Source organism: Argopecten irradians, chromosome 4 (assembly GCF_041381155.1).
Source record: "Argopecten irradians isolate NY chromosome 4, Ai_NY, whole genome shotgun sequence".
Classification (NCBI taxonomy): domain Eukaryota; kingdom Metazoa; phylum Mollusca; class Bivalvia; order Pectinida; family Pectinidae; genus Argopecten; species Argopecten irradians.
In genome coordinates, this window is record NC_091137.1 from 37,418,862 (window position 1) to 37,490,950 (window position 72,089).

The following is a 72,089-nucleotide window of genomic DNA, read 5'->3' on the forward strand; positions in this document are numbered from 1 at the left end:
CGGTAAAACTTACCGATTCTATCAATCGGAAACATAAGGTTTAGGACATTTATCAAATACTATAATAGCAATAAACTACTCTTGGAAAAGAAACAGTCCAAATATGTGTAAGATCATTGCGTCAGTGTTAGTATATTCTCTTTGAATGGGATAATATCATGTGAATTTCATGAAATAAAACAGTTATCGACCTGTTTTCAGTTTGATAGAGTGATATAACCTTTGGTGTGTGCGGCCTCGCGTTATATCACTTCCTCGGGTTGATAACTCGCCGTGTCCACCTGAAAATAGGTCGATAATCGAATATTTAAGACTTTTGTGCAATGTTAAACATTCATGCATTAAAGTCACTTCCTTGCGTTTCATAGGGTCCGTAATGATTGACGTATGTGCTTGTTTTACAAAGTCTATATAAAAGTTCAACTGTATAAAAACGTGTATGGTTTAAAACTTCATTATTATATTCAACGCTTAATGGTGATAATGACACTTAAAGATATTCACTTAGATGTTTGTAACGTGTTTCGTCATGGACGTATTGTATCAATGTTTGATTTTTTTGTAAGAAATGATTTTGGTTACGCAATTGCCTTTCGCCAAAACGGTATTTTCTTCTAGGAAAATAAACAGGCCATAGGACACTTTAAACGATATATTTAATTTGTACTTTAAAAGGTCGGAAGATCATTAAAAGCATGTCATCATTGTTAAAACGTATTTTAGGAAAGTCAAATGCTCATGATGGTGTAAGAAATTAATGGGGACTTGCATGTTTACAATAATTTGACATAACTTATAGACTTTCGTCCGGGAATAGTTTTTGCATTACATGTACATCACTAAATGCCTATTTGTTTTGTTTATTTTGATTTGTTTCTTTGTAGCTGAAGTATCATCACCAGCAGCAATTATTTACGCAAATAAAATAATTAAAATAATGTAGTTAGGGTTCTGTTTTTATACAGTAGTGACTTACTTCGCCCACATTACCTTGTCTAATATATGTATATGGTTATATTGTCGAATTCCTACTGTGATACACGTATATGCAATGTCATGGTCACCAGACAGTCGAACCCTCTAACAATAGATCATAACTGTATATCACAATCGACTCACGTGTAAAAAAACCGATGAAAAGGAATGTAGTATCATTTTTGCTTAAACTTAAGAGGTATATATCACACACGTAGCCTTGATTAAGTCGTATTATGCATGTCCTATCAGCCTAACAGTAGGCCTATTATTTAATCATGTTAAAGGCTAAACAATCGCTGCAATGCACCTATAATTATCCATTGTTTAATTAATGATGACGTGTACAAATTAGGAGAGATGAGTTAATCTTGGTTGTAATCTCATAAATCTTGCTTTTCTTTATTCTAAATACTGTATTGGTTTTAGTTGAAAAGTAAATCTTTCGGTTTATAAAATAAATGGTGTGTGTGTCGAGCCTGTCCAAAGTGTGGGATACTAATTCAACACATAAAGGTTTGCAAGCAGATGAAATGTGTCTGTGATCAGAGGTTCCGTTTCATTTGTCTAAAGAAAGCTAGCGATTCTGGCATCTACAGCTGTGGAACCTTCAGCAGTCATATTACACATGTGACATATTAAAACATCTACACAGGTGAAATAATAAGATATCAAACAAATTATGTGATAAATAAACTTTTACTGAAGACCATAACTAACGGCTGGTTCTTTTGGTAGGTACATGTATTTAAAGGGACATGAACCTTAAATAAGTGTGTTCTGTATGCTTAGATATGGGTTTCAAATGTTTATTGAATATTTTATTACAATGATTGGTTATCTAAAAACGACAGGAAAACGTGGGTAATACCTACCCCAAAAATGATAAAAATAGACCTCTATATTCTATTTTTCGAACCAAACCGAAAGAAGGTCGAAAGCGATTTTATAATGAACAACAAACTTGACAACACGATAAGGAATATTAGTTTTCCACATTTTAATATTGTTTTCTAATTTACGATCGTTGATATATGAAGTATAAGCCATATTTGTTAATATTCGTTATAAAGCAATTTGTGTTTAGAATGATAAGTCAAAAGTCAAACGAGACTTTTCATTCGACGGGGCACAGCGAAGGGAGGTTCTTGACTTAACTGCACATATGTAGATCACGCTAGAATAAAGTAGGACCATTTATATTTATCTACTTTCCCAATCGCGCACGTTACTTACTCTTGCCGTACTCCATTATAAGTATTTTATTTTACACATTTGCACAATAACTGATATATATTACTTAGTAAGGTATCTGAGACGTCTTAAATATGTATTTTATTCAAATTTACATGATTTATTTAGGTTCTTGTCCATCTAAGGAAAGTCGAATGTTGATGATTGGATACCGGATTGATGAACAGCTGATACTTGGTTTGTTTGTTTGGTGTAACGTTTTGTTAACAGACGTCAGGGCTAGTGGAATGATCTGACCACATTGAGGAGATAAGTTTGGAAACATGATTATTTAATTTTCTTTTAGGACGCGTCAGTTGAGGACCTAATGAATAAAATAACGGAGTGGAATGGAATAGACGCAGAAAGTCAACGTGTCCTATTTGCAGGTAAATACCATGTTTACCATTTTTTTTAATACTTCCATTTGGATGACGCTACCGATCTGAGATGTATATTTCAATGAATTCACAAAGGTTTCATGAATTTAGACCGAGGAAACTTCAAAATTGTATATTACAACCAAAGCAATACGGAAAACCATCAAATATGAAAAAGATATCCTATAATTTACAGCCAGAGAACTACAGATAATTAAGAATGGGAAGAAGATGTACCTGTCAGACTATAACCTGAAGGACAAATCCCAGTTATTTGTAGTGTTTCGGTTTCCGGGAGGAAATGGCCCGGATACACATGAGAATCCCCACCTTAAACAGCTTGATGATGACGTAGAGCGCTCTAATGCCCCGGACATGATAACTTGTAATGATGACCCCGAACAATGCAAATATGCCTTGTGGACATGTCATTGGTACGTATGCCGTCGTAATAATATTTCTGTCATTTTGATTAAATAGAGATGTTTTTCCCGAGGATATTGACGATTTAGGAAACGAGAAACGCTAAAATTATATCAAATTTACAGGTCCAGAATCCCTGACCGAATACTGTAGAAGTTTGATGGCAGCTGGACATTGGCAGTTCCGATGTCCATATAAAGACATGGACACTTCAGAATACTGTGGTGAGATTTAGGATTATTCTATAGTCAGCCGCCATGGTGTACTGACCGAGGACGAAATGAAATACTTCGAAAATAAAACGTCAGAAAACTATTTGCGCAGAGCTGCCTGCATTACAGAATGTGTCACAAAGAATTTTGTGATAACTTTAAAAGTGCTTTGAACTTGTGTGAATAGTTGCTAAATCTTAACATCAACTATCAATTTATCATATGCATTTACATTCCTTAGGTTTGGTTATATTCTTGATTATATTTATTCTACATTTTTTTTATCCGTTGTGACATTTGAGATAAAAACTCAGGCGTGATAATTGTGTATATCCTCTGGCGACTTACTTCGATACCTGTTATGAAAGATTTCATTTTCCATTCTGTTACGTAACCGGGGTAATGTCACAGCCACCCTAATTGCCTAAAGGACTGTGACAACAACTAATTAATCTCCCACTGAGCGATATCTGTCAATCATAATTCTATAACTGTATTGTCTGTACATTATTTAAGCGTGATATATTTTATTTGTAAATCAGTTCGGTCTCACACTTTGTACGGAACACCAAAGGTATATTCTGGATACTCCGGAATTTCCATCCGTCAAGTCAAAGTTACCATTATCAAATTTCAAAGATAAACCTCAAGAAATCTTACATCATCGTTTCAAATTAACAAAACATGCGGAAGTTTCCGTGTGTAAAATGTTCTAAATGTCATGTTTTCTGCATGAGGCAAATTTCCGAAGATAGGCGGATCGTGTGTCTGTCCTGCAAGAAAGGCGGCAAAACGTATGAGTTCTGTTAATACTGCTTCGGCGACTGGAATTCACTTGGAACCAGTAACTGTGGAAATAATGCCTGCACTAGTGAAGATTCGAGACTGAAAATCCTGAATAAAAAACAAACTAAAAGCGGTAGTTGGACTTAAAGGATGTCCATCGATTCGAGCCTGTCCAAAGTATGGATTGCTGATTGAACTACAGAAGCCTATAAACACATGGTTTGTGTATGTGGCCAGAAATTCTGCTTCATTTGTCTCATCAAACCTGGAACTGTTGGTGAATATCGCTGTGGAGTTTACAATAGTCATTGCACAATCTTTCCTTACCAAATGAATATTGGCAACATGGATGAGGATAACGGCGAGGACGAACAGGGAGGCGGCTGGGGGTGTATTATAATGTAGCTGAACGTTCCTTTCTTTTCTAGATGTGATATTTGATTATTCATATTCAACACTTTGCTTCTTAAAAAAGACGCAAAATTTGTTCCAATCATTGGATAAACATATTTTTGTCCGTTTTACACGTTTAGAAAAAAAAAGTATCTGTCTGAGCTGAGCTATGTTAATGACGTAATATAGTTGTCCGTTAGAGTATCATAATCTGGGGTCATTAAATACTACCAAAAACATATTGTCACATCTAATGTCATCATGTCTCCGGCCTGCTCAGGGTAATAACCCTGTACATGATACATGTCTGTACATGATACATATTTTAAAACATTGGTATGGAAATTTTGTTTTGCCATCAGAATTGATCTTGAACTGACAACGTTATGTGGTATAGCCGATTTTTTTGCGACGATTATATTGATATTGTCTCGAAAATTCTTTCTGTGTAATGATACCTGTCAAACCTCAAAATTTGTATTCGTTAATGTTTATGAACTTGTAACGAATGAAAAACGCGATTGTTGAATAATTGGCTTAACGTTATTTCAGCATATATATATACAATGTATATTTCAGAACAATGTGAAATGAGAAAAAAAACCTTCAATTTAATGGTTAAAATTGATGGAAATATTCTACTTTTGAACTATTCAGAGCCCTTAGCTCGGAATTTTCCATAATTACATGCCATATGGGAGGAATATCCTCCTTCATACACAAATGTGCAGAGACGTATAATGTTAATACTACAAGGTACACTATTTCATTGGCTAAGGTAGGCGCGGTTCTGCATTTAAAACCTTTTATTGTCCAAATTGTGTTAAACAGAGAATCTTACATGAGCCGCTTTGTAATACGAAATTTAACGAGTTCAATAATTTGAAAAAGGCTCATATCAAATTATTTAACGGGTTTGATATATTTCATCTTACATAGTCACAAGTGATTCTATTTATCGCATAACTTTTATTAAAGGTAGGTTTCGCCCAATGAAATGTAAAGACTACGAAATTGAAATTTATTCTGTACATAGATATGATCTTCAGATCATTTTTAATACATACAGCGGACAATATGGGTGGTTATTTGCCTAGTTTGACCAGGAAAATACTCCTCTAAAAATAGAGCGAAGTGAAGCTTTACATAGAACATGACGTATTTTTTCCCAAAACGAGGCCGCATCAACAAACGGAAGCGTGCAACAAAAAAGACAGATAGCAGTGACAGTGTTGCCACGGCATGTTCAGTAAAAAAAAAATAACAACATTAAATCGAGGTGCGATGGACTGTTTATACATATCATATCATCTAAAACACTTCATGTTACTTATATACGCTCGCTAGCTTATTACATCAAACATATATCAAGTTAGTCTGCCGCTGTATTTTCGCTGGCATATGTGTTGAAATTTAATTCACCACGTGGTCGCGAGTCCAAACAGAATCCGAGCAAGTTCCGCTTGAGATACATGCCATCTCTGAATTTCATTCCCTAGAGATATCATAGGGTGCTACCGATTCCATTCTAATTTCCTCCTCTTTGTTGCCGATTCAGATAATTTTTTTCTCACATGCTTTCATTCAGCCATTTTGTTTACTTTTAGTTCGTAACAATGCGCATGCGCGAAACCTCGACAACACAATCTATCGCAGCTTCATTTGCATACTATTTTGTCTGACTGACAATCGTAATAATTCAAGGATTTCCTTCAATTTTGTATTCAAGACACATTTATTCAATCTCATACGAATAAAGAAATTAAATTGAAGTATCTTTGATATGTTTTTTCATCTTTTCTTCCGATTATCGGATTTTACAAAAATATTTATTTGGTTGGGCGAAACCTACCTTTAATATAAACATGAAACTTTTAATTTCGTTTCTATATAAAACAGTAGAAACCCGTCATCATGCGACGTTATATCTGGTTTGTGATGTCATAAAAGCAATTTTACACATGTGTCTTATGATATTTAGGACATGGCCGTATGACAGGGCCAGTTATGTGATAAAACTTATTAAGCAAGTAATTGTAAATATGAACATATAGAACGCAAAAATTATACAGTGCTATTTTAATAATGAAATAAAATGACGTCAAACCAATATAATTGTTGACGTAAATGATATTTTAATCACCCCGTTATACACATGGAATACACATAAATACACTTTGACGACAAAGTCAATATCATGTGACTTTGTACCCCTTTCCATACAGCATTCTCTTAGCAGGACTAACAGGTCCGATGCTGCCCATAGGTGTACCACGTGATCTGATCTGGTCACGTGAATGTTCCCGTCCTTGCTCGTGAAGAAAGGATTGCTGTTGTCGTGGCGTGACATTGTCGAGGAGCTGGTCAGCGTAGTACAAGGCCTGAAATGTCATTAATATATTACCTCACTTCACATTTTACAACTACAAATTAAATTTCAGGTACTTTTTTTTTTTGATTTTTCCCCTTTGTTTTTGTTGCGAGGAATTAGAATTAGGAGATATCACAGCTAATGATTTCATTTGTAGAAAAAGAGGAATTTCCTCGATTTCAAATCATGACTTTAAATAAAAATGATATTTGGCATGTTAAGTTTATAAATTAATTAAATATTGTTTTCATAGATGCATTTTTGTCTATCAAAGTTAATTCCCATCGTGGCACTCAATCAGTACTAACAGGGTGAAACGCTGGGGAGTATCTTTGATAGATTAGAATGGTATAGATAATAACAGTTGTTTGATTAATTTACGTTAGTTACTCTTATATCAGATTGAAATCCTTTTGGAGATAAATGTTGGTATGATGATTGTATAGCATGAAATATATGTAAAGCGTAAACATTTTTTGAACATTGTGATATGCTAATGATATACTGACAGGATTTATGATATACGAGACCTACCTTTGGCGCGTTGACTGTTTGTACCCCGACAGAATTAGTAAGCATCTTTCGCAATTCCCCCAATCTCGTTGTGGCTGACTTCACGCGCATCTTTTCCAGACTGGTAGGGATTGGATTCTCGGGACGTGGGATCATACCTAAATCTCCAGGCTGATAGTGGAACAGCGTGCCCTTGCTATTGGTGGCGATAGGCGAAACAGGAAGCGCGCTACAATACATGGGAATAGTCGTATGAGACAATTGTTTGAGTCACTGAATCAATTCTTGAAGAATATTCATGCGTGGAGATGAATTGCAATATATCTATATATGAGTGTATAAATGAGTGTTCATTCATAGGAGATTCTATGAAATTTGCTTTTATTTTTGTAAGCATTGATGAGCAAAACAATCGAACAAATTTCATAAAATCGGATATCGAAATGAACACAAAATTGTCATATAGCTACAAAAACCCACATTTCGAAAAGGTTTTTCAAGTCATCATTTTGTCATTAAATCGTGCTCCGGGTTGCAATCAATCTAGCATACCTGAAACCCTGTGCCAATTCCCCAAAGTGACAAAGTGAGTCGGTTGAAATTTAGATGTCTCAAAAATACCTTTATACTGCATATCACATATCAAAGAAACACAATTTTACAAAGGATGACATTTTATTGAATCGTGACCTATCGGGCTTCGAACTCAGATCTACGGTACCCAATCGCCTACCAAACATACTTGCGCCTTCTACCACTGCGCCACATCCACATCCCCCCAAAAAGGGCTTTTCTATGACAAGGTGATAGTCGGTTCGATATGCTGACATGATCATTGTGGAAATTGTCAAATTAAATCTTTGGATCAACAACACATAGTGCATATGATACATTATGTTTAGTAAATATTAAATTTCAAAGAAACACAATTTAACAAAGCATGAAAATTTATTGACTCGTGCCCTATCCGGGCCTCGAACTCACGATCTACGGCACCCAATCGCCTAGCCAAACAGACCTGCACCTTCTACCACCGTACGCCATTTTAATATATTATTATATTATACTTTCATTAACAATGATAATAGTCAAAGCACTCACCCTCGCTTTAAAGACATTTTTCCTGGAATTTCACTTGCACTCTTTTTCCGTATCCTGTATTTAGACGTACTACTTTTCCCAGATTTTGGCGCGGTTACCATGGTGACCATACCAAGTAGTTCTTCTAATAAGGCGTTTTTAGGGTCCGGTTCATCGTCTTCTTCTATTCCATACACCGGGGTCACAGTCCCGGTAACGGCCTCTTTCTAAACATAGAATGAGGACTGCGTTGCTATTCACGTCCGATTATTATTTGGTTTTGAATTAAGCAGAGACCTAATTAAATGGCTGTAATTTCGGAAAAATAAAGTGCAAATATGCACGAACCATTCATGTGGGTTTTTTTCTTCGTTATGAAAGTTCAATCACACGTTGTTGCATATGTTTGATAAAGTTTTAAAATTGTCAATATCCGTACATACATACTGCACTGGCAATATTATTGTTTGTCTTAATATCAAATATCAGATATCAGAATTACAATTCCAGGTTTTTAATTTCGATACCAACATATAAATCAAATAAAAAGTAATGAAAGAACGAATGAATGAATTTATTTATTTTTTCATTTATTAATCAATTAATTAATTAATTATTAATATTTACATATTCGTACTGGATATACAATCTTACCATGAGCACTTCCCTGATGGTACTAGAAGCGTTACTGAGAACCTCTCCTAACTTCAACATCTCACGGTTTTCCTTCTTAAGCTTTCCTTTCACATCTCTTATCTCCTCCCGTAACCGTTTGTTGTCACGGATGAGTTGCTCCTTGTGTAATCTTTAAGAAGAAAAATTATCATATTATTCAAATTATTTCATGTACTATGACTGGATTAAATTGATATATTTCGCTACTCCATTTTATATTGACAGAACTTTTTCTTCAATAAAAATAGAAATGCAAAAAATAAATGTTATGCATTCGTATACAGTAGAATATGGATTATACGTTGGTACTCATGTTCGTGATTTGGAGCTTTCAAATCATTCCGCGGATGGAAACATTCGTGGCTAGCCGATGACACAACGATAATACTGATGCTTAAAACATGATTCGTCGTTTTTCGTATTCGCGTTTCCAAAGCAACCATGTAAACAACGAAAATTTCATGTTCAACATTAATTTGATCGCTGTGAAAAGAAAAAAAAAGTATTTGTGTATTTAGATGTATTAGATCATGAAACATTGTATGAAGTAAATGGTACGATTTATAGTTTACATTCACTAATCTCCCAAAACGAAACATAATACCACAGATAAACAATACTAATTAATTAACCATCATCCTCTCTTGTCGGCTGATTAAATGATAATAAACATCCTAATTAACCTAATCTTAAACCTGAGCATACCTCTGAGCCTCGACTTGGGGTACTAGGATGGCCCGGTCTCCGTCTAGGTCCTGGAAGGCGTGATCTCTCATCTCCATTTCCTCCAGTAGTTCCTTCATGTGTTGACTCCGGCTTTTTAACATCTTGATTATCTGCCATGTAAGTACGATATATAACTTATAATTGTGTTATGATTTATCAAGTATGTGCGAGTTTACTCTAATTGTTAACGGAGAATAAAAACAGGTTTCTTTTCCACAACATCTATTACCATTTATATATGGATGAAAAAATCAAATAGTCAATATGCAATATGTATTGTGATGTGATACAAAAACAATAGTGTCGCGAAAGAAAAAAAATGCAAAGAACTTAGACAACAATGTAAGTATTGCATCAATACATTATTTGAGAATGGCAAAAATCAACCAATTTGAGAAAAATAATTGCATATTTTCTTTTGCTCTATATAAAGATATGGTTTTCCAAAATTTCAATTAATGTCTTACAACTATATACCTTTGCACTGCTACTGTTATTTTTCGCTAATTCTTTTTCTCGTTCCTCTAACACTTTTATACGTTCTTCCTGTTCCGCCACGCGTGCGCGCGCTGCTTCGTTTTCCGCTTTAAACTCCACTGTTTTATCTGTTGTCTGAATTATCTCCCCTCTGATAGCCACGTTCTCCCTTATCGCTCGCTTGGTGGTGTCCGCCATCTGTTTATTGGAAACCTTTCTGAAGTCGGCAGCTCTTTGATTAACCTGATCCACCATCTCCTTTTTCAGTCTGAACGTAAAATGTAAATTTTGAGTTGAAATACGACGCAAAAGCATAGACCATTGCGTTATTGTTGTCTACTCATATCACTTTATGCTAAAAAAACGACTTTTAAATATTAAAACTATAAATATAAAACCATTTTGATGATTTTGTGGAGCCTCAAAAGTTATTGGCTAAGCGATAATACTACACCATTTTCATTTCATAAACAATAAAAAAAACAATAAACATACATGTACATTATTATACCATATTTATGCCCATAACTCGGGTCGTAGTATTATTCTAAGCGTCAACCTAATCACTATGCAGTTGTTGCCTATCAATATGCCATGCGGCAAAACAGCGAAACAGACCTGTATGTTGACCATAGATTTACACAATGAATCATTATTATATTAATACACCGAGTTTGGCTCTAAATACAAACGTTTTCACGTTATAATTTTTATTTATAATCTTTTTCTTTTTTTTTCTTTTTTTCAGAAACGAAGTGGGCCTTTAGCTGATTATTTTTTCTATCACCTATCTACTTGATTTCGTAACACGCACCTGTCTTTGTCGACAATTGCCTTCAGTCTGATATTCTCTATAATGTATTTCTGGTCCTCATCACTCTGTTTCATGTGCTCCTCCATAGCAGCTACGTTAGCGATTCTCTCCTCCTTTTTCAATTTGAAATCTTCTAATTCATTAAGCTGTTGGCCTGGAGTTGAGATAAATAAAACATCTTACATTCACCTATTACTGCAAACATTGGTAGACTGATTTGAACCTTTTTGTGGCCTTTCAGTCCATTTTCTTACTAGAAAGTAATTGAAATTGTGTTTTGTAACCATAGGAAATGTCAAGTTATTGTGAATTTTTTTTTTCTCTTAAAGACCATTAGTTTCATATCTATAAGAATTATTACCTGTCATAAAATATTTTTGCTTTTGAAAGCAGCCAACCAATGGCCGGGTCAAAATATATCCTGAGCTCGATCTTGTATACACAGGGGTTCATTTTGAAAGTCTATTTTTATATTTAGTTGGCTGTTCACTATTAAATACTTACTGAGCTGACTGTTTTCGGCAGTGAGCCTCTCTTTGGTATCCTGGAAGTCCTGTCTGATCTGGTCTATCTGGTCATTAGCCCATTTCTTCTCCTCCTCTCGTGTTGTCTGTACTCCATTGATTTCCTCCATTATCAGGGCCTTCTCTTGTTCTGTAAATAACAACACCTTTGTGTTTGAAGCTTAAGGATGTGGCGATCAAAATGTAAACAATTATAACAGAAAACGCCGTCATTATATAAATACCTCAAACTGATATCATTATAAAACCCTAATGAAAAAAAAAGTGAATTACATTATAGTAATTTTAAAAATTGATTCGTACAGAGAGAGAAACAGCGGGACTACTACAGTCGAAACTCGTTATTTCAAAATCGAAATTTTAGTCGAAATTCCTTTTGAGTCAAATTACTTTTGAAGTCCCGTTATTTCCCTTCTTTGTGTATGTATTTTTAAATCGGATAACTCGAATTTCAATGACTCGAAACACCGGTTGAGTCAAAGTCAATTCCTGGTCCCTAGAACGGATATTCGCCGAAAAAAAAGTCGCTATCTCGAAAATCAATTTCAGTCAATATTTTAAATTTCCTACGGGATATCAGGATGCATGCCTATTATCGTGACGATCATATTATCGTAATTCAAGCTTTATCTATTTTAAAAAAATCCAAAAACATCTGAAAACATATAACTAAAATGATTTAATAGAAACCTTATTAGTTGAAAAATTACGATAATATGCTGATCACGGTAATAGGCATGTACCCGGCTGTAATAGTCATAAGATAATGACCATTGAAAACCACGTTCTGATCAAACCTAATGACATTACGTTATAGTCGAATTCCGGATGAGTCGAATTATTTAATGTATACTCAGGTGTTACGGGAGGGTAATGTTTCTTCTTAAAGTATATGTGAAGCCATTTTTTTTGATGATACGTAAGGAAATTGCGCGCAACGGAGAGGTTTCTACACGTGCTAATATCGCCATGCCCTGTATAAAATGAAATTATCCTTTTTGAATGTACAAATCCTTTAAAATATCTAGGTTGAATCACAATTTCAATCTGAAAGATCTAGCGACCAGAAGAACCATCCCTACTTTATATTTTTTTTTAAATCTATTGGTATTGATGTTGAGTAATACTAGATTGATAACGCGTATAAAATGCATATGGAATATTATGTATACCTTTTTCATGATCTTGACCCTGAAAAAACTTTTCAATATCAGCGTTTTCTCTGGCCATTTCATCATGTTTTTCCTGCAGGACGATCTGATTTTTCTCCAGTTCTTCTGACTTGGCTTTGTATCTGGAACAGTATGGTATAAATGTTTAATTTATTTTTTAATATCTAAATTTTAAGGGACATAAAACGGACAATGATAATATTCCATTATTATGATTTCTACAAACAAATAAAAAAAAAAAATCTGATAAATACTGTTATCCATTTTGTGAAAGGGAAACCGATTTCTTTCCTAATCGAATGTATTGGAAATACCCATCACTAACAACAATAGTAAGCACCAGTAATGTAACAAAATAGCGACATCATAGTTATGATATGGCACTCGGCACAATTAATTATTTTGCCAGGTATACATATTAATCATATTTGCTTACACAGAATCACATCTTTTCGTACAAGTTGATCAGTCATGTACATTATAAGAGGGAGCTGATGGGCATTTAATACAGATGGTATTTCGATCGGCCTCTCATTTAATATATTATTCCTGTATCAATAAGACCAAATGAAATACAAATATACCACTGATGAAGAACTATAACGTTCTATCGTAAGCATATAAGTATGACAGTACATTGGTATTGAAGTATTTTCACAATTAAAACCATTAGTTTATATATATGTATATTTTGATGTAAGAAGAGTAGTACAACCATCAATTGTTTCTATAGGGAAGGGCTATACTTACTTCATTAGCTGGTGCTCTAAATCCCTAATCTGCATGAAAATAAAATCTTTAGACATCTCATTGACGCTGTCACTAGACATTTTAGAGGGTGACCCTCGTCCAGACTTTCCACTTTTCTTCCCTTTCTTTCCACTCTTCTTTTTCTTCGGGGGCATCTCTTATGTTTTAGTTAACCGAGTATTTACAATATCTCTTGCCAAAACAAAATCTATCACCAAAACAAAAATGGCGTCAATCTACAAGTTAATTTATATATATAAGCAGGTCCAATCAGGCTTAATTGTTAGTGCTAGTTTAAACAATAGAGGGGTATTCCTTAGCTACGGCTATAAAAAGAACATCAGTAGACATTACAGGTCGGGTGGATGTGGTGTGTATGTGTACGAGTGCGCATTATATAGCGATAAAAATCTTTATTGTTCCAACTCACACCATGACAAGACAATCAGGTTTAAATACCAGGCGTATACGAACAGCACATGGTCAGGAATACACATATGACAGACCGTAGGCATTGTTGTAAACTTTGTGGGCCGCTTTAATTAAAATTCAAAAGGTACATATTGCTTGCAATTGTCTTCCGTTTCTGAGATTGGATCGGGAATTCGTTTTGATGTATAACACAGAAACAAAGAGTTAATAGCAACTTTTTATCAATTAATCAAATTAACTTTATTTTACATTTTACGCTTGCTTAAAAGATATGTTATTAATTTTAGAATGGATATAGATAGGTCATAAATATTGATGATATGTCTATGTGATAGTGATGAATTATATTAGTTAATATTGACTCAATAACATATCCATCAAATAGGACATAGATTAATGAGAAGAAAATATCTATTATATTTAGTTTATATAAACATGAAAGGCAACAATAATGTAACAACGGATACTTTTTATATGTCATAAATCAAAAGATGAACTCTATTCAAGAAACATCTGTCCACTACATGCATGTACATAACTATTTGTTTCTTGTTCCAATGGCCTTGGTACACCATCATTGTTCTTTACGCTTCATTTACCTACAGGGAATATTCAATAGGTTCTGCCATTTCTATCACAAATCAATAATATGATTTATGTTCCTCCAACTTAAAAATAACTCAATACAGAATAGACATTGAATTGACCACCATAGGTGACATATATTTATTATCATGAAGAATTAAAACAATAACATTACGACATCAGAACAAATCGTTTTTCACTCAAAAATTATTTTGAAGCTACATTACCAAACATTATTACAATTAGCCCTAGTTGGGTTGTAAAAATCCGCCACAAAAGTGTGTATCTGCAACACAGATAAACACTTTCCCCACAAATCAATAATATGATTTAATGCATTTTAAAATTATATTTCTTTGTACTTTCAAACACCTAAATTATTATTTATTTTATGATGGACGATTTCATTATGCAATTTATGGTCATAGGATTTTTTTCACTAGTGATTGAAACTTTTTAATTCAATAACGGGTATGTTCTGCTATTTCTTTCATAAATCAATAAAATGATTGTCTGTGTTTTTGAAAATATATTTCTTTGTACTTCAGAAAAATTATTTTCGCAAGGTTTCTATTATTTATTTTATGATGAACTCCTTTTTTACAGCGATTCGTTTTGTTATTTATAGTCATATTGTTAATTTTTCACAAGTGATGAAAACTTTTGAACTGCGATTTATTGAAGCGATTTCAAATCTCACTCGAATGACGAGCAATTTAATCCTACTCGAGAATTGTTGGTTTACAGTTTTTCATTTTTGTTAAGACCTACTACCTTTCCAAAAAAAATAAAAGTTTCTTCAGGGCAATCTATGATAATTATGAAGATTCAATTTACTGTTGTGCCGTCTAGAGCAGTGATTGTCAACTAACGCTCGTTAACAAGCCTCCATTACAAAAATTAGCATCTGATTTATTTTTAAAATGTTCAGAATGTAATTATAGTGAAGTATTAACGGTAAGCCAATACCTTTTGTGACTTTGCAAAATTGAAATTGCTATTTCACATAACCATTTTCAAAATTAAAAGCGGTTTGGAAAGGTAGTGAACATTTTATAAACTAAGCACCGTAGATCTAGTTATTTAACCCGGTCAAAATAACAGAATAGCATTCCTACGACCGGTTATACCGTGTAATTCTTTTATATCGTATGCTTCATCAAACTGAGAAGGGCATTTAAAATTTAAAAAAACCCGAACTTTTAATTTGCATTGTCAGGTTTTATACAACATATATTGCTCTTGCTATTATGTAGATTTTATATATTCCTTGTTAAAGAGCCATACCAGGAAAAACCAAAGGTTCTCTGACAGTTTATCTAGTTGAACATACTTTATGTTCGGTAAAGTATAATTGTGACTGTTGAGTACCTGGATGATTTTTATCTGACATTTAAAGTTGTTATTTTTGTAGTTTCACCATCACAAACTCTCATTAAACATTCAGTGTGTGAATTTAAAGGATTATATATGATGGTTCAGATCAATGAAAGCCCCAATATATTATTGGCATAGCGGTAAATGTCGAATGAAATATCACACGTTTTGAAAAAACCGCAACAGTCAACGCCATGTTTTAAGCTTTCGGGTAATATCAGGAAACCGAGTTGCATCACGTGACCGACATCGGCAATATCCGTATAGATCGTAACCTCCCAAGCCGTATCACGTGATCAATATCGACAATACCATACAGATCAGAAAAGATCGGAACAATCCGGATACTTCCGAGCTATTTTAAAGGTGTACACGTTTTAAATCAATATCTAAATTTAATTGTTTAATAATTTCGCGAATACTAACTTTATAAAAGTCGGTAAATATCGAAAGATTAAAACTTAGAAAGGCGGAGAAAATATGTAGAACACTTTAAATACTTTTTCTATGCCAAAAATACAACAATTCATAGACCATACAACTTTAAACACTTTGGCATTACTTTTCAATCAATTTTATTAAATAAATTCAAAAGGATCGGTCAACTAGCTAGGCCTATATCAGTCCTCTCCTAGTCAGAGAATTTATATACAATAATTTTAAAAGATATTAACACATTGGATAGAGATATATACAAACAATTATGGTTAGCATAAAACATAAAGACAATGATATAAGTATGTTATAAGCAATTACGTATGCTGTTATAGATAAACAATGTATAGCTTTAAATAAGCTTTTAAATATTTCGTCGACATCTAAAATTACGTCATATTATAGTTGCTTGCGTGATCTCCTGAAAATCACATTTGCAACATGTTTTATCTCCTTAGATGTTTTTAAAGCATTTCTCATTTTTATATTTTTCGGTTAGTGTTGTGTTCATGTGTAACCATCTAATATCATTATGATATCAAAACTACATTTCTGTTTTTCTTAAAGGCCCATTACTTTTCCGGAGCAAAAAATAAAGGTTCTTAACAACATTAAAATCCCGATGGCCTAAGATGAGGTTATAACATCAAACATATGCAAGATTTCCTGCCTATGATATGATAACAGTGGAGAGTCATTTCGAATGGCGACCCGCGTTATGAAAAATAAAGTTTTATTTATTTAAATCAAATTGTTCAGAAGGTGGTGTAGTATAAACGGTAAGTTATAACTAATGCGACTCTATAAAATTATCAATCACGTTTTACATTCCCATTATAAAATAATTAAAAGCCGTTTCGGAAAGGTAGTGGGCCTTTAAGAATAAATCGAGTACCTATAACAGTATTATCAATAAAATCGTGGCAGGGACAACTTTGGTTTACTGACTGATGTGTCCGTTTGTAAGAAAGGTTTTTTTTTCCAAATATGTAAGCCATGTAAATATACTTGCTCATAATATTTCCAAAGATGAATTTCTACTCTCTAGTCATCGCTACTATATCATGTTGATGTTGGCATCTAAAGTATTATTATCCCTGTACTATGTTCGATAATGAAGTTTTCTTAGATGACATTCATAACAGCAGTGAAAGCAATGCTTCGAACCTTAAATATGCCTCTTTAACAGTTATTGTATGTACTATTTAGTGATGTAAGCCACTGTTAATTCTCATATTCTATATTTCACGTTTTTGTTAATGGAAATATATTCGCGAATATATGAATTCGCGATCAAGTGCTGTTAGGTTTGTTTACATTTTTATACAATTATTCGCGAAAAAAAATTGAATTCGCGTCGGACACATCTTACAAAATTAAGTGGAAATGTGTATCTCGCCAAAATAAATTTTATTTTCATTATGCCAAATGCCTCTTTGATCAGTTGCTATAGATAAAACTCTGTAGTTATCTTATCACGTCTCCATACTCATTTGTAATACACGCCATTAAAATGATAAAATTAAGAAAAAATATCATAAATTGACGGCGTGACGGCACGCGGTTGTATTAAAGTTGTATTCATGTAATATAGCTACCGGCAACACTAGGCTTTTCTATAAAGGTATGGTGTAAAATATTTTCTTTTTTTTAATGGTTGCATGAGAATTCCAAGCGTTTTACTCGTAGTAGCAGTAATAGATCCGCCAGTTCGGCGGGCCATCCTTTCTCGGAGTTTCTCCAAAGGCCACATCTCCGTTATTGAATGTTTCGTCCATAAATTGGGTATTCTCTTTTGTGAACGTCATGTTGAAGACTTCTTGGCATTCATCCAATGTATATCTGAACAAAATAAACGGCTTGGTCCTTGGTAACATAATTGGATTCCTGGGATCATCGTCATTTCTGCAAACATAAGCCTATGGTAAAAAGCTCACCTCGGTTACCCTCCTACACCCCTTATATCCACACATATGGACTTCGTATACGTCATAGTAAAACTGAGACTCTGTGTGCGACAACAGATGAGATAGGTCATTTGGTCATTAGATGTAGATATATGTAGCTTATGACTATCATGTGTAGTAGTGTATGGTAATATTGTAAGTAGTGGATGATAATATTGAAGGTAGTTTATGATTATAATGTAATTGGTGTATAGTATTTTTGTAGGTAGTGCATGGTAATTTTGTAGGTAGTGGATGATAATATTGTAGGTATTGTTTATGATTATAATGTGTACCTGCAGCAAAAGTGGATTCTAGAATTAACATCGAATGTTCCATCTGGCATTGTTCCGTTCATTTGTCGATCAGTAACGTCGCTGTCTTCCTCATCCCAGAAAATATTTCCTTCATCGAATCCTCATAAATACAACATCAAAAGTATTTTCAACATCAGATAATAAAACAATCCTAGACTTGCAGAATTCGCAGGGTCAATAAAAAATTTCAATATTTGTAAAATTTTATTTTTCCTTTAGTCACCTTCCTCTAAGATTAAAAGTACAATGTTCGAAATAAGTCCGTTATGGAAAATGGTTTCGCAGTTGAGAAAAATTGCTGAAGTTTAATGCCATAAGTTAAGGGAATGAACTTTCACCTCAACTACTTTATGTTTGCTTATCTCAATTTTGACTGAGTTGTGGAAAAACACGGGGAAATGAAAGACAATTATTCGTCATTAAAAACCTGTTTCAGCGACTACCTCTGTACATGGACCACATGATTAGTTAAGTTGTGTTATTGGTGTCTCAGATTCAACACAAAGCTCTTTTCAACACGTGTATTAACACCATATACAGGTAAGATAAATCACTATATTTGGAAGTAAACACGCAATCACGTCATCACTAGTTACCCATAATACAACTTCATATTTCGGCCAATGGCATAATGTTATGTTATAAGCACATGACTCGTTTTACTACGTTTTTACTACAAAAAACTTCGTGTTTTGTACCATTTGGGGGAACATCCCCCGCGGATCGTGGATTCATTTCCAAAGTAGAGAAAAAGATTGAATTTCATAAATATATATTTGCATTTATCTTTTCACCAAAGCGTTTGTTTTATAAAGACATAACGATTTTTTATTACGGTTTTAATGGCTATGTACACTTGATATTGGTTCAATCTTTGGGGTGAAAATCCCTCCCGGGACGTGGTTTAACCTTAAAAGTCGGGAACAACATTGGATTTCATAAATATATATTTGCATTTATCTTATTACCGAAGCGTTTGTTATATAAAGACATAACGATTTTGTAATTACGACTTTCATGTATAGTATAATGTATATACACAAAAATGTACATGCATATAAATAACAGTTCACCAAACACGTGTTAAACAATCGAGTTTGATAGTTTAACATATAGAATGAAAATCCCCCGGGACGTGATTTTACCTCCGAAATCGGCGACCAGATTGAGTTAGAATATTGTGGGTACGCATCCCGTTGTTACCATATATTTTGTGTTCATAGCAATCAACAAAGTTAACTATTTCTTATAAGAATATCAGAGTTGCTTTGATTTTGCATCAACAAAAGAATCAACACATATTTTTGTACCTTCAATTATTTGCCTTTTTATTCATAACCTTCAAAATTTTGATACATTTACATTTCCATGTATACTCACATACCTCGGCAAGAAAGAACAAGAGTAGTGGTTTTGTTTCCAGGAACATGAACACGTGTTCATTTGTTCGCGCATGTGCAATAAAAGTTGAATTATCAGGGATACATATCGTGAATATGCTTTAGAATTGGATACAAGCATTTAGTATCGACAATATTCGTTCTGAAAGTTATAACATCTACACGTTACGTGCCCCATTTTTTGAATGTTTGAGGTTTTTAAACAGTCATAACAGATAATTAAAAATTCCACATGAAAAATATGGTAATCTATACTTTTGTTACTGTTTCAGAAAAAATATCGAGGGCAGTTCTTTAAACCGTTATTCATATACATATATGTATACATGAAACCCGTAATTACAAATTATACTTTAAAACGTTATGCCTTTATATATCAAACGCTTCGGTGATAAGATATTACATGCAAATATATATTTATGAAATTCAATGTGGTTCCCGACATTGGAAGTGAAACCACCTCCCCGGAGGAATTTTCACCCAAAATTGAAATAACATTAATTGTATATGGCCATTAAAACCGCGATAAAAAATCGTTATGTCTTTATATAACAAATGCAAATATACATATATTGATGAAATTCAATCTGTATCCCATCTTTGGAAATGAAACCACGATCCACGGGAGATATTCCGCTAAATGGTTCAAAACACGTGGTTTTTTTGTTTTTGTTTTTTGTTGTTTTTTGGGGTTTTTTTGTTCTTTTTTTGTAGTATAAACGTAGTCAAACGAGTCACGTGCTTATATCTCATTCATGCCATTTCCCGTAATATGAGGTTGTATTATGGGTAACTAGAGATCACGTGATTGCGTGTTTACTTCCAAATATAATGATTTCTGTTACCTCATATAGCTATAGAGACCTTTTGATCTCGTAGGCGGTCTATGTAGACCGGTTCGACTGAAGAACTTACCTTCTGGACAGATTCCACCGAATCTCATTACACAATAGTTCCCGCGTGGCCAGTTATTTTTGGAACTACTTAGGCTTGGTAAAAAAACAACCCTAGTACAGAAATGCCACTCGACATTTGCTCCAGTAGCGAATCCTGAAACATGAAATATTTTTTTTCTATCAACCACTGTTGTTGCTTTGAATTTCAATTCCGAATTTTCGATCTGTTAAGGAGTATAGAATATTTATCGTACAGTGATTTCGCCAGTGTTATATTTTTTATCGTATCATTATCTCTGTCGAGCAGGAAATCCATTGTGACGTCAAGACATAAAAAAAATGACGTTGACGTCAGAATTTCGAGGACGGCGAGAATAAATTAATGGAAATTTACAACACATTTTTAGCATTGAAATTTTTTGAAATGTAGGTTGTTGTATCTGTGTTAATTTCATATTTCGCCATGGGTCGCAAAGTAAAATCTTCTTAAATTCGTTTCATAAAACCTCATATGAAATTAACACTCATTTAAGATCCTGTTTAATGGTAAATCATATACCTACCTTTTAGATTCGACCCTGGTGACATTTCATTAGTACTGGTTTGCTCAGTGTGCCACATCCGACTGCCAGACTCAAAGCCAGAAGGACAGCCAGCGAGAGGTTGTAGAAGGGAAAATGAACCAAAGGGCCATTCTGTTGAATATTGGCCAGTGGATAGTTTTCAGTAGAATATACTATAATCGTAATCTAAACTTAAAATTGATTGATCAAGGGTAGGAAAAAATACACATATGCACATAAAAATAGAGATTTGATAAAAACCACTGACTAAGGGAAAAAATTTAACCAGTGGTTTCTGTAGAGTCAGCGATCTACATGTATTTTGCCATTACTTCTAACGTATATTCTATTAAAATTTGTTTTAATCTGAAACGTACAATACATGTATTTATATACCGTAATATTGATTTTTGAAGATTGGGCTTTTTCATGTATATTTTATGTATGTGTTACCTTAGAAGCGCTTCATATCACATTTCGTGCCATTCTGTCACGAAAGGCTGCGGCCATATTATATAGCTATGATACATTGATATTTGTATAATGTATTGTTAGGCATGAACCATTGGTATTTGTATTCTTTTTTACTAGCTATGATATATTGATATTTGTATATCATATTGCTATGATACACTGATACTTGTACATGAAACATGTATTGCTAGCTATTATATATTGATATTTTCGTACCATTGCTACCTATGTTACTAACCGCACATAAAGTTCGGAGCTGTCCATTGGGCGTTACTCTGACATGTGATGGAGTAGTTGACCGCTGTATACCCGTTACACATGTATGTCCTCACACTGCCAATGGTGTTAGTTCCAGGCTGAATGGAAGTCACCTGTACAGCAGGGGGCGGACCACAGTCTAATGATACAATATAAATACTTGTTATGTACAGGAGGGGCGGACCACAGCCTAATGATACAATACAAATACTTGTTATGTACAGGAGGGGCGGACCACAGCCTAATGATACAATACAAATACTTGTTATGTACAGGAGGGGCGGACCACAGTCTAATGATACAATACAAATACTTGTTCCAGGAGGGGGCGGACAACAGTCTAATTATACAATACAAACACTTGTTATGTACAGGAGGGGCGGACCACAGTCTAATTATACAATACAAACACTTGTTATGTACAGGAGGGGCGGACCACAGTCTAATTATACAATACAAACACTTGTTATGTACAGGAGGGGGCGGACCACAGTCTAATTATACAATACAAACACTTGTTAGGTACAGGAGGGGGCGGACCACAGTCTAATTATACAATACAAACACTTGTTATGTACAGGAGAGGGCGGACCACAGTCTAATTATACAATACAAACACTTGTTATGTACAGGAGGGGCGGACCACAGTCTAATTATACAATACAAACACTTGTTATGTACAGGAGGGGGCGGACCACAGTCTAATTATACAATACAAACACTTGTTATGTACAGGAGGGGCGGACCACAGTCTAATTATACAATACAAACACTTGTTATGTACAGGAGGGGCGGACCACAGTCTAATTATACAATACAAACACTTGTTAGGTACAGGAGGGGGCGGACCACAGTCTAATTATACAATACAAACACTTGTTATGTACAGGAGGGGGCGGACCACAGTCTAATTATACAATACAAACACTTGTTATGTACAGGAGGGGCGGACCACAGTCTAATTATACAATACAAACACTTGTTATGTACAGGAGGGGCGGACCACAGTCTAATTATACAATACAAACACTTGTTATGTACAGGAGGGGCGGACAACAGTCTAATTATACAATACAAACACTTGTTATGTACAGGAGGGGGCGGACAACAGTCTAATTATACAATACAAACACTTGTTATGTACAGGAGGGGGCGGACAACAGTCTAATTATACAATACAAACACTTGTTAGGTACAGGAGGGGCGGACCACAGTCTAATTATACAATACAAACACTTGTTATGTACAGGAGGGGGCGGACAACAGTCTAATTATACAATACAAACACTTGTTATGTACAGGAGGGGGCGGACAACAGTCTAATTATACAATACAAACACTTGTTATGTACAGGAGGGGGCGGACCACAGTCTAATTATACAATACAAACACTTGTTATGTACAGGAGGGGCGGACAACAGTCTAATGATACAATACAAACACTTGTTATGTACAGGAGGGGGCGGACAACAGTCTAATTATACAATACAAACACTTGTTATGTACAGGAGGGGCGGACAACAGTCTAATTATACAATACAAACACTTGTTATGTACAGGAGGGGGCGACAACAGTCTAATATACAATACAAAACTGTTAATTATACAATACAAACACTTGTTATGTACAGGAGGGGGCGGACCACAGTCTAATTATACAATACAAACACTTGTTATGTACAGGAGGGGCGGACCACAGTCTAATGATACAATACAAATACTTGTTATGTACAGGAGGGGCGGACCACAGTCTAATTATACAATACAAACACTTGTTATGTACAGGAGGGGGCGGACCACAGTCTAATTATACAATACAAACACTTGTTATGTACAGGAGGGGCGGACAACAGTCTAATTATACAATACAAACACTTGTTATGTACAGGAGGGGGCGGACCACAGTCTAATTATACAATACAAACACTTGTTAGGTACAGGAGGGGGCGGACCACAGTCTAATTATACAATACAAACACTTGTTATGTACAGGAGGGGCGGACCACAGTCTAATTATACAATACAAACACTTGTTATGTACAGGAGGGGGCGGACAACAGTCTAATTATACAATACAAACACTTGTTATGTACAGGAGGGGGCGGACCACAGTCTAATTATACAATACAAACACTTGTTATGTACAGGAGGGGCGGACAACAGTCTAATTATACAATACAAAAACTTGTTATGTACAGGAGGGGGCGGACAACAGTCTAATTATACAATACAAACACTTGTTATGTACAGGAGGGGCGGACCACAGTCTAATTATACAATACAAACACTTGTTATGTACAGGAGGGGGCGGACAACAGTCTAATTATACAATACAAACAAACTTGTTATGTACAGGAGGGGGCGGACAACAAGTCTAATTATACAATACAAACACCTGTTATGTACAGGAGGGGGCGGACAACAGTCTAATGATACAATACAAACACTTGTTATGTACAGGAGGGGGCGGACAACAATCTAATTATACAATACAAACACTTGTTATGTACAGGAGGGGGCGGACCACAGTCTAATTATACAATACAAACACTTGTTATGTACAGGAGGGGGCGGACAACAGTCTAATTATACAATACAAACACTTGTTATGTACAGGAGGGGGCGGACAACAGTCTAATGATACAATACAAACACTTGTTATGTACAGGAGGGGGCGGACAACAATCTAATTATACAATACAAACACCTGTTAGGTACAGGAGGGGGCGGACCACAGTCTAATTATACAATACAAACACCTGTTATGTACAGGAGGGGGCGGACAACAATCTAATTATACAATACAAACACCTGTTAGGTACAGGAGGGGGCGGACCACAGTCTAATGATACAATACAGATGTTTGTTATAGGAAACAACATGTGTGTTCTATACAGTGCATGTCTTGATATAAATGCCTCGATTTATTTGTCCTGAACCTATTACGATTTACTAAAAGCAACAATTATTATTGTTCTTAAATCCATATGACATTAAAGTAAAGGAAGGTTGATTTTATAACATGCACATGACATTTAATATTTGAGAATTGATAATAGTGTTTTAATGGAAAATTTACGTAATGTATTTTTCAATGATCTAGTACAGAAAGCTAGATTGTAAAACATGTGCATGGTATTAAGATTTATAAAATTGGAATGTAAATCCTGTGCAAGATATCAAGATATTAAAGTTATATGTGCCGTATTTTTCATAGTAACGAATGCAATTCATCACCAAAAGTTACCAACATTTTGGGAATTAAGGTACATTCAATGCATAGGTTTTAATTTTACTACTACAAAAAGCAACTGAACAGTACTGCCAAAAATCATCATATTTACATCTATAGTGAAGAGAAATTAGTACGGACGGTTAGACCATGAAGCCAGCTGTGGTCTACAATTTCATTACAAATTTATATCGGCCTAGTGTTATTAGTAATTGACAAGTGATTCCCGCAGATATATTTGCATCTAAACATACTTAAGGCATAAATAAAAACAATTTTACAGTACAAAATGCATGTGTTGTATCTAACGTTTGTAAGGCATCTGAAGCCATTTGAATGATTTTCACAGCTTAATTCACCAAACCTTATGGTATTCAGTAGACTAATGAAGAAAAAATAACATGTCAAAATTTTCGTCCAGTTACGGCACATAACTGCATTTCACATTACCTGTTAGCCAGATAGTATGTTTGCTAGACACGTTGTGAATGCAACTTCCAGATCAAAATTCGGCAGTTATGCTTATACTGACCACGGCACACCGGGTTCGACGCTGACCATTTCCCATTCGCTAAGCACACGATAGACGATTCCCCAACTAGAAGGTACCCTGGCAAACAGGAAACATCAATGACTTGCCCTACAAGTCTCTCTTTTGATGAGAGATATCCGTTGGTAGGTGACGTCAGAGCTGCATTACAATCTACATGAAAAAATACGCATTTGGAAAAATTCCGTCTTCCCGTTTTACAGAGTTAGCCTCGTTGCGGTAGGTATTCACTGTACCGTCATTATTTGTGGTTTCAATTCACATCGTTTTTCTCCGAAACTATGATGTTATGCTCACAAACACATGAGTCACAATCAATACCGAAGGGTAATTATCTCTGTTATTTGCAAATAAAACATAGATGTATTTGTTTTCTTTCGTTTTTTCCTTTTTTTTCTTTCATTTTACTAACTTACTGATAGCATTGAAGTATACGTATGTGCGAATAAATACATTTTCACTGGTTAACAAGCTTTCAACATTTTTTTTTTTCATACTTACACTTTTTGACAAGAGTGTAGTTCCCATTGGATAATGGAATACACACCATTGACTGTGGAGCGATAACGTCGCCGCAAGGTCCAAGTGAATTCTAAGGAAAAAAATGTTGATGATTTATGTGAAAGTTTGATAATGCAATAACAAAATCGTAATTAATAAACAGTATCAATAAGAAAACAGGATTTAAATCAAATAAAAAAGTCAGTGTCGCGAATGAAATGATTTGGATGATTATCCGTTTACCATTATCTATAAGTGCAACAACAAAGTAGAAAAATGGACGGTTGTGCATCCATCACATTAAATATGGAACAAAGAAGTAATATTAAAAGTGTGGACAAAAAATGTCAAATTTTCGAGGCGATCTGCCCTTTTATCAAGACACAAAAAACGAACACGCTTACATAATATGATACGAACAGTAATATGGGACAATGAAAGTAGACAAATCTTTAGCAGCACAATGAAGCACAATTAGTGAAACTGTCAAACATTTTCCGTTATACTCATGCAATTTGATTAAAATCTGCTGTCCATTGCTTGTTTGTTACCTCCGTCGCCGTATAGTACTAAGTCAACGAAGCAATTACTTATAATAAAAACTAAAAACTAAATAATTAAATCAGATTACTAGTCATGTTATAGCCATCCAATTTTGCCACTTCGTATGATTACGAACAATTAATGATAATACCAAGTCATATTTAGTTGTTTTTCAAAAGATCTTGCATACACTTTTGTAGGTTTTTTTTATTTCAAAAAGTGTTATTAAAACTGGGCGTATACTTGAGTTTTTCTTTATAAATATCGATAATCTATAATGTGTTTTGTTATAATGATAAATATATCGAATTGTATACAGTAATAATTTAATTTTGCTTGTTACGAGCATTTTCATTGGTTTAAAAATTTACTTTATCAGCCCATAAAAGAAAAAATTGCGTCGCCGTTTGTAACGTCGCTTCTGATTGGCTGAGATGACGGCGTAATAATTTCATAGACAAAAGAGTCCCAAAATGAATTTTAAATGTTGAAGAGATTATCTTTAGTAAATTGAATTATAAGGATTAATTTGAATAGATTTTTTATGTTATGGAGATATAACACAAAAATCTGAGTGTACTCTCATTATAAACCGCTTCGCGGTTTATTTAGAGTACAATCAGATTTTTGTGTTATATCTCCATAACATAAAAAATCTATTCAAGTTAATCCTTAAATATAACAATAGGCACAAAACGAACAGCAAACAATTATGTAAAATTATATAAAATCAAATAAAGAGTCTTTTTATATTTTAAACTTGAGGATCCCACCATATTCTATTGTCCGATGTAATGACAATAGGAATTATGCAACATGTTAAAATGTTTATCTCCTTACATATCAAGCTGTTAAAATAAGAAAAGAAATAGAACATACTTTGACGAATGAGAAGTTAGCTGTATGTGACCAGAATAAGGAGATGTTAGTCTCCGGCGCTGAACCTTGGACCAACTCACAGGTCAGGGATACAGTGTTGTAATTTATCGAGCGACATCGTCCTTCTCTGGCACACGTCTTAGCACAACCGTGTGGGCCCATGGTAGTTTCGGACCTGTAACTCTGGTATCGTTTTGTACTGTCGAAGATATTTCTTTTACATGAGGATACCGCTGTTACCGCTAACACCAGTATGAACCTTTGGGTAAGGACACACTTACATTAGTCCAAATTTATCTTGAGCTGATTGCAAAAATGTTTATGTTTGTTTAAAATGTATAGCGAACAACCGAATTCAAACATATGACATGGTTTATGCTTGTTAATAATGACATTCAATAAACTTGATAATCTGTCAAAAAATTAATGGAAAGTCGGAGTATCCGGCGATAAGCTATCATACATTCCGTCAATAAGTTGCATCGCCACACTTGATTTTTGGAGTCGAGTACTAGAAGCACATATATTTGGGCATATAAATCCGCATATCAGTCAAAACGTGTTTATACAGTAGAATACACAGTCAAGATGCAGTTTCACAACCGCGTTCTTCATATTTCATCGAAAGCATACTAGATATTGTCCTTTTTCAGTTTATCATAAAACAAAAATCGTTATTCAGAATGTAACACATAGCTTTATATTAATTTTCCCCATTTAAACGATTGTAGATTAGAATAGTGTGTCCTATTGCATTAGGATTAAGTTTTGTATCTTTTTTAAAAATTTTGGAAAAAATGATACAAACTAATTTTACAAAGAAAGAAACAGTCATCTAATAACATTTAAGAATAAATTATTAATATTCACTAGACATGGTGTGAGGATGGTAATGTTATTTTTACTATATTGACAGACTATTTTGTTGCTATATTTTCGTGGTATTAGACAAAATGTTGAAAAAATAAATGGAAATATGTCAGCTTCACTTACCATGATTTCATAACGAGCAACGTCTGGCCAGATACAGCTATCACTTCGTGCATTGTAAGCATCTAACATCTAGATATGTGCTTAACTGTCCTAAATACACGTCAGATAAACTCGAAGTAATCTATCACAAATGCCACATGAACCTATTGCATCAAGTGCAAATAATGATATAATAACTTGCCAAGTTAGAAAAAAATCTGAATAAAAATTTGAATAGCGCTTCAGAAACAATATTCATATATTTATTTGCTTTTTAAGTGTTAAATAAATGGAAAGTAATCAAAATTTTGATGAAAAAAATGCTGACTACAGAGTTGCACGTCACGACACGTGGTCTGTAAATAAATCTAATATCTATTGATCTTTATAATATTTATCGTGTTTTCATTGCATCATAAATCTTTTGCCAAAATGAGAATGTTTTAGGCCAACAATAAATCATCAATGCTGAGCCATTCATAATATCAATTAGCTAGCATTTGTTAAATCAATTTACTACAGTTAAAAATAACATAGTCCATGTTTGTTTTATCAGTTAGGCTTTTGTAGGGTATGGATTATCTACCTTGTGTCTGTGACGTTGATAGGGGGTATAAGGTGATGTCTGGTCACCACTAGATTTGCTGTGTTTAAACATGTGGATGCAGTTTTAGTGCAAATGAATAGTTAGGTTATTCTGCTTTCTTTATGCTATAGGCAGATAGACAGAGAAAATATGGACAGTGACTTAAATTGTAAGCTGAACTTGGCTGAGGGTTAAGAAAGACAAAAGTAGCGAGTCTTGGGCGAATGCCTTGAGCGAGACGCTATTTTCTTAAAGCAACGAACCAAACCTACAGCATACATTTTAAGCCAATGACCATGTATATCATATATAACACACACACACACACACACACACACACTCTCTCTCTCTCTCTTTTTCTCTCTCTCTCTCTCTCTCTCTCACACAATAATACAAAAAAGTATCTTAAACAACTACGTTTCAGCTGAAAGGTACCAACAATGTTACAAATATGTCCTTCTTTCAAACACTGTTTCGCCTCGGAATGAGGTCAGTCGAATCTAGAATAAATTCTAAAATACAGCTGATTTCCTTCAATGCCGAATACAGAAACAATATATGTGGTAGGTGTATTCCGACAACATCAATGTCGGTTGTACGATAGAAAAGAAGGTGTTGATAATAACAATTTTAACAATTAGTATGTTTAAATCTAGAAAAAGAAAGAGAAAGAGAGATATAGAATAATATATTACATATTCTGTAACATTAAGAAATAAAATAAATATCATCATTTGTATTTCTTTCATTTTTTATTTCTTTTTTTTTTCTAGGGTGGGATATACTCGGTTGATTTTTTGGTTTTTTTTTTATCTTGTTGTTTGATGTTGCTTTTTTTATGTCGTATTACGTCACAATGACGTCAGTTATTGATTATTGACGTCTCCTTTTTGGAGCTTGGTATTGAATATACACAGGTTTATTTGCTTGAACGAAGAGACATATCCTGGTCGTTAACTGATATTTAGGTCAAATATCCCTTATATAAACATCACATTTATTTTTCCCTGTATCAATATTTGGTGAAAAAGTTATTTCTACCACAAGAGGTGAGTGTTATTCGACTCTCAGTGTATCAAACAAACACTGCGCGCGCAGCTCTTGACTAACAGTTTATTTATACTACACGTAATGTATATTTTGCACACATTCTGATTGGCTGATATTATTTAGTTCCTTTTTGCCAATGAAACCTTCTTTCACCATTCACTGATTTGTCGATTGTAGCCGTAAAAGATTTCTCTGTCAACCAGTAGAATATGACAGATTGTGTACGCTGACATTTTGAATCAGAAGTTCCGGTAAAACAATTACGTGATGTAATGACTTAATGAGGTGTTACCGTGCCGTGTTTTGTCGATTTTATCGGGAGAAAATGAATCATTTCCCTATCGGCATGCTTTGGGTTGGCCGTTAATGAATTACTCCTGGAGTTGTAATTTCGTTGTCCCACCCCCACGTAGGGAAATATTCTGTTAGCCACAACACCTTATTTGCATATTTGGAAAAGACACAGTAACTTATCTTGACCGTATTTCTATCGCTTAAATGTGGATATAATTGTGTTAGAAATATGTCACACATTTTGTATCTGTTGGATATGGAATTTATTCCACAATCTAATTTTTTTCTTAAATTACAAACGACGTTCTCTAAAACTAGTGTTGTTTGAACTTTTTAAAAATGCATAAATTGATAAATTCCATGTCCAGCAACCACTCGTTTTGTAACTTCTATTTACTGTAAACATACTTATTTTAGAGGTATTTATTTTAGAGGTTTTAGCGCTTTTTGTGTTGTCTTTGAAGCGCTAATACATGTACAACGCCTCTTGTAAAAGTATATTTCCGGAAATGAATCGTCGAATTTCGCTAATTTTAATTTGCGCTAATAACTCATAATTAACAGATTCTTTGTATTTACCTTAAAATTTTGCTGAACGAACGCTAAAATATGACTACGCGAAAATAAGTACATTAAAAGTTATATGAGAGTTTCTGGCAGACAGATATGTAGGCTAAACAAGTATTCATAACCTATTTTCTTCAATACAAGGTCCTCAATCATCAATACTTCCCATATTTATCTCCCTCTGAGCAAATTTTGTTTAGTTATGAGATATGAACTTTCTCTTGGTGAAAATTCGATTTTTGTTATGCAAGTAGAAAATGAAAAATTATTGTATTGATATAAATAAAGATACAAATATTGACGAACTTGAGTCGACTTTTGTTTCCTATTGTGTATCAAAATATGCGATAAATCACGAATGAGAGTCAAAGAAAAATTCATTGAAAACACGATATCTTGACGAGCAAATAAAAGGCATCACATTAGATTGTAGGTACATACTGAATAACTCGTACCATGCACGAGTTCCACTGCAATATGATTATTAATCTGTATGACTTTAAAGCGTACCCAGGTATGCATATTCAAACAGTAAGTGTGAAACAGTTACAGCTATGAAGGTAACTTTGTACTCTCAAATGTGACACAAGTTCTTTTCCAAATTTCACTGAACCAGAACTTTTGGTCATGTGATAAAATTCACTTCTAGTAATGATGACACTTAAGCATTGAACGTCTTTAAATTGGCATTCAAGTTGAATTTGATTCTGTCCAGTTGGCATTCATAATGGCTATGAATGCCAACTAAAAGACGTTTATTGCTTATACTTACATTAAGTTACAATTGTGCGATGAAATCTCAATGGATTTTGCATCTATAAAGATTTAATCATTCGTTATCGTCAAGGATGGAACAATCGTTTGAACAAGCCGTTACGTCACAATTTGACCGTAATCGTTGAAGCACGACAATTGTAAGGTTACGTCGGAAAAGAAAATATGATGAGAGTTACCACAAATAATCATCACTTTTTCCACTGCAGTGCATGGTTGAAAAAATCTAGAAATAATATAAAACATCTCTAAAGCGTTCTCTTAATTTATTTCATCATTGTCATTTTATTATTGTGTGTCTTTTATTTTTTCTTTATTTTTTCTTTGTTTCATCTATATACTAAAATTTAAACTCCGATTCAAGTTTGATTTAAATCAGTCAGATGTAATCGATAGTGGAATAAAGATGTGTATACATTTTAAAATGCTGTGTAATGTTTCCTGTTAGAAAAAAAAGAAATAAAATAACCAGACTCTGTTGGTTCCGTCAGTATTTTTTGAAATCGATCCATGTTGTCAATGCTTAATCTGGAAGGATAATACTTTTTCAGATTATCTGAAAGCAATACGGGAGAACTAAGGAAGTCGATTGATTCCTGCGTATATGTAACAACTTCGGTTTAATCGATCTAGTCTAAAACCAGGAACAGATCAACGAAAACGGGTCAATGGATGTTTCGTTAGCATGCGTAATTAACCAAATAAAACAAATAAAGATATTATGGTCTAGATGATGTTTATACACCCGTACTTAATACTCTTTCAAAGACATGTTGAACAGAACCACGTAGCTGCTTTATTTCACGACTTGAAACATAAACAAAAAATAATTTTGAAAAATCAAAATTCTGTTAGAAAATTACATTATGGTTAACGAATTACTTGTCATTTGAAGGATAAATATGGTAAAGACCAAAACAAAGATAATTAATAAAGTTATATTTAAGTTGTCATTTTGATATTTCCCTTTAATTGCCGATGTCTTGCAATACTTATGATTTAAGAACTTGACGAGGTATGAGCGAGTTCACGATTTAAGAGTGCTTCTTATATTCAATATATGTATGCGTGATGTGCAATCTAATTGTAAAAATACTTTATGTTACACATTTTTTCAGATATGATATCAAGAGCTACATAGTAGATCTTCATTCATAAAAGGAAAAGTCGGCAATCGCCATAACAATTGCCGCAAAAACTGCGAGAAAAAAGACGCCGGTCATATCATTGAAATAATGATAAAATCAAGAAAAGTTTTCTATTGTCTTTAATACTATTCAATAATCGATCGAAAAAAACGACATTAAAGAACTTAACGCAACAAATCCCAACCCACCGAAAAATAGGTAACGATCAGAGGGTTTTTGTATTGATTACATGGTTTGATACACGTATCAAAAATATCGGTCACAACCCTGACTGAAATTTGACACCAACGTTATCACAATTATAATACATAAAAGGAAATCATACCCAGTGTTTGAAATAGAAAGTAAACATTCTAATCAATCAATACTTATAACAATTTTCAGGCAGTTTTCGTGTAAAAAAAAATCCAAAATATTTTCTTTACATTTCTATAAAGAGCCGGGTAACAATGTATGTTGTCTTTGTCACCTATCAATCACATGCTTTCTTTTTTATAACAGTACATCGGTAAGCTGGGACATATCAAGGAATATATTTGCTATATTTCATTGCAAGATGTGTCATATTCACATTGCTTACGGATCATGATGGAAAGAAAGAAGCATTGCAGTTTTTTAAGCATTGGTGTTACTATGTTTTAACTTCAAAGGAGTATGAAAGAAATTTTGTTTGCAAACAGTGTAAATCCGTACAGCGGATTCTCACAAAGGTTTGCAAACAAGATTTATTTCATAACTCGATGAAGTTAAAAATAGTCACATGAAGTCTTATAATTGATTTTTGAGGCTACTTGATAACATAAAATAAGCTTAAACGTACGATTCCATTGATTTTCCAATGGATTATTTTTTTCAAAATCAATACGCAATGTCGACGTCTCTATTGTGACGTTATGATTACGTCGGATTTTCGCGCCATTCTCAGATTTTTCTTCATAGTATATGAAGAAGAAAAAATCTGGCACTCAGAGAGTTAGATTTAGAATGAAAAGACTAATGAAAAATAATCCTTTTTAAATAAATCCGTCCCCTAGTTGTCCAATAACATCACTGTCATTGATAGGAAATCTCTCCCGAAGAGTTCTAAAAATGTGATTGCTTTTAAAAACTACTTTTCAACAAAAAAGGCTCATTGGAACATGTTCGATGCTAGGATACGTATTTCATTCCTGTAAGAAAAAAAAGAAATAGAATAACCAGACTCTGTTGGTTCCGTCAGTATTTTTTGAAATCGATCCATGTTGTCAATGCTTAATCTGGAAGGATAATATTTTTTTCAGATTATCTGAAAGGAATACGGGAGAACTAAGGAAGTCGATTGCTTCCTGCGTATATGTAACACTTATCGGTTTAATCGATCTAGTCTAAAACCAGGAACAGATCAACGAAAACGGGTCAATGGATGTCTCGTTAGCATACGTAATTAACCAAATAAAGCAATAAAGATATTATGGTCTGGATGATGTTTATACACCCGTACTTAATACTCTTACAAAGACATGTTGAATAGATATACGTAGCTGCTTTATTTCACGACTTGATACACACACACACAAAAATTGAAAAATCAAAATTCTGTTAGAAAATTACATTATGGTTAACGAATTACTTGTCATTTGAATGATAAATAAGGTAAAGACCAAAACAAAGATAAGTAATAAAGTTATATTTAGGTTTCCATTTTGATATTTCCCTTTAATTGCCGATGTCTTGCAATACTTATGATTTAAGAACTTGACGTGGTATGGGCGAGTTCATGTTTGAAGAGTGCTTCTTATATTCGATATATGTAAGCGTGATGTGCAATCCATTTGTAAAAATACTTTATGTTACACATTTTTTTTCAGATATGATATCAAGAGCTACATAGTAGATCTTCATTCATAAAAGGAAAAGTCGGCAATCGCCATAACAATGGCCGCAAAAACTGCGAGAAAAAAAGAGATTTGACACCAACGTTATCACAATTATAAAAATAAAAGGAAATCTTACCCAGTGTTTGAAAAAGAAAGTAAACATTCTAATCAATCAATATTCATAATAATTTTCAGGCAGTTTCGTGTGAAAAAATCAAAAATATTTTCTTTACGTTTCTATAAAGAGCCGGGTAGCAATGTATGTTGTCTTTGTCACCTATCAATCACATGCTTTCTTTTTTATAACAGTACATCGGTAAGCTGGGACATATCAAGGAATATATTTGCTATAAGTCATTGCAAGATGTGTCATATTCACATTGCTTACGGATCATGATGGAAAGAAAGAAGCATTGCAGTTTTTTAAGCATTGATGTTACTATTTTTTAACTTCAAAGGAGTATGAAAGAAATTTTGTTTGCAAACAGTGTAAATCCATGCAGCGGATTCTCACCAAAGTTTGTAAACAAAATTTATTTCATAACCCGATGAAGTTAAAAAAAATAGTCACATGAAGTCTTATAATTAATTTTTGAGGCTACTTGATAACATAAAATAAGCTTAAACGTACGATTCCATTGATTTTCCAATGGATTATTTGTTCAAAATCAATACACAATGTTGACGTCTCTATTGTGACGTTATGATTACGTCGGATTTTCGCGCCATTCTCAGATTTTTCTTCATATTGTATGAAGATGAAAAAATCTGCCACTCAGAGAGTTAGATTTAGAATGAAAAAACTGATAAAAAATAATCATTTTTAAATAAATTCGTCCCCTAGTTGTCCAATAACATCACTGTCATTAATAGGAAATCTCTCCCGAAGAGTTCTAAAAATGTAATTGCTTTTAAAAACTACTTTTCAACAAAAAAGGCTCCTTGGAACATGTTCGATGATAGGATACGTATTTTATTCTTGTTAGAAAAAAAAATAACCAGACTTAGTTGGTTCCGTCAGTATTTTTTGAAATCGATCCATGTTGTCAATGCTTAATCTGGAAGGATAATATTTTTTCAGATTATTTGAAAGGAATACGGGAGAACTAAGGAAGTCGATTGCTTCCTGCTTATATGTAACACTTATCGGTTTAATCGATCTAGTCTAAAACCAGGAACAGATAAACGGAAACGGGTCAATGAATGTTTCGTTACCATACGTAATTAACCAAATAAAGCAATAAAGATATTATAATCTGGATGATGTTTATACACCCGTACTTAATACTCTTTCAAAGACATGTTGAACAGAACCACGTAGCTGCTTTATTTTACGACTTGATACACACACAAAAAATAATTTTGAAAAATCAGAATTCTGTTAGAAAATTACATTATGGTTAACGAATTACTTGTCATTTGAATGATAAATAAGGTAAAGACCAAAACAAAGATAATTAATAAAGTTATATTTAAGTTGTCATTTTGATATTTCCCTTTAATTGCCGATGTCTTGCAATACTTATGATTTAAGAACTTGACGTGGTATGGGCGAGTTCATGTTTTAAGAGTGCTTCTTATATTCAATATATGTAAGCGTGATGTGCAATCCATTTGTAAAAATACTTTATGTTACACATTTTTTTTCAGATATGATATCAAGAGCTACATAGTAGATCTTCATTCATAAAAGAAAAAGTCGGCAATCGCCATAACAATGGCCGCAAAAACTGCGAGAAAAAAGACGCCGGTCATATCATTAAAATAATGATAAAATCAAGAAAGTTTTCTACTGTCTTTAATACTATTCAATAATCAATCGGGAAAAAAACGACATTAAATAACTTAACCCAACAAATCCCAACCCACCGAAAAATAGGTAACGATCAGAAGGTTTTTGTATTGATTACATGGTTTGATACACGTATCAAAAATATCGGTCACAACCCTGACTGAAATTTGACACCAACGTTATCACAATTATAATACATAAAAGGAAATCATACCCAGTGTTTGAAATAGAAAGTAAACATTCTAATCAATCAATACTTATAACAATTTTCAGACAGTTTTCGTGTAAAAAAAATCCAAAATATTTTCTTTACATTTCTATAAAGAGCCGGGTAACAATGTATGTTGTCTTTGTCACCTATCAATCACATGCTTTCTTTTTTATAACAGACTGAGTTACAGTACATCGATAAGCTGGGACAACTTATCATGGAATATATTTGCTATATGTCATTGCAAGATGTGTCATATTCACATTGCTTACGGATCATGATGGAAAGAAAGAAGCATTGCAGTTTTTTAAGCATTGGTGTTACTATGTTTTAACTTCAAAGGAGTTTGAAAGAAATTTTGTTTGCAAACAGTGTAAATCCGTGCAAACAAAATTTATTTCATAACCCGATGAAGTTAAAAAAAAGTCACATTAATGCTTTCAATTAATTTTTGAGGCTACTTGATAACATAAAATACGCTTAAACGTACGATTCCATTGATTTTCCAATGGATTATTTTTTTTCAAAATCAATACGCAATGTGACGTCATGATTACGTCGGATTTTCGCGCCATTCTCAGATTTTTCTTCATAGTATATGAAGAAGAAAAAATCTGCCACCAAGAGAGTTAGATTTAGAATGAAAAAAAAAAATTTAAAAAAAATCATTTTTAAATAAATTCGTCCCCTAGTTGTCCAATAACATCAATGTCATTAATAGAAAAGAGTTCTAAAAATGTGATTGCTTTTAAAAACTACTTTTCAACAAAAAAAGGCTCATTGGAACATATTCGATGCTAGGATACATATTTTAGGCAATTTCAAAAATACATGTTTCCCACATACAAAACGGACATCATCAATAAGTACATTCATTTCACGGTATCAAACTTAAATCATTAGCTCAATAAGGTGCCTAAATTCTTGAAATCATTTAAATGAGTAAAACTGTAAGAACATGTTCTATGCACGCAAACCTACGTGAAGCAACAATGTAATTTTAAAAAACCCTTGTATTTCAATGCATTTTTGTTAATTTCATGTTGGATGAAATCCAAGCCCGGAATATAATCCCTATTTCCTGTGTGAGTTATCCATTGATCGTCACGGCTGTATTTAAATTTTCAGCGTCCTATAGGTTGAGGTACCGATTTACTATTGAATCGTAATGATGAAGAGATGCCATTGTTGACATACATAAAAAATCAAAGTTATCAAGTATGAGAAAATTATGAACTTCTAAAATTATCTGTGTACAAAAGGAAGCTTTTTCACAAACAGAATACATTTGAATGATCTGATGTCACAAATCGATATACATATTATAGTAAAACCCCTTTGATATAACTATGTTAATTCTAATATGTCAAGTACTCAGGTCTAACAAAGAAAGATATTTACTCAACTTTACATCGTGTCCATGTCTTTGTCTTTATGGTAACGTTTAATTCGGCTGAATTGATATGTACGGTGACTTGGAACGGACATGGAAAAATTAAATTATCATGTTTGAACGAAATATTATTGCATGGAGACCAAATAATTATTAAGTGGGATCCACATATTTTTTTCCTTGGAACGAAATTATTGCGGTTGAACGAAATTATTTAGAGCTCATTATCATATATGAATGATATAACAGTAACCCAGCGACCGCAGTAATAAGATATGGTCTATAACTTATGAACCATTATTTTATCCACTGATATAACGTTCTATGAGGTTTTAATATTCTTTTATCCTATATGTAGATATGGATAATACTTTATTGTTTGTTTGCAATGGTATTGAATGAAAGAGGTCTTTTATAAACAATAAGTCAACTCATTTTAAAATGCCAAATTATAGATTCAGTGTTTTCTACATTATTAATGCAAACTATTTAATGCAAACACTGAATTAAAAGACACAAATTCAAATTGTATACACTGCAAACTTTAGATTCATTACTATAAATTTGAAATATAGTAATTTAATGTAACTATTTAGTCATTTTAATAAGTAGTTGATACAACTGCAGCAATATTTCACAAAGGATAAGGTCAAACATTGTCATTTTCTTCGAACGCAATATTATTGTGTTCGAATGCAATTATTACAACGTTCCCTTGAGATTATATTTCGTTCTCGCCCAATAGTATATTGTTCGAACGCAACATTTATTTTTTGGCATGTCCGTTCCCAACCACCGTAGATATTGTATGTATTGTCAGTAAAATCTATATATTTAACTACATCTGTACTTTGAATAATGACCTACGCGGTCCTTTAGAATTCCACTCTAAGTACAGGAGTAAAAGAATTTCTGAAAGTGATAATCTGTTATTGTTACGTAATATTGACAAAGATAAAGAAATTTCGTGGGAACCAATCAAAGGCGATCATTAAGTGAACGTTTGTCGCCTTCGCATCATAGAAGTGCTCCGTCTCTGAGTTGTTCGATAGAGATATTGGGTCTTGACATGGTGAGATGTTCGGTCAACACACTCGAACAATGTTCTCTTTTATTCTAAGGTAAGAATTTATACTCACTTAGAATAAATACGTATTTCGTCTATTTGCATGCTGTATTTATTTGCAATTTTAAATGCCAAGTTATTATAATGATAAATGATACAGATGATATATATTTGAATGTACAAATCGAATCTACGACTGTTGCACTGAACTTAATAAGAAAATATTATCTTTCATAATCCCATGTGTCTTTTTGTAGGACAAATGAAATTTTATTATCATTCATCATGTGATATTCCTGTTTGTTAGTCGATTTACATTTTAATTACATTCATCATTCTATGTGTCTTTTTGTAGATCACTTGGTATTTTATCAGCATGCGGTTCTGTGGCATTTGGAGTCTTCCAAAGTAATACGAGAAAGTACTCCTTTTCTGCTCTGTCTGACGTTGGAGAGATACAATGCGGTGCCATGTGTGTCCAGAATGGACGCTGTGACGCAATCAACTACAGTAGAGACCAGCTCGTGTGCGAATTGGTGGAAAGCCCTGCGTCACCATTAACAGATAACCATGGATGGAAACATACATCGGATTTTGATTACGTTCCTGTGAGTTATCGAACAATTATCTATTACTAAATATTCTTTACAGACTGTTTAAAGAGTTACTTTTTAACACTTCAACATTTTATACTCGTTTTACTCTATGTGTATTTTTTATTCGAAGAGGAATTTAAATTGTTTTTGCCTGATTACTGTCGTAAACTAATAATTCATGAATAATTCTCCCGGTGTATTTATATCAAATATATCAACATTTAGACTATGTTTTATACGACATAGTCCAGGCTTAGGTAAAATGACAGTGATAGTGACCCTTGGAATATCGAAGATGGTTTAAGTGTAAACTTACTTGTTTAATGTTGCCATTGCTAACATTTACTTTTGTTTCCATGCTATCTCTATAATCTGTTTCCTTATATGTATATGGAATAAATTTTCATTTTGATGTATCTAACGTATTTTGTGTCTATAACGGAAGGATGAATCCTGTGTATCGACGCTTAAATCATTAAGATTATATTTTGTAATAAAACTACAAAGAAATAACGAAAATCGAAGCAAAGATATAACTCGCTAATCGTGCTAAAATATATTGGGCCGATTCCAATCAATTCCGGGTCACGAAACATAAATTGAATAGTATATGGCTGTACATTGTATTTTAATTTCAACTAATCGCGGGAAGTTTTAAGAGCGGCACAGGACAAATAACTCTTAATATGCTTATTGATTATTAGATATGCTTAGTTAATTTTCTCTAAAACTATTTTTATTCATTGCGTCTTATTTTTCAGAACAACCTGTGTGGGTCCGTGACTATTTCAAGATCAGATTTGTGTGTGCCATTGTCCAGTCAAACCGCTATCATTGTTAAACATGGTAATTTATCTGTGTATATTGTCGCATTCAGTTAATGTTTCAGTTTTTGCATGCAGCAAAAAAAAATGTGAAAATATTCGTCATAGCTAAGTTGCTTCTTTGTTGTTTTGTTAAATTTGGACTATATGAACAAAATTGTTAAATTAGATTCATTGTATGGAGGTACAATGTATAGTACATAAAACATATTTATACATTCATTTTGTCTGTTTATTACCTCAATTGATTATATTTTTATAATATGAAATTTACATTTCATAACAGTATTGTTTATAACAGTTTTGTTGAACAAGGTAAACGTTGGGGGGGGAGGGGGAGGGGGGATATATATTCGACTTTAGAAGAACCCAGCCTTTTGCGAAACGGCTTTTGATTTTCAAAATGGGAATGTAAAACAAGTTCGATAACTTTATAGAGTCGCAAAAGTTATTATCTTAACGTTGATACTACACTTATCATCATCTTTTGAACAAAAAGATAAAATAAATTAATTATTGATAAGTTTTATGTTTACCGCCGTCATCCTTCTGAGAGGGCATTACTTGATTATCACCGCGGTAGACGGCGAAACAGCGAAATGAATCTTCACTGTTAACTGATTAAACACGGAATCTTGCATTTGTTAGGTATTGTAACCTCATCCCAGGCCATCGGTATAAATTTTCTTACGTTATTATTCAAATATTCCCGCGTTTCGCTAAGTATAGCGGGAATAATTTGTCTCTGTCGGCACGAATTTGCAAGTGTTGCACGTGCGCTGACGTCAGAGTGGTCGACGTGTCGGGGTACACAGGTTTGTGTGTCATTCCTAGCTGCCGTTGCCATACCGTATGGTCATGCTTTTATCGGTGCTAGTTGTTGCTTATTGCCTTTGCATAATGTCTACTACTAGGAAGATTTTATCACTGCCAGTGTGAACGCATCTGTCGAAGCTTCACAAGATGACATTGTCTCCAAAATGAGTGCCTTAATTACTCATAAATTGGATGCTTTTGAAAGCAAGATGAACGATAGTTCTGAAGCTCAGTTTTCGAGGATACAGTAAAATCTCATGTGTGCCGAGCCTCGCAAATTTTCCAGGAAGAGCTGTGAGGATCAGTATAAATTCAACGGTAAAGTCAGGGCTAAACTTATGGAAGCGGACCGATTATCTACGACAGAGCCACACGCATCCAAGGCCAAGCTTGTTGAAGGTATCAGTTTAATTGACTATAGACAAAAGCTAATTAAGCTAGCCGATACTTCGGACTGTGGGTGGAAAGCCGTTGACGAATACATCGCCAACCCTATCGCTTCAGACTTGGACGACGAGCGCAAAATGGACCGTGCTAGAGCCAGGGCTAACAGAAAGGCTAAAGACTCTAAACAAAAGTCCAACAGGGGGAGAGGATGTTATACACACCATACGGCGCCAACGACATCTAGTGCCAACAGGCAATATCCAAGATGGCGTGAGAGGAGGTATTCCACGGGCCGTTAACAGACTAGGGAGTTGTTTTGCTTGTGGCAAGATTATACACTGGCGGGTTGATTGCCCTGTAGTGATGGGAGCAACAGGAACGACTTACACTAATAGGATAAGTTATGTTTTACTTTCTAAGCATGTTGAAATCATAAATGGCGATATCATGGGCCAATCAAACGATACGTTTGGCGGTAAGTGTGTTCCGTTGAAGACTGACAAGTCCAATCTAGTAAATGGTTCAGGTAATGATATTCTGGATAGTAAAGTCAACGATTTTTCTCATGTTTCCCCTGTAGGCAGGTTAAAAGGGTGTTTAGACTATTGGGAAACACAGGCGCTTGTGACGCAGTATTGTCCGTGGTTAGCAATGAATGGTTATAAAATTCCTTTTCGAGAGATCCCACCTTCAGTTGTTCTTCCGAAAAATAAGTCGTCACGCGAGAATGCTTCATTTGTTCAAACTGAAATTGGAAAATTAGTCAAACTGGGCTGTGTTTCAGAAGTCACATCGGCTCCTTTTGTTGTTAATCCGCTCACAGTAGCGTATAGTAGGTCCGGGAAGCCACGCCTTGTCCTAGATTGTCGGCATGTCAACCTCTATTTGCATAAGTTCAAGGTCAAATTTGAGGACGCTAAAGTCGCAAGAGATATGTTCCAACAGGGCGATTATTTGTTTACATTCGATCTTAAGTCTGCTTACCACCACGTTGAGATTTTCGCGGAACATAGAAAGTTTCTCGGTTTTCAATACAATTTTGCGAGCGGTACACGCTATTTTGTATTTAATGTTTTGCCTTTCGGTATAGCCACGGCCGGCTACATATTCTTAAAGGTTCTCCTTGAAGTAGTCAAGCACGTGCGCAGTATAAGTCACAAGTTGGTGATGTTTCTTGATGACGGTTTGGGTGGGAAACGCCTCCGAAGGCGGGGCCAGCGATGCCAGCATTTATGTAAGGCGTTCATTGGTCAATTTCGGTTTTATTATAGCGCATGAGAAGTGTCAGTGGGTTCCGTCACAACATGCCACTTGGTTAGGATATACGTGGTCGATGTCGGTGGGCGTGGTCAGAGTAACGACTGAGACAGTGGAGCTTTTGTTGAATCAACTACCCGATGTAATGACACGGGTCAATGAGAAAGGTCACTCAATGTTTACCGCTAAGTATCTCGCTAGTATAATAGGTCGTGTTATATCGATGCAAAGCGTGATCGGTACCGTGGCGCGTTTACGTACACGTGAGTTGTACAGGTGTGTATTAGCTAAGGCCAGCTGGAACGCGCGTGTTCTACTTAGTAGTGGGGCTTTAGAAGAAATAGTATTTTGGCAGTCGAACATTGAAAAATTGAATGAAAATGGTTCTAACTTGAAAGAGGACAGAGTTTGTGACTCGATGTCTGTACCGATGCTTCTGGTACCGGTTATGAGGGTTATGTAAAATCCTGTAGGATCCCTTTGGAGGGTACTGCTGCACATGATGGTCAATATGTTTATGACCTTGTCGATTTAGAGACACCGTTTTCATTGACAAAAATCCCTTTGGAGGGATATGATTGCGCTTGTGAGAGCACGTGTTTTGGATTTCCTTTGGAGGAAATGTCTGGTGAGACTATCGTTCCTAAGGGGCGTAGAAATGATAGGTTAAGCACAAATACGAGTGTTTTTACAGGTACTTGGAGTGAAGATGAAAAAACGCGTAGTTCGACCTGGAGAGAAATTGAAGGTATGAAGCGTGTGCTGTTTAGCTCTGTCGATGAAATAAGATGTCAGCACGTACAATTAGTTACGGATAGCAAAAATGTAGCCTCTATCCTGAAGGTATGTAGTAGGAATGCCGATCTTCAAGCAGTAGCTCGAGAAGTAGGCGATTTCTGTGAGCTTAACAATGTAAGTATCAGTACTCAATGGGTTCCCAGGCGTTTGAACAAATCTACTGATTATTTGAGCAGATGTACGGACAGCGATGATTGGGCTGTACAGAGGTGGGTGTTTGATCTCTGTGAGGTCTTATGGGGGCCACATGACGTGGATAGGTTCGCTGCAGATTACAATACAATGTGTAATAGATTCAATTCGCGCGTTTGGTGCATAGGTACTGAAACAGTGGACTGTCCCATGGGAAGGTTTGAACAACTGGCTGGTTCCGCCTCCTAGGTTGATATGTAGGATTATTAAAAAATGTTAAACGAGCATGCATGTGGTACATTGATTGCACCTCTGTGGAAGTCTTCCCATTTTGGCCCGTTTTGTGCCCAACTGAAAATAATTTTAACAGTTTTGTCTCTGATCATCGCATATTGTCTAACAAAAACATTACCATAAAAGGTAGGGGTAATAACGGCATTTTAGGGAAAGTCGTTTTGACTTTTGAAATGGTCGCCATACGTTTAGTTTTCTAATCTGTAAGAATTTTCACGATTTCGTTATTTGTTCCAACAGGTTTAGGACTTCACACAGCGATTGATAAAGCAGTTAAGGCTGCGAGTGTTACGGAGGCTTCGACGTTATACAAGCATGTATCCGGCATGGGTGACAAGATATTACAGAGCAGGAGCGACAATACGAACATAAAATACTTCGGCGCTTATAAACGTTGGGAGTGTTTTATCAAGTCACATGGTTTTTTCGGCGTTGCCAGCCGATTCCATACATATTTGTTTGTATCTGAACAGTTTATTAAACAAAGGATCCTCATTTGCGGTCATTTCTGCAGCAGTGTACACGATCAAATGGGCACATAGCATGCATGGTTTACCAGATCCAACTACAAACAGTTTCGTGCAAAAGCTGTTGGAGGCTTCAAAGCGCACAGCTAAAAAACCAGTGTATAAAAAAGACTCGGATACAAATCTTTGTAATATTTTTTCACAGTCGGATGACTTGTTAGTGGTTAGGGATTTGGCAATGATTTTGCTTTGTTTTTCAGGTTTTTTACGTTGCAACGAGCTAAGTAATTTACATTGTTGCGACGTTAAGTTTGCGAAAGGCTATTTCACGGTCGTAGTGCACAAAAGCAAGACCGACTAGTACCGCTTCGGTAGTGACATTGTTATTAGTAAAGGGGGAACTGCTGCTTGCCCATATGTTATGTTGAAGAGGTATATTCATATCGATAGTATAAATTTAGAGTCCGATAGCTTTTTATTTAAACCCGTTTACAGGTCAGGCTCAGTTTGCCATTTAATTCACAAAAATAAACCTTTGAGTTATGCCGGTGCTAAAGAGGCTATCTTGAAGCGATTGAGCTTGGTTTCGGAGAGCAAGAATTTTGGTTTACATTCTTTGAGATCGGGAGGTGCCAGCATGGCCGCCAACAACGGAGTAAACGACCGGTGTTTTAAACGCCACGGACGTTGTCGTAGCGAGTCCAGCAAGGATGGATATGTCGCTGATTCTATCGAGAGGCGTTTGAAAGTAGCGCAGAATTTAGGCATTTAGCGTTTATTTTCTTGTGTTCATGATCGTGATGTAAAAAAAATCAATAAAGTCAGGTTTGTCCCGCGTTTCGCTCAAATATCCCGCGTTTCGCTAAGTATAGCGGGAATAATTTGTTTCTGTCGGCACGAGTTTGCAAGTGTTGCACGTGCGCTGACGTCAGAGTGGTCGACGTGTCGGGGTACACAGGTGTGTGTGTGTCATTCCTAGCCGCCGTTGCCATACCGTATGGTCATGCTTTTTTTCGGTGCTAGTTGTTTTTTTGCATAATGTCGCTACTAGGAAGATTTTATCACTGGTGTACGCAGCTGTCGAAGCTTCACAAGATGACATTTCGTCCAAAAAGTGCCTTAATTACTCATAAATTGGATGCTTTTGAAAGCTATGAACGTATGTGAGCTCAGTTTTCGAGGTACAGCAAAATCTCATGTGTGCCGAGCCTCACAAATTTTCCAGGAAGAGCTGTGAGGAGAGGATCAGTATAAATTCAACGGTAAAGTCAGGGCTAAACTTATGGAAGCGGAGCGATTATCTACGACAGAGCCACACGCATCCAAAGGCCAAGCTTGTTGAAGGTATCAGTTTAATTAACTATAGACAAAAGCTAATTAAGCCAGCCGATACTTCGGACTGTGGGTGGAAAGCCGTTGACGAATACATCGCCAACCCTATCGCTTCAGACTTGGACGACGAGCGCAAAATGGACCTTGCTAGAGCCAGGGCTAACAGAAAGGCTAAAGACTCTAAACTAAAGTCCAACAGGGGGAGAGGACGTTATACACATCATACGGCGACCAGCGCCAACGACATCTAGTGCCTACAGGCAATATCCAAGATGGCGTGAGAGGAGGTATTCCACGGGCTGTTAACAGACTAGGGAGTTGTTTTGCTTGTGGCAAGATTGGACACTGGCGGGTTGATTGCCCTGCGGTGATGGGAGCAACAGGAACGACTTACACTAATAAGATAAGTGATGTTTTACTTTCTAAGCATGTTGAAATCCTAAATGGCGATATCATGGGTCAATCAAACGATACGTTTGGCGGTAAGTGTGTTCCGTTGAAGACTGGCAAGTCCAATCTAGTAAATGGTTCAGGTAATGATATTCTGGATTAGTAAAGTCAACGATTTTTCTCATGTTTCTCCTGTAGGCAGATTAAAAAGGTGTTTAGACTATTGGGAAAACACAGGCGCTTGTGACGCAGTATTGTCCGTGGTTAGCAATGAATGGTTATAAAATTCCTTTTCGGGAGATCCCACCTTCAGTTGTTCTTCCGAAAAATAAGTCGTCACGCGAGAATGCTTCATTTGTTCAAACTGAAATTGGAAAATTAGTCAAACTGGGCTGTGTTTCAGAAGTCACATCGGCTCATTTTGTTGTTAATCCGCTCACAGTAGCGTATAGTAGGTCCAGAAAGCCACGCCTTGTCCTAGATTGTCGGCATGTCAACCTCTATTTGCATAAGTTCAAGGTCAAATTTGAGGACGCTAATGTCGCAAGAGATATGTTCCAATAGGGCGATTATTTGTTTACATTCGATCTTAAGTCTGCTTACCACCACATTGAGATTTTCGCGGAGCATAGAAAGTTTCTCGGTTTTCAATACAATTTTGCGAGCGGTACACGCTATTTTGTATTTAATGTTTTGCCTTTCGGTATAGCCACGGCCGGCTGCATATTCACAAAGGTTCTCCATGAAGTAGTCAAGCATGTGCGCAGTATGGGTCACAAGTTGGTGATGTTTCTTGATGACGGTTTGGGTGGAAACGCCTCCGAAGGCGGGGCCAGCGATGCCAGCACTTATGTAAGGCGTTCATTGGTCAATTTCGGTTTTATTATAGCGCATGAGAAGTGTCAGTGGGTTCCGTCACAACATGCCACGTGGTTAGGATACACGTGGTCGATGTCGGTGGGCGTGGTCAGAGTAACGACTGACAGAGTGGAGCTTTTGTTGAATCAACTATCCGATATAATGACACGGGTCAATGAGAAAGGTCACTCAATGTTTACCGCTAAGTATCTCGCTAGTATAATAGGTCGTGTTATATCGATGCAAAGCGTGATCGGTACCGTGGCGCGTTTACGTACACGTGAGTTGTACAGGTGTGTATTAGCTAAGGCCAGCTGGAACGCGCGTGTTCTACTTAGTAGTGGGGCTTTAGAAGAAATAGTATTTTGGCAGTCGAACATTGAAAAATTGAATGAAAATGGTTCTAACTTGAAAGAGGACAGAGTTTGTGACTCGATGGTTTGTACCGATGCTTCTGGTACCGGTTATGGGGTTATGTAAAATCCTATAGGATCCCTTTGGAGGGTACTGCTGCACATGATGGTCAATATGTTTATGACCTTGTCGATTTAGAGACACCGTTTTCATTGACAAAAATCCCTTTGGAGGGATATGATTGCGCTTGTGAGAGCACGTGTTTTGGATTTCCTTTGGAGGAAATGTCTAGTGAGACTATCGTTCCTAAGGGGCGTAGAAATGATAGGTTAAGCACAAATACGAGTGTTTTTACAGGTACTTGGAGTGAAGATGAAAAAACGCGTAGTTCGACCTGGAGAGAAATTGAAGGTATGAAGCGTGTGCTGTTTAGCTCTGTCGATGAAATAAGATGTCAGCACGTACAATTAGTTACGGATAACAAAAATGTAGCCTCTATCCTGAAGGTATGTAGTAGGAATGCCGATCTTCAAGCAGTAGCTCGAGAAGTAGGCGATTTCTGTGAGCTTAACAATGTAAGTATCAGTACTCAATGGGTTCCCAGGCGTTTGAACAAATCTACTGATTATTTGAGCAGATGTACGGACAGCGATGATTGGGCTGTACAGAGGTGGGTGTTTGATCTCTGTGAGGTCTTATGGGGGCCACATGACGTGGATAGGTTCGCTGCAGATTACAATACAATGTGTAATAGATTCAATTCGCGCGTTTGGTGCATAGGTACTGAAACAGTGGTTCTACTGTCCCATGGGAAGGTTTGAACAACTGGCTGGTTCCGCCTCCTAGGTTGATATGTAGGATTATTAAAAAAATGTTAAACGAGCATGCATGTGGTACACTGATTGCACCTCTGTGGAAGTCTTCTCCATTTTGGCCCGTTTTGTGCCCAACTGAAAACAATTTTAACAGTTTTGTCTCTGATCATCGCATATTGTCTAACAAAAACATTACCATAAAAGGTAGGGGTAATAACGGCATTTTAGGGAAAGTCGTTTTGACTTTTGAAATGGTCGCCATACGTTTAGTTTTCTAATCTGTAAGAATTTTCACGATTTCGTTATTTGTTCCAACAGGTTTAGGACTTCACACAGCGATTGATAAAGCAGTTAAGGCTGCGAGTGTTACGGAGGCTTCGACGTTATACAAGCATGTATCCGGCATGGGTGACAGGATATTACAGAGCAGGAGCGACAATACGAACATAAAATACTTCGGCGCTTATAAACGGTGGGAGTGTTTTATCAAGTCACATGGTTTTTCGGCGTTGCCAGCCGATTCTATACATATTTCTTTGTATCTGAACAGTTTATTAAACAAAGGATCCTCATTTGCGGTCATTTCTGCAGCAGTGTACGCGATCAAATGGGCACATAACATGCGTGGTTTACCAGATCCAACTACAAACAGTTTCGTGCAAAATCTGTTGGAGGCTTCAAAGCGCACAGCTAAAAAACCAGTGTATAAAAAAGACTCGGATACAAATCTTAGTAATATTTTTTCACAGTCGGATGACTTGTTAGTGGTTAGGGATTTGGCAATGATTTTGCATAGTTTTTCAGGTTTTTTACGTTGCAACGAGCTAAGTAATTTACATTGTTGCGACGTTAAGTTTGCGGAAGGCTATTTCACGGTCGTAGTGCGCAAAAGCAAGACCGACCAGTACCGCTTCGGTAGTGACATTGTTATTAGTAAAGGGGGAACTGCTGCTTGCCCTTATGTTATGTTGAAGAGGTATATTCATATCGCTAGTATAAATTTAGAGTCCGACAGCTTTTTATTTAAACCCGTTTATAGGTCGGGCTCAGTTTGCCGTTTTATTCACAAAAATAAACCTTTGAGTTATACCGGTGCTAAAGAGGCTATCTTGAAGCGATTGAGCTTGGTTTCGGAGAGCAAGAATTTTGGTTTACATTCTTTGAGATCGGGAGGTGCCAGCATAGCCGCCAACAACGGAGTAAACGACCGGTGTTTTAAACGCAACGGACGTTGGCGTAGCGAGTCCAGCAAGGATGGATATGTCGCTGATTCTATCGAGAGGCGTTTGAAAGTAGCGCAGAATTTAGGCATTTAGAGTTTATTTTCTTGTGTTCATGATCGTGTAAAAAAAATCCCATTTCTTTGTTATTCCTATTGTCGTGTTTGTCATTGTATGTAGTGTAGAAGAGACTCAAATATTCCCGCGTTTCGCTAAGTATAGCGGGAATAATTTGTTTCTGTTGGCACGAGTATGCAAGTGTTGCACGTACGCTGACGTCAGAGTGGTCGACGTGTCGGGGTACACAGGTGTGTTTGTCATTCCTAGCCGCCGTTGCCATACCGTATGGTCATGCTTTTTTTTTTTTTTTTTTTTTTTTTTGTGGTCGCTAAAAAGGTTGGTTATGGCAGGTGTAATCTTTTAATTCGTTAAACATTTATGTGTATTTTTGCTATACCGTATGTGACCGCTCGTAAGCTATGTCGGGTATAATCCCGTTAAGTCCTTGAACATATTAGTGTAATTTTGGCCTAACAAAACCCAGCATCTGAAATCTTAAGCATTGAGAGTTGCACCTCCTGTCCTCCTGTACAACAGGAGTTTTAGTTTGGGTGGCTCTCTTGATTTTCTCATAGGCTTTTTATATGTGTCAGGGCTTTAGTTTTGATCTTCAAATGTTATAAAGACAGATTGTTTTCACGTACTGAACTTCTTTTGTGTACTGTTCAATTGATGCTTGTACTCTTTGAATAACCTTCGGTATTTGCGTGTTTGTTATTGTATGTAGAGTAGAAGAGACCGTTATTTATCGAAATGGTTGTGGGCCAACATCAACAAGTAAAATTGATAGTAACAGAAATATAAATAATATATGTACAACTGTTTAACAAATCTTGTGTCGGTGTCCAGTTCTGGAATCTTAAAGTCATATGTGCCGTAATTTTCATATTCACGAATTACCAAGATCTTTTCACATATTATGCACTCCAAAAGAACCGATATTTTGAGAATTACAATACAATGCATAGGCTTTAATTTTACAAAGCCAAATAAGAGCTCAGAATGAGTGTTGGCAGTTGGCAATATTGTCAAAACACCACTTCTGCAGTGCAATAAAATGAGTATCCATGGTCCAAGAACCAAGAAGGTGTGGTCATCTATTTCATTTACTTTTCTTGACTGTTAGGTTAGTAACGAAAAAGTTACCTCTTTAGAAATTGCTTCGTCTAAACAAAAATAAACCATAAACATCAAGAACTAATACACTGTGTTAACTATTGGCTGTTGCAAATACTTGTAAAGCATCATACATGTTTGTCGGTGCCTTTGAATTTTTTTACAACTTTATTCATCAAGTCGATTGATTTTCAATAGAGTACCGAACAAAAGATCACATGTCAAAATATTAGCCTAGCTATGGCACATATATGTAACTTTATCATTACTCTTTTTAAATTATGGCTTACAGCATGTGTCAGTGCCCTCTCTACGCCGGCGAATTCCATCGCCTCTACTGGCCAGATAGATGTTGGTGTATCTGCCAAATTCACGTGCCTGGCAGGGTACGCAGGAAATGGTCAGGACACCAGCACGTGCCTGGCCAGCGGTCAGTGGTCATCTCATAACTACCAGTGTGATGAAGACGGTAGGTTTTTAATATTCATAATCATCTGCACAAATATTTAAAAAAAAAAAAAAAAAAAAAAAAAAACATTTTTTTAAGGTAGTAAAGTGAAAACTTTTGTCTAAAGAGTAATTGACTAAAACGTCAAATGGCAAAATGGCAATTGACCAGCGCTCTTTTATTTCCATTTGTGCAGTTGGCATTCATCCTCTAGCCCATAATTGCCAGCTGAATGTTAAGATGAATGTTTAGATAAATGTTTAGATGAATGCCTACGGTATTAAAGTGAGTTGCATCAACCAAATACATTATATTCATACCTAGTTCATTAATCATTGATAAAATACCGTTGAAAAGTACTGAGACGTGGCCACCAAGAACCACCTAGTGTACGGAGGTGTGATTATTTCCCCTGTCTACACTTCATTACGACATATAAGTGTCAATTTAAGCAGTAATTTCTCTAATGAAACACGTTCTATAAAAAAGATTTCTTAGCGCGTATTATGTTTTGATCATTCATTTATCAATGGAGATCACATGTCAACGTTCTCTCAAATTATTGCCATGATTATCTTGTTTTCTTTCCAAACTTTTGTATTTCGCCTTTAGCTATGTTATTTGTTTTATAGAATGGCCAAGTGGGACATATTCCCTACTACAACCAACCAATGGATGTCCTAGTCAGTTCACTACAGGGTACAGAAGCTGGCGACCTGAGAGGACGGGCCAAAGTACCTTCTCTCAGAATCCTAATCTACAGGGTAAATATAACGTTAAGTATTTAACAATTATTACCTTTGTTGAAGCCCTTATGGCTAATACCACCATTTAAATAATGACTAAGAACAGAGCTCAAGGTCATTATTTTAAATTCTACCAGGGCGGTAAAAAAACATATTGACCGAATCAAAGGTCTTTTTTATATTCGATATGAAGTTTCTTTGACATAGCTGTGTGCATATTAATTACAAGAAAAACATATGGCCCTAGGACGCCACCCTGAAGAACTTAACGGCGGGGGAATGAAGTTCACAAAATTGGCTCATTGTTTCTAAGAATGGAAACATCGATTCGATATGCTACATATCGAACCTGTATTACCATGTATTATCCAATGAGAATAGCAGAAAATCAGAGCATATATAATATGATATAATTTTAAATATCAAAATAATCAAGTGCATACCTATTTACAAAACACAAAAGTATGTAGTTTAGATATATGTAGATTTATAAACATACAATTATTCACAAAGTATATATAAATACAAATGGAAGCTATTTATACTTTTTTAATCTTAAAATAGAAATGCATTGTACATGTAAATAGAAAATACTACATTCCTAGGATCTTTTCCATACATTGTTGAATTGCAGTCTGAAATACAGGATTGTGCATCTGTATAAGCGATATAAGGGAGGTTATCCTAATATTCTAGACAAAGTATTTTTAAACAGATATTTTTTTTATTTTTTTTTTTTTTTTTACAAATGACCAAAATCAATTTCACTGGAACGTTATATCGAATTACAGATATCTTATATAGAAATGCAAATACCTATAGATGTGTATTGAGTGGAGTTAATAAGTGGTAAAAACGTAATGTCTATGGAAATAACTTCTGAAACTAGTAACAATCTTTCATGTTTGCTGCTGGTGCTCAAATTGTAGTACATCATCATATTGGTTTATTTTATCCGATATATTCTTGCTTTTACAGGTTATGCTAACCAAACTCACATCGAATGGCATTTCTGCACCAAGGCCACAGGTTCGGGATCCAGTGCCTGGCCTGTCGGGGACTACTGTGTCATGAGAAAGGGTGGAACATGTCCCAGTGGTGAGTACGGCGATTAGCCTTCGTAGTCAGGAATGTATACTAAAGATGGTATAGCATGGTATAGGTTGTTAAAAACGTTATGAGAAAGAGGGATCATGTCCGAGTCGTGAGAACGGCAATTAACATTCGTAGTGAGGTTGTAAAATAGCTTGCAAATAAAATAAGAAAGGATGGATTGTGTCCATGTGAACAATTATTATAACAGCGGGTCGTCGGGATAAGTAAGGATATTAGGTATTGTTTTACAATCGTTATGAGAAATGAGAAATGTCCGAATTGTGAGTCTCACAAATGAACTTTTGTGCTCTGGATATAGTAATATAAATCTCTCAGCGACATAATTTGCGCTTTTGATATTTCCCACATAGCCGCGACAATTTCTAAAATTACGGAAATTCCGTCTCGTTTGGAATTCATCGTTTCTACTTTAAGTTTTCGGCGAATGATTTCCGCGAGATCATTTTAACCGTCAAAAAAAGTATTATTGTAAAATATATGGGGGTTTTTCTGAAAAAGGCGAATCTTGTTGTGTTGTTTCACTGGAAAATATATATCAAGTGACCTTCGTTTAAAGATTAAATTCAGAGGAAATCGTGCCTTATTGGTAATAATAACGTATTTATCGGGGGACTTTAAAATAAGTGATTGATCAGAGGTCTGAAAACAAAGGAGAGACGATATTGTAGTCAGGGATTGGTAATTTATATATACTCGTTATCTTAGATAGGGAAATCGTTCCCAAATGATTATTTTAGCAATGGACCTTTAACGTCAGGATATCATAACTTGTTATTGTTGTTATAAGGAAGGGAAACTCGTGTCCAAGAAGTAACTAAAACAATCGATCAATGTGGATGGCGGTAAAGGGGTCATTGCGAACCACTTCATTTTCGCAATTTATTATACTACATTGTGCGTCTTCGTTAATTTCAAAATATTCGCACTTACGTAAATTCACGATCAAGGACTGTTGAGTCTATTTTCATTTTATAAACATGTTTACACAATTATTCGCGAAACGTTTGAATTCGCGTGAAAAACCTTTCGCGAAACAATGCGAAAATTGGCATATCGCGAAAATAAAGTGATTTACAGTAAGTAGGTCTTAAATTGTCATGAAAAAGTGTCCAAGTTGTGTGTTGTTTATAATCTTTATATCATTCGTTTAATAAACAACGCTAAATTGCTATCGGAGGAATCTGTTTTGTTCAATATTGTTAACCAGATTGTTTCAAAACAACTACATTTTAACAAAATAAGCATTATACTCAATACCTTTTAGGTTTAAGTCAAAGAAGGACATTCTTCATAGACGCGAATATCCTTCTGTTGGTTTTTTAAAGATTTTAAAGATAAAGATTTAAGAATAATGCTTATAATTTAATTTAAACAACTCAATACAGTATTCTAATAAGGCATTAATTTTCATGTTTTTACTTATTTTACAATAAACCAAATGTTGTGGCCCATTGATATCTGACCCACAAAAGCATAATAATTCACGTGCCTTTATTTCATACAATACAAAAATAACCTCAAACATCTGAACTAATGTAATTGAGTGTAACATATACATGTATATGTAATATTAAATCATTTTAAAACAATTTGTTTTTAAGGTTTTACCATGGGTATGATAACATTTGACGAGGAGGACAGCGCACCAAGCGGCAGGTCCCAGGGGACGGGTGTTCTACCTGACGGCAATTATGGCTCAAACACAGATCTATACTTCTGTTGCAAGTATGTGTACCATATATACGTTGGTCTGATCATTGTTTGTCAGTAAGTCAACAAAACCCATCGTAGTAAGCACGTACAGTCGTGTCTATGTCGGTCTTCAGTCAGATTATAAAGTTATAGTTAGGATGTCAAAAAGTTGCAAGTGACGTTTAACGTTTTACTTGTTCAAACTTTTTGTAAAATTTTACAGTTTAGTTACTAAAGAGTTGCATGGGAAAGTTTTCTGATGTTTTCTGTCTTTGTTACAACGTCCATGTTTACTTTGTAGAAAGTTTGGTGTGGAAGTTTTCTTGCTTATTTGCTAAATTCATAACAAAATTACAAATTAAAATCGTTAATAAAGTTAATTAAGAATTTCCCTGTCGTTTATGAAATTTTCTTCCAACGTTATACCATAGTTGAACGTTTGGTACAAGAAAAACATTTGTGAATGTTTTAATTTTTTTACGTCTTCATGTCCCTATCATTGCAGTCTGGTCCATGAACGTTTCCTGGATATTGTAAATGAAAGTTTTCTTGGCATCTTTTGCCAAAAGTGTCACAGCGTTGTAGTGTAATTGCCAGAAGATTGTAAACGTTTTTTTTTATATTATTTACCAAGTTTGAAGTTCAGATGCCACAAGGTTGAACGCAAAAGTTGCCCTGACTGTTTTTGTTTCTGCTAATTTCGCAACAGTGCTGCAGTAGTTTCTCTATACTTTCTGTGTTCTGGAAATGTTGAACTTTATTTGCTGCAAGAAGATAAACTGAGAATGTTGGCACTGAACGTTGTTCTAACGACTTAAATTTCTCAACATTTTTATCAACGTTGTAGTAAATTTGGCAACATGATGTCTGCGAATGTTTTTGTTAATGTTATTTTATATAAGAAATTGGTCCTGACTTTTTTCCAACTTTGTAGCAACTTTGCCGTTTAGTTGCCAGAACGTTGTATGTGACATTTGTCCTGTCTTGCTCTCCTTGTTTGGTTGCTAGCCTGTGATGTGATCAGACTGTAACGTTACAGTGTAGTTTTGTTTTTTTGTCATTTTGTAAAATTGTAGCAACATTGTATTTTTGTCACATTGCAGCGTTATCGTTGATTTTACACTAGGTTGCACAGCTTCTTTTTATCAAAGGTTGTAATTTTAGTTTACGGTCTATTGATGGTTTAGGTCATTTGAGGTCGTGATGGAATGATAATCGGTCTTTGTTACATGTTTACAATCACATGTACATTTGTAATGAACTAAAATGATTCTATCCCTAATCTTTGCACATACCTAAGCATTCCAAAAACATTTAGTGCAACAATGTCAAATGAGGTATCACATTAAAACCAATAGCGAGAGAAAAAAAAATGATCGCTATCACCAAGTATTACTTAGAATTACAGAAATGCAATCACTCTGGAAAAAGTGGTAATGAATCATTGATACATATATGAAATAAATGTGACAGACTTTTATACGTATTTTTTCCAAATGTATGCGGATATATGTTAATTTTTGAATGGGCTTTTTCTCGGTGTTTTTTTTCTAATATTACATGTATTTCAACGTGCTGGAATCTCGAATCTTGGCATCTTTTCATTCAATCATTTATTTGTCGAGTAATGCTTGACTTCTAATTATCATGTTGTCATGTTTCATATATGATTACAGAAGCGATGGATCGGTAGCCGTGGAGACCACCTTTCCTGTGTCAACACCATTTATCCTGTTCCGATATTCAAGCTCTAGCTGTCAGTTGGTCAGTGGGATGACCGTAGAACCTGGTTACACCTTCTTTGATAGCGAACCTAATGGAAACATTGACAATTCAGAAGGCGAGGTTCCTTATACCAGCACTCCTCCAACCTGGTACATCTATCACTGTTATTACCACTAGGACCTCATAGAATAATGACGTCATCACGATTTGATACATATATCACTGTTACCACCACTAGGATCTCATAGAACCATGACGTCATCACGATTTGGTACATCTATATTTACATTTTGCACTGACATAGACTCAATAACCATGCTTTCTAGTATTATCATTATCAGTGTATAATGTTAGCACAACACGCGCGGCGATTCTATTGTTACGTGAATAGTGGATGGCGTAGTGCTCAACGTGGGGTCATGACCCTACTTTTGGCGGGAACATATGAATGACTCTTCAGCTGTTCAATCGAATTCGTTGATGATGACGAGAGAGAAAAAATATCGGTATTTTAATTAAAAATATGCAACTGCCGCTGGAAAAAATAATAATCATTTACTTGAAAAACTGTAAATATAAGGAATAGATGTTTATTTTGAACTGTTACCACCACTAGGACCTCATAAAATAATGACGTTAAGACTTGGTACATCTGTCATTGCTATTGCCACTAGGACCACATAAAAACCATGAACCATGTCATGTCAACGGCTTACGGATTGATCGTTTGTTGACCTAGGAACACAATATATGACGTCACTATGACATTTTTAGACTTTTCGGCCAACTTGTAGATTAAGTGACAGAAATTTGTTGTGGCATGCAAGGGTCCGCAATGAGATTGCATCTACCAATGTTACTATTACTATGACCTCTTTTAAAAATAACACCATCACCATTACTTCATCATCAACTGGTCATTAATTGTCTGGACAAGAATTAAATAATAAATGATAATAATGACCGGAATTTACTTACGTTTAGTGGATACAATTCCAAACACGTGAACAATTATATCTATTATATATTTTGATTCCAGGCATATGTGTTGAATGTTGTTACTGATGTAGAAAAAAAGACAGTTCCGTTCAATATTTTATCATTAACACAATAATAAAGGAATAATATACAAGTAATCAGAGCCCCGCATCGAGATGCGGGTGCTCTACAGTATTCAGATTGTCCGTCTGTCTGTCTGCTCGTCCGTCCGTCTGTCCGTCCGTCCGTCTGTCTTTTTTTTTTTTTTTTTTTTTTTTTGTTACCGCTATTTCTCAGAAAGCACTGAAAGGATCTGTTCTGTCTCAAATTGCATAGGTTAGTTCCCCTAGGACCCTGGTTGTGCATATGGCATTTTGGGAAAGACCCATCAACACGATGGCCAACATACAGCTATTGGAATTTGATATTTAAAGTTTGACAAACAGAAAAAAAAATCCATTTTCCATTGTCAGACATAGATCATTCTTTGGTAGGTGCCAAGACACTTCTAGGATCTCTTGAACTATACAGTCATCAGTCATTTTCTATTTGTAAGGCACATTGAACTGGGCCGTTTCTGACGCGCCAGTATTCTAGTTGATGTAATTACGGTAGCAATAATTGTGAATAACTGTGTGTTATATAACACTGTACGTTTGTGCCAAATTATTATGTAAAAAAATAAAAAAATAAAATTAAAATAAAAAAGTATTGTCTGCTCTTATTTTTGCTGATAAAAATTTTAGCTATTTTACCTTAAATGAGAAAATTACAATATAAGAAAATGAAACTTCGCGATCTGGTTTAAAGAGAATAATATGCTTTACTCTTTCGTGGTTATATTTTTGATAAATCATCTCAAGAATCCGCAAACATATCAAATCACCAAAGGATTGGTTATAAGTTATTATTATCTACGTTCAACGCTAATAAAGAATATGAAAATGTTTGTTGTAAACAACTTTGAATTATCCATTTTAAGACATAAATTAATGTACCTAGTTAATCTATAGAAACAATAAGCTATCATTATGTAAGAATCGTGGTTCTTAATATATTCATCTGAACAAAATTAATTATTTTACTTTTCCTTTTGCGTGTAACAAACATAACTTTTTCATGATTTCATATAATTTGATCACTGCTTCCGCTGATTCGGACCGCCGGTTTACTAAAGAATAGTTCCATCTCATCGAGAGGATATTGCTACAAGTGTTCACCAGGGTTACTTATCCCCCTACAGGAAGGAACTCGTCCTCAAGTTTCCATGGAGAGGAGTGGGGCTAACTGTAATACTTGTGAGTGCCATTCCCGAGTCCATACATTGGCGTCAAGTAACAGCTAGAGCGCATGAATTAAAATATTAATTGAGTCACTACCTCTGCTATCATTGGTTTCTTAAAATTCCATTTTGTGTAAACAATGGAATGTTATCAAATCCAATGTGAAATTTTGTTAAAAAGCTGGGGGAGTTCTACTTTTAGATAGATTTTCAAGTCTACCAGTATGCTATCTAGCCACAAAAATGGAGTTATATTGCGTTTGTTTTCTCCATCCTTGCGTGTCTTCGCGGGCACATATCATCCATTTTAATATAGATCATTCTGGGATAATCGGGTTGTCCCATCCATAAAGTTCTTGATTCTTTCTTGGTCGTTTACAATTTTTTTCGTTGGATTCCAGTCACAATTTGGAAGCGTAATTTCTATTCGTCCACAGTCTCGTTTTTTTTGTTGTGTGTGTGTGTGTTTGTGTGTGTCGGGGGGGGGGGGGGTGTGTGTGTGTGGGGGGGGGGGGGTGTGTGTGTGGGGGGGGGGGGTGGGTGTGTGTAGGGGAGGGTGTGTGTGGGGGGGGGGGAGGATGTGTGTGTGTGGGTGTGTGGGTGTGTGGGTGTGTTAAAATTAAACATTACGTTATCGCGCCTATTTTATGATACGCCTAATGACATTCAAAAATACCAGTTTAAGATTACAATAACGTGATTGATAACTAATATGTCTAATTCATACGTCATTCTAGCTGCAATCATCAGGTTCGTCATTCTCGATCATTCTTATCTATCAGAGTTACTCCCCTTCTTTTCAGAAGTTACTGTTGTTACATTACTTAGGATCCCGACGTTTTGTTACCTTTGTCATGACACCATGGTTAGCTATATTTTCGCTAATTGTGGCACGTTTATCCGAAATATTTTTAATTCAAATATTACCGGGGACGTTATATCGTAAATTGATTGATTGATTGCCTGCTCCATATCCAAAAAAGTACACTACCTCACCATAATTTCGAGCCCACTCCGTTGCCAAAAGATTGTAAATTGACACGGTCAACTCCATGCTAATGCGATATTGTTTTTACATCGATAACACAGGGGGCCAACTCAATGAAAATGGATGTTTTCATACATATTTTTTGGTATTTGGTGGATGGACTGATGAATATATATCTAACAGTCATGTGATTTTTTTCAGAAAATACGACTGTTATATATATATTCATCAGTTGATTTGATTTTAAACATATTTTTATTGTCGTAAATTATTGACAACAGGGATTGGACACAAGTTTTGCCAACTTAGTAACGTCCTCTCCCGAATACATAATATGAATATATACATAATGGACAGCAATGAAGACAATACATATACATAATATGAATCAAAATTTTCTATTTTAAGAATGAAGGAGAAAAGGGAAATATAGAGGAGTATAGGAGAGGAGAATAGTTATTGATTAAGTTATAATTATTTGTAAAAGTGATAATTGTATACATAGTTATCTGACTGGCTGGGAAACACCGATCGGTTACTTCCTTAAAAACGTTGTCCATTATACACATTCCATAGAAAACATTGCACTAAAGTTCCACTCGAAGCCATTTTTTTCCTTGAAAATCTTTCAACTACACCAGCCAGCAGATACAACTAATTTGTACTGTTGACATATGTATAACATGTAATCTATTAATCAACTAAGATACGGGGTAGATATAGGAAATGGGGTAGGATGCTCATAATGTCAAAACCTGCCAGTACTATCAATATAAATATGGACTGCCTTTGCAATATTAAGGTTAGCATCATTTTCTAAAGCTGCATCTCCTCTTAGTAATGTATCTAATGTGATGTCACCGGGGTACCAATGAAGATCGTTTAATAATGTCTGTCGTATAATGTGATATTTTGGGCATGTAAGGAAAAAGTGATAAGAGTCTTCGCACGTGAATCCACACTCACATCGTGCTGAAGGCAAAAGATTGCATCTGAAAAGATCGTAATTTAAAGTACTTTATCTACAGTGGAGAATATTAAGCCGTCTAGTACCAAAATTTAGAAAACACAAATCGGTTTCAGGAAGGAAAGATTTACTTAAATTTGATTTGAAGGTATTTAAAGTTGGAGAATTTCTAATAGATATATCTAAATTATTCCAAAGAGAAGAAGTTGAAGGAAAGAAGGAGTTTAATGTGCGTTGGAGTCTATAACGATGTTGCCTCACGTCCCGGAAATTTCTTAAGTCATAGTTTGTCAGGACACCGATGTTTTCTGGTAATATATTACATAAATATGAGGGAGCTATGTTGTGTTTAATATTATAAAACAGGGTTAATTTTCTTATCTCTCTCCGTTTAGATAATGGAAGCCATCCAATTTCTTTATAAATAAACTCTGTTTTGGTATATATTGGTAGTCCTGTAATAATACGGGCGGCATCAAGTTGTAAATTTTCAAGATTATTAGAATTTGTGACACCACAATTATCCCAAACTTCACATGCATACTCTAAAATAGGTCTTATATATGTTAGATACATTTTTTCTAAAAATTTTCTGCTTAGTAGAAATTTCAATTTACGAAGTGTTGCTATATATTTCGAAACCTTCTTAATAATTTCATCTATGTGTTCAGACCATTTAGCATCGCTACTTAAAATTACTCCTAAGTGTTTGTGTTTGTGTGTGATTTCATCAGTTGATCAACAAAATACAAAAAAAATGTATGAAAACATCCATTTTCATTGAGTTGGCCCCCTGTGATCGATAAGTAATTAATGAGTTAACCAAACGAGCTGTATTTTGGCAGAGGTAAGTAGATAAGTTCTTTCTTGATATTCATGATGAAAATTGTGTGTGGCAAAAATATAAGCATTAAAAAGCCCGAATATAATGTTTTAAATTAAACGTTATTAAGAATACAGAAGAAAGGATTTGTGTGTTCCTTGTTCAATCCTCTCAAAATTTAGCTATAATGTGGAAAAAATTGCTACTTATTTCCGGAGAAACTTCACTTTGTATCCGACACCTGACTTTTTCACTGTGATGTGTCCTCTATCTTGAAGTGTCCACTCCATATCGGGTACACCACAGCCATGAGGTGTTAGGTTCGAGCCGTAATACAACAACTAAAGCGTGGTAAAGCCTCGGGTCAAGACGGAATAAGTGAGCAAATTATAAAAAAAGTACTTCTCAAACCATTTGTATTCCTGTAGAGATATTATTTATTATGTCAATCTCGACTGGTATTTTTCCAACTGCAAGGAATTAAGCTTAAGTCGTGCCACTGTTTAAGAAAGGTGACAGACATTCTCTATCCAATTACATGTATGGGTCTATATATATATCCCTATTGTCTGCTGTTGTTAAAGATTTTGAAAGAGTGATCTATAAATATTTGCATAATTATCTTTTAGATAATCGTTCATTCAACTGTTTATCAACGCATTGAAATTTATCATATTATTTGTACCGCTCTAAAAGAAAGGAAATATGTCAGTATGGTTTTGGGATATCTCGAAAGCTTTCGATCGCATTTGGCGAAAGAGTTAATTAATGAAATAGAAATATTATGGAATATACGGAGAAATCTATAATTGACCGAAAACTATTTGATTGATAGACGACCTAGGGTATTTTATGAATAATAGTCCGTCGTCTCATTTGGATCAAATTTTAGCAGGGGTTCGCCAAGGATCTATTCTTGGCCCTCTTTTATTTTTGATTTATATTCATGATATTGCAGATAATCTCGATTTCAGATCGATTTTACAGATGCTACATTACTTATAACTTCATCTCCTTCATGTCTTGAAATTGAAACCGTTTTGAACAGAGATCTGGAATATTTGAACTTGTGGTCTACAACCTGGCTAGTTTCATTTAATTCTAATTTACACTGGCCTGTCTGGTGGACAGGGCTATCTCAACCGGAGTGAAAGATTTTGGCTGGTCAACCCGAGGCTTGACGAGGGTTCATGGTCAAAATCTTTCACGAAGGTTGAGATATCCCTGTACACCTGACTGGCCCATGTAAGATTCTTTTTATCTCGAACTCTATTGATATTGACGGAGATTTAGACTTGAACTTTGATGGATTTTTTTGTATTTCAGTGATTGTCATAGACACTTGGGAGTTACATTTAATTGTAATACAAATAGATCATATAAAGGCAATATGTACATCCGCAATGAAAGCAATTCTTCGGTGACTGAAATATATACTAAGTAGGAATTATCTTTTGGAAATTCATAAATAATTTATTTTGCCCGTTTAGAACACGGTTTTGAGTTATAGGATGGCTGTACCCTACATGAATCTGAAATGTTAGAGAAAGCCCAACGGGAAGCAGCTCGTCTTATACATGTAGCAGGCCTTCCATTTTTTGCAAAAATTCAAGATTGCCATTTTACTAATTTTCGTCTGTAATGACATTATATTTACCTACAGGTAACATTATGGAGTTATCATTATAGTAGATACGTTTGTCCGAAATGTCTTAGGGGTCAATGTCACGTCATAGAAGATCTGTTGTTTCATTGGTTGTTATGACACAAGGTACATATAGCTATATATAGTCTTTTTGTGCCATGGACGAACACGTTAGTGAGATGGAGATCATGTAAGTCTGCTTCTTCATTTGTTAATTATAAATGATCTAAAAGCTCTATATATTTGTTAAGATTTTTACGGTGTGTGTACTTTTCTGATTATATATACGGTTGATTGGAAATAGAAGTTAGATTGAATTGCATGTATTACACGATAATGGATCGTTTATACATTTAATTATAAGTCTCTAGTGTAATAATGTTCAGACATACACCACGTACTAAATGTATAAGAGAAAGCATCTTTCGGGGTATTTCATATGCATCTTCTGTTCTAATAATTTAAATTCCATGTTAGTATGTATACGTACTCGATTACGATCTCGATGAACTCACGATCACGTTACGCAAGAACGATTTCGGAGTCCGAACCACACCTCAGAATTGAATGAATCGTTAATACCACAGGGACATGAGAATTATTTACAGTTTATGAGCATTTGGACCCACTAGGGTGTCCATAGACCATTTTAGACATGTAAGGAAAAAAATGATAAAACTCATATTAAATATGTAAAGTGAACATAACGTATCTGAAAATAGCTAAAAATTGGTCTATTGACCACTCTGGTTGGTCCAAAATATATATACACTGTATCTAATTCTCAGATCCGGATAGCAAAAGGATCCGTTACCGACACCGATACCGTTACGATAACATCCGTGCCAGTTTTTGTCTCGCCTGGTTGGTTTCGTTGCGACTGGTATAATTAGAGTTCACTAACACATATACAGTTCAGGACTGTCGTTTACCTAATACAATAACACTGTCGGTATGGCATCGGGGTACCGAACCACAGATATCTGAGAATTAGTTACAGTTAATATAAATATGGACCTTTAAACGTTTTAGGGGTCTGGGTCAAAAGACCCCTAAAATGTCTAAAATGTTCTATGAACACTCTGGTAAATGAAAACGTATCAGAACGTCGGACTTTTCGTTTACAACATTAAATATTTGTGATGATGACCTTTCGCATTCATCTTTTCAGCCATGTGGTAGATAAACAGATCTAACGAGTAATTTGTGTATTTTTTCATTACAATTTATGCCTACACCCCTCTGTAGATCAGGTCTATGGGTACAGCTAGTTGTAGGACACCATCACAGGCGAGACATCATCATTTGATGATAAACATTATTAATATGATAATATCAATGCTAGAAGATCGAAGGAAGTTGGCCTTTTAGTGAGGAGAAAACAATATGACGAGCTGATTTACAGGACGGTATTTTAAGAGACTGGAAACAAAAGATGGTTCATATACACCGCGTATGCTTATCAAAAACCAGAGATACGTTTAAAACTGAGAGGGGCAAAGGTTCTCAACATTTTGAACCCCCCCCCCCCCCCCCCCAAACGCGCCGCCCCGCTATATCCCAATTTGGGAGGAGATTAATTCATACACACAACCGTATATTCTTGAATACCAAAATTGGCGTACGACAAGCCTTTCAGGCCGGGATTTGTGGTGTTTGGGGGTCCGGGGGTCTCCTCCGAGAAAAAAATACTTCGATTTAGAATGGATGAGATGAGTTTTACGATGTATTTTAACGATTTTGCGAGCGTCGAGGCGCGATATATTGCTGTTTTGGGGGATTCGGGGGCCTCCCCCGGGAAAAAAAACAATGGCTGAAAAGAGTTTTGATGAATTTGCGAGCGCCGATGGCGCGAAAAATTGGTGTTTGTGGGGTCTCCCTCAGAAAAAATTTATTACGATTTAATGAATTTTACGATGTATTTTGATGATTTTGAAGCGTTCTTGACATGGCAATTTTTCGATTAATTAATTGTCCTGCTAAAACATATAAACAAATTAATCTTTTAAGAGACATTTTTTGAAATAGTAGAATCCCGTGATGAACATTTTTAGTCTAGTTCACGTGTATTGTAATAGTATTATAAATATTTTTTATTATTATAGGTTTTGAACATTACGTGCTTGGACGTTTTACGAAATGCGCCACGCAGAGAATTTTTTAAAAATGAAGTCCAAAAAATTTGCAGGAGGACCCTTTTTTAAAATGTGCATTTTTAGAACATTTCAGTCGGCGTTTTTTTTTTTTTTTTTTTTTTTTTTTTTGGGGGGGGGGGGGATTTTTCTCCAAAATTGTAAAGTACCAAAATTGTCTCAACTTCAATCAAATAGTCTAGAAGGGGAGATAACTTTTGAAGAGGAGGTAGGTAAAACTTTAAAACGTATGAAGAAAAACAAAAGTCAGGGTATGACGGATTCACAGCTGGATTTTTAAAATGTTTTTGGAGGCAGATAGGTTATTTTGTTGTCAGATCTTATAATTAAGGATATAAAATGGGAGACTTATCTATAACATGAAGACGGGGAGTTATTACATGTATTCCAAAAGCTAACAAACCGAAACATTATATAGAAAAATTGGAGGTCCATATCATTATTAAATATTGTTTACAAAATATGATCAGGTACTGTAGCTTATAAGATAAGAACTATTCTGGGTAAATTGATAGAAAGGGGTGATTTGGGGTAAATACAGGATTTATTTACGATGTAACGCATTATGCAGAAGAACGTGATATTTCTGGGATGTTATTAATGATAGACTTTGAAAAAGCTTTCCATTCGGTATCATGGCATTTTGTTGATGAAGTTTTAATTTGTTATGGTTTCGGTAACAGTATTTCGATTTGGATTAAAACTCTACATAGGAATACTTTTCAGTAGTTATTAAGGGCGGTAATTTGTCGTCTTATCTTAATATTAAACGAGGCTGTCGTCAAGGAGATGCAATCACTTCTTACTTGTTTATACTATGTGCAAAATTAATTCATGTCTCATGTGACAGGACTGGAAATGTATGAATGCTTTTATCACAAACCTCGCCTGATATTCAGTGAGCATGGAATTCTTTGGCTAATGTCACTAGAAGCGGATGTTTAAAATAAAACAGAAAATCCTGTATTTATGACGATAGTTCGCGAAGACGATACTACGGTGTTATTTTTCCGGCGGCGGCGTTGTCGTCAATATTTCACTTAAAAGGTTTGTGTTTAGCTTTGTTTCTCTAAAAAAGAAGTCCAATCCTAACCAAACTTTAAACATAGCTAAAGGATATCATTATTACCTCAACACACCTAATTATTACAGAATTCATTTCAGGCCGTGGAACGCAGAGGCTGTGAAACTTAGGGACGATAAACTATTTATAAGACTTTACTTAAGTTTTGCGTTTAGCTCTGTTTCTCAAAAACTATAAATCTAATCCTAACCAAACTTTAAACATAGCTAAAGGACATCATTACCACCTCAACACACCTAATTATCAAAAACTATAAATCTAATCCTAACCAAACTTTAAACATAGCTAAAGGATATCATTATTACCTCAACACACCTAATTATTACAGAATTCATTTCAGGCCGTGGGACGCAGAGGCTGTGAAACTTAGGGACGATAAACTATTTATAAGACTTTACTTAAGTTTTGCGTTTAGCTCTGTTTCTCAAAAACTATAAATCTAATCCTAACCAAACTTTAAACATAGCTAAAGGATATCATTATTACCTCAACACACCTAATTATTACAGAATTCATTTCAGGCCGTGGGACGCAGAGGCTGTGAAACTTAGGGACGATAAACTATTTATAAGACTTTACTTAAGTTTTGCGTTTAGCTCTGTTTCTCAAAAACTATAAATCTAATCCTAACCTAACTTTAAACATAGCTAAAGGATATCATTATTACCTCAACACACCTAATTGTACACCATTTCAGGGCCGTGGGATGCAGAGGCTGTGAAGCTTAGGGATACTAAACTATTTATTATAAGACTTGACTTTGAAGTTTTGCATTTAGCTCTGTCAAAAACTATAAATCTAATCCTAACCTAACTTTAAACATAGCTAAAGGATATCATTATTACCTCAACACACCTAATTGTTCACCATTTCAGGGCCGTGGGATGCAGAGGCTGTGAAGCTTAGGGATACTAAACTATTTATTATAAGACTTGACTTTGAAGTTTTGCATTTAGCTCTGTTTCTCAAAAACTATAAATCCAATCTTAACCAAACTTAAAATATAGCTAAAGGACATCATTATCTCCTCACCACACCTAATTTTTGCTGGATTCATTCAGCCTGTGGGATTCGGTGCCGTATGACATAATTATGCTGCATTTTACTTTTCCTTCATTTTATTTTACTTTCAGATGTTTTTAAATATTCTATTTTAGTTATGTAATTAATCAACAATGCGGTACGCGCGACACTTATACTTCTTTCAAATGAGATGCTTGTAATAATAATCAGCTGTGCTTCTATGATTTTATTGCTAGGTACGTCTTATTTGAATAGAAAAACCATCCACAATTTTTGCTACCTTCCCAGGATGCAGGCTGATTAGATATCTGGGGTTCGTTCTTTTTTCGTTGAGTTGATGAACGTCACTGGAGGGATTGCGCACACGCGGTTTGAAGGACCTCTTCTAGTTATTCTCTAGGCAGCGACAATGCAGTTGAAAATACGCAGTCATTTCTACAATGTAATAACATCGTTCTGATTGGGACGCTACGTTATCGACACTATTGTACGTCGAAAGAGTTAGACATATTCAAGGGAATTACACCTGTTGACCAACAAATTTGTCACTCGGCTGCAAGCAAAAAACACCGTTGTGTGCAAACGTCTACTGCACATTGACATTTTATGAATAAAAATCGCTTGAAATGATTATTTTCTCATGTATTTGGCGTGTATTTTGTTCATATATTCAAATCATACTATTTCTTTTAGACATTTTTCACATTTTATGTCTCTTTTGTTGTTATCTTCCCTAAAGTCTCCGGGATTTTGAAAGGTTCTAGTTTTATAACAACCATGTGTCCGGGATGTAATGCAATAGACTTTTCCAAGTTCTAGTAAAAAGGTTCACCTGTCATAAACCTTTTAATCTACCTCATACGAGATGTTATTTTCTATCCACAATTATCATGTTGAATATTTACCTACATCACTTACTCTCAGCATCTCTATGTCTCATGCTGTTGCTGGCTGACGGCCACTCTCAGCATTTCTGTTTCTGTTGGCAATATAGTCTTAATGGAGATTAAAAAAGTATCGGTTTATGATGCTCCAATAAATGTCTCACTATCATCATCCATGTTTCTGCTGGCGATGCGGACTAAGCCAGTTCAACGAAATCATATCAATCTCGACATCTCTGCTTCTGTTGGCGATATGGTCTTAATGGAAAACCAGAGAATATCGGCTTATCGAGTTTCAAAGAAAGGTCTTAATCAAAACATCGTCGTTTTTCATGTTACCAAATTCGACGAAATCATCCCATTTTCAGCATTTCTATTTCTGATTGAAACGCAGATTTGAAGATTTTCAGAAAATATCGGATTATGGAGTTCCCAGAAATCATCACACTAACAGCATCTCTGTTTCTGCTGCTGATACGGTGTTAAGGAGTTCCAGGAGATATCTCATTCACAATATCGCTGTTTTCCTTGGCGATGCAGGTTTATTTAGTTCGATGAAAATCATCTCAGTTATAGCTTTCCTAATTTTTAATTCGATTCGGACTTAATGAGTTCAACGAAATCATCTCATTTTCAGCATCTCTATTTCTATTGGCATATGCGAATTTTAGAATTCTCAAAAAATGGCTTATGGATTTCCTAAAAATATTTCATTCTTATCATCTGTGTTTCTGCTGGCGATATTGGCGTAATCATTTCAACGAAATTATCACCCTCTCAGGATCACTGTTGCGATGCGGTTCTAGCGGTATTCCAGAAAATTATGGCTTCGGGATTTTCAGGAAATATATCAATCACAACATCAATATTTTCCCTGTCAATGCAACTTATTGAGTTCCACAACCTAATCTCTTTCCTGACCTCTGTTTCCTCTCGTCTCCACAAGTTCTACTAAACCATCTAAATTTTTTTTAGTTTTTGTGTGTTTCTCCTGGCGGGTTACACAATATTCTTTGGTGAAGAATATTTGTTAAAATGTGACCTTTTGACAGACAATCAACTTCTTGTCTGTGATTTCTTATAATACTTCGCTAGGTTGTCTCCTGATGGTAGCATTACCCGACTGTACGTGTCGAAGGAGGTTATAAACATGTGCGGATGCTGCAACCTAGTAACCTCGTGACCTGATCATTTGGAATGTTTAAGGCCATAAGCTCCTTGCTATGAACTGGATGCGGTCTTTTATATCCACAAAGTTCATGGTTTAGAAGTAGTTAAGCCGCCTCTGCTACTTTTGGGCGGTCCCACTCATTCCTTATGGTCAGTAAAGTTGGAAATGTTCAGAAAAACAACATCAATTAAACGGTCACAGTTTGATAATATTCTTCAACTTTGGTTCAAAACATTTTCTGTTTCCTTAAATCATCTATACCAATATCTGTTTCAGTTGGCGAAGTGGTGTAAATGGATTTCCAGAAATTATTTGCTTATTATAAGGAGTGTCCGGAAATATCTCATTCACATCATCGATGTTTTACCGGTCGATGCTGCATAACAAGTTTAACGACAACGTCTTGTTTACGGCTTGAAGGAGTCTTAGAAATTATTGGTTTATAGAGTTCCAAGAAATCTCCCATTTACACATCACTGTTTCCTCTTGTTATACGGTCTTAATGGAGTTCAGAAAATATCGGCTAAAGGAGTTTCAAAAATGAATCACTGGCGATGCGGGTATAGCCAGTTCAACGACATCACTTCACTCTCAGCATCTGTTTCTGTTGGCGATATGGTCTTAATGGAGTTCCAGAAAATATCGACTCATCGAGTTCCAAAGAAATGTCTTATTCACAACATTTTATGGTCGTTTCTCCGGTAAATTCGGTCTAAACAAGTTCAACAAAATCATCTCATTTTCAGCATCTCTGTTTTTGTTGTCAATGCAGATTTAAGGAGTTTCGCAAAAAGATCTCATTCATGATATCGCTGCTTCCTCTGTCGAGGCAGGTTTAATGAGTTTATGAAACCATCTCAATTCAAACCTCCCTATTTATCATGTCGATTCGGACTTAATGTATTCAACGAAATCATCTCACTTTTACCATCTCTGTTTCTGTTGACAATGCGGATTTAAAGAGTTTAAGAAAATATCGGATTATGGAGTTCCCAGAAATGTCGACCTCACATCATCTGTATTTCTGCTGTCGATACGAGTATATTCAGTTCAACAAAATCATCACACTCACAGCATCTCTGTTTCTGCTGTTGATACGGTGTTAAGGAGCTCCAGGAAGTATCTCATTCACAATATCGCTGTTTTCCTTGGCGATGCAGGTTTAATTAGTTCGATGAAAATCATCTCAGTTATAGCCATGTCGATTCGGACTTAATGAGTTTAACGAAATCATCTCATTTTCAGCATCTCTATTTCTATTGGCATATGCGAATTTTAGAATTCTCAAAAAATGGCTTATGGATTTCCTAAAAATATTTCATTCTTATCATCTGTGTTTCTGCTGGCGATATTGGCGTAATCATTTCAACGAAATTATCTCCCTCTCAGCATCACTGTTGCGATGCGGTCCTAGCGGTATTCCAGAAAATTATGGCTTCGGGATTTTCAGGAAATATATCAATCACAACATCAACATTTTCCCTGTCAATGCAACTTATTGAGTTCCCCAAACTAATCTCTTTCCTGACCTCTGTTTCCTCTCGTCTCCACAAGTTCTACTAAACCATCTAAATGTTTAGTTTTTGTGTGTTTCTCCTGGCGGGTTACACAATATTCTTTGGTGAAGAATATTTGTTAAAATGTGACCTTTTGACAGACAATCAACTTCTTGTCTGTGATTTCTTATAATACTTCGCTAGGTTGTCTCCTGATGGTAGCATTACCCGACTGTACGTGTCGAAGGAGGTTATAAACATGTGCGGATGCTGCAACCTAGTAACCTCGTGACCTGATCATTTGGAATGTTTAAGGCCATAAGCTCCTTGCTATGAACTGGATGCGGTCTTTAATATCCACAAAGTTCATGGTTTAGAAGTAGTTAAGCCGCCTCTGCTACTTTTGGGCGGTCCCACTCATTCCTTATGGTCAGTAAAGTTGGAAATGTTCAGAAAAACAACATCAATTAAACGGTCACAGTTTGATAATATTCTTCAACTTTGGTTCAAACCATTTTCTGTTTCCTTAAATCATCTATACCAATATATGT

At 35.2% G+C, this 72,089-nt stretch overlaps 4 protein-coding genes and 3 pseudogenes across 4 annotated transcripts; 5 read left to right on the forward strand and 2 right to left on the reverse strand.

Annotated features, from left to right (window-relative positions):
- Window positions 1-6,527: 6,527 nt before the first annotated feature.
- Window positions 6,528-13,779, reverse strand: LOC138321546 (cilia- and flagella-associated protein 157-like). Its single transcript, XM_069265295.1, has 10 exons — window positions 13,505-13,779; window positions 12,755-12,876; window positions 11,563-11,712; window positions 11,059-11,212; window positions 10,245-10,512; window positions 9,747-9,877; window positions 9,021-9,171; window positions 8,388-8,593; window positions 7,308-7,515; window positions 6,528-6,783 (listed from the first exon to the last, which is right to left on the reverse strand). The coding sequence occupies exons 1-10, from the start codon at window positions 13,657-13,659 to the stop codon at window positions 6,598-6,600; spliced, it is 1,731 nt and encodes a 576-aa protein (XP_069121396.1). The 5' UTR covers window positions 13,660-13,779; the 3' UTR covers window positions 6,528-6,597.
- A 3,414-nt stretch (window positions 13,780-17,193) lies between these two features.
- On the reverse strand, window positions 17,194-28,954 carry LOC138322268 (uncharacterized). Its single transcript, XM_069266309.1, has 6 exons — window positions 28,886-28,954; window positions 22,168-22,300; window positions 21,456-21,611; window positions 20,912-21,046; window positions 18,576-18,696; window positions 17,194-18,238 (listed from the first exon to the last, which is right to left on the reverse strand). The coding sequence occupies exons 1-6, from the start codon at window positions 28,952-28,954 to the stop codon at window positions 18,013-18,015; spliced, it is 840 nt and encodes a 279-aa protein (XP_069122410.1). The 3' UTR covers window positions 17,194-18,012.
- A 10,682-nt stretch (window positions 28,955-39,636) lies between these two features.
- LOC138322270 (uncharacterized) lies at window positions 39,637-43,502 on the forward strand (annotated as a pseudogene).
- Window positions 43,503-44,934: 1,432 nt separating this feature from the next.
- On the forward strand, window positions 44,935-45,945 carry LOC138321550 (integrase/recombinase xerD homolog; annotated as a pseudogene).
- An 18-nt stretch (window positions 45,946-45,963) lies between these two features.
- Window positions 45,964-48,868, forward strand: LOC138322271 (uncharacterized; annotated as a pseudogene).
- Window positions 48,869-49,185: 317 nt separating this feature from the next.
- LOC138321549 (integrase/recombinase xerD homolog) lies at window positions 49,186-50,237 on the forward strand. The gene has a single exon (XM_069265296.1). It carries the CDS (start codon window positions 49,326-49,328, stop codon window positions 50,235-50,237), a length of 912 nt encoding a protein of 303 aa, XP_069121397.1. The 5' UTR covers window positions 49,186-49,325.
- A 1,165-nt stretch (window positions 50,238-51,402) lies between these two features.
- On the forward strand, window positions 51,403-58,306 carry LOC138322272 (uncharacterized). Its single transcript, XM_069266310.1, has 5 exons — window positions 51,403-51,786; window positions 52,398-52,529; window positions 53,490-53,609; window positions 55,229-55,352; window positions 56,996-58,306. Exons 1-5 carry the CDS (start codon window positions 51,558-51,560, stop codon window positions 57,219-57,221), a joined length of 831 nt encoding a protein of 276 aa, XP_069122411.1. The 5' UTR covers window positions 51,403-51,557; the 3' UTR covers window positions 57,222-58,306.
- The last annotated feature ends 13,783 nt before the right edge of the window (window positions 58,307-72,089 follow it).

What these genes read in the sequence shown, in the direction of transcription:
- LOC138321546 (XM_069265295.1), bottom strand. Translation starts at nt 13,659, where the DNA reads ATGCCCCCGAAGAAAAAGAAGAGTGGAAAGAAAGGGAAGAAAAGTGGA. An exon ending in CCATCAGGGAAGTGCTCATG is followed by an intron (nt 8,594 to 9,020) that starts GTAAGATTGTAT and finishes TTCTATGTTTAG; the next exon opens with AAAGAGGCCGTTACCGGGAC. An exon ending in AAAATGTCTTTAAAGCGAGG is followed by an intron (nt 7,516 to 8,387) that starts GTGAGTGCTTTG and finishes CATGTATTGTAG; the next exon opens with CGCGCTTCCTGTTTCGCCTA.
- LOC138322272 (XM_069266310.1), top strand. Translation starts at nt 51,558, where the DNA reads ATGGCACATATATGTAACTTTATCATTACTCTTTTTAAATTATGGCTT. An exon ending in TCAGAATCCTAATCTACAGG is followed by an intron (nt 52,530 to 53,489) that starts GTAAATATAACG and finishes TTGCTTTTACAG; the next exon opens with GTTATGCTAACCAAACTCAC. An exon ending in GATCTATACTTCTGTTGCAA is followed by an intron (nt 55,353 to 56,995) that starts GTATGTGTACCA and finishes ATATGATTACAG; the next exon opens with AAGCGATGGATCGGTAGCCG.
- LOC138321549 (XM_069265296.1), top strand. Translation starts at nt 49,326, where the DNA reads ATGGGTGACAGGATATTACAGAGCAGGAGCGACAATACGAACATAAAA.
- LOC138322268 (XM_069266309.1), bottom strand. Translation starts at nt 28,954, where the DNA reads ATGTTAGATGCTTACAATGCACGAAGTGATAGCTGTATCTGGCCAGAC. An exon ending in TTGCTCGTTATGAAATCATG is followed by an intron (nt 22,301 to 28,885) that starts GTAAGTGAAGCT and finishes CCTGCTGTACAG; the next exon opens with GTGACTTCCATTCAGCCTGG. An exon ending in AGAATCCACTTTTGCTGCAG is followed by an intron (nt 18,239 to 18,575) that starts GTACACATTATA and finishes TTATGTTTGCAG; the next exon opens with AAATGACGATGATCCCAGGA.